General features: G+C 33.6%; 3 protein-coding genes, 2 long non-coding RNA genes and 1 pseudogene across 8 annotated transcripts in view; 5 read left to right on the forward strand and 1 right to left on the reverse strand.

Moving 5' to 3' along the window:
• Positions 1–2,765: 2,765 nt before the first annotated feature.
• On the forward strand, positions 2,766–10,821 carry LOC128041199 (uncharacterized; annotated as a pseudogene).
• A 15,712-nt stretch (positions 10,822–26,533) lies between these two features.
• Positions 26,534–27,476, reverse strand: LOC128039610 (uncharacterized). The gene is made up of 2 exons (XR_008194057.1): positions 27,205–27,476; positions 26,534–26,830 (listed from the first exon to the last, which is right to left on the reverse strand). It is a non-coding gene; the product is annotated as an uncharacterized LOC128039610 (long non-coding RNA).
• Positions 27,477–35,886: 8,410 nt separating this feature from the next.
• Positions 35,887–37,238, forward strand: LOC105784104 (uncharacterized). Its single transcript, XR_008194060.1, has 4 exons — positions 35,887–36,046; positions 36,319–36,389; positions 36,749–36,826; positions 36,916–37,238. It is a non-coding gene; the product is annotated as an uncharacterized LOC105784104 (long non-coding RNA).
• Positions 37,239–38,950: 1,712 nt separating this feature from the next.
• LOC105784088 (uncharacterized) lies at positions 38,951–41,829 on the forward strand. 3 transcript variants are annotated; one of them, XR_001130345.2, is made up of 8 exons: positions 39,129–39,405; positions 39,492–39,615; positions 39,936–40,110; positions 40,371–40,565; positions 40,702–40,738; positions 41,043–41,189; positions 41,286–41,368; positions 41,602–41,829. XR_001130345.2 is itself a non-coding variant. In XM_052632253.1 (7 exons), the coding sequence occupies exons 4-7, from the start codon at positions 40,685–40,687 to the stop codon at positions 41,732–41,734; spliced, it is 417 nt and encodes a 138-aa protein (XP_052488213.1). In that variant the 5' UTR covers positions 38,951–39,405; positions 39,492–39,615; positions 39,936–40,110; positions 40,371–40,684; the 3' UTR covers positions 41,735–41,829. The 3 variants fall into 3 exon arrangements, 2 of the variants coding, with proteins under 2 accessions (XP_052488213.1, XP_052488216.1); XM_052632253.1 differs by having other exon boundaries at positions 38,951–39,405; positions 40,371–40,738; XM_052632256.1 differs by having other exon boundaries at positions 38,951–39,405; positions 39,496–39,615; positions 40,371–40,738.
• Positions 41,830–44,808: 2,979 nt separating this feature from the next.
• Positions 44,809–47,134, forward strand: LOC105784081 (elongation factor 1-alpha). Its single transcript, XM_012609870.2, has 3 exons — positions 44,809–44,961; positions 45,497–45,967; positions 46,051–47,134. The coding sequence occupies exons 2-3, from the start codon at positions 45,506–45,508 to the stop codon at positions 46,930–46,932; spliced, it is 1,344 nt and encodes a 447-aa protein (XP_012465324.1). The 5' UTR covers positions 44,809–44,961; positions 45,497–45,505; the 3' UTR covers positions 46,933–47,134.
• A 23,363-nt stretch (positions 47,135–70,497) lies between these two features.
• Positions 70,498–72,089, forward strand: part of LOC105784110 (uncharacterized) — a 2,569-nt gene continuing 977 nt past the window's right edge. Inside the window, exons 1-7 of one of the 2 annotated variants that reach the window (XM_012609908.2) lie at positions 70,498–70,761; positions 70,849–70,971; positions 71,094–71,174; positions 71,272–71,360; positions 71,463–71,537; positions 71,827–71,888; positions 71,975–72,037. In XM_012609908.2, the coding sequence (XP_012465362.1) occupies positions 70,849–70,971; positions 71,094–71,174; positions 71,272–71,360; positions 71,463–71,537; positions 71,827–71,888; positions 71,975–72,037 (493 nt within the window). In that variant the 5' untranslated portion in view covers positions 70,498–70,761. The remainder of the gene's footprint in view (positions 70,762–70,848; positions 70,972–71,093; positions 71,175–71,271; positions 71,361–71,462; positions 71,538–71,826; positions 71,889–71,974; positions 72,038–72,089) is intronic. The other variant, XM_012609912.2, reaches the window with a different exon arrangement.

Raw genomic sequence — 72,089 nt, forward strand, 5'->3', positions numbered from 1 at the left:
GGTCACACCTTTTAAGTGGGAGAGAGAAACTACGCCTTCGTGAGGTTTTCACCTTCGCATGGGATAGTGAATCTCTTCCGGGATACATCCGTACCTATGTCTTCGTGAGATTTTCATCTCCGCATGGCCATAGGGAAATGTATTCCCCTAAACCGAACTCAGTCCGCATGAGCCTATAATGGGTGAAGATCGAGGAATCTGCTGGTTCGGGTACCTTTACTTTAGAACCAAACCACATGTAGTGAGCCATAGAAACCCACCTAAAAGGAACTACGCCAAACCTTAGTGCTTACCCAAATGGATGTTTTATTTATTGTCATTTACTCTAGATCTTGTTCTGTGTTTAATACTGATTTGTTTTATTTTTACATGGCATTTTCATTCTAAAAGAGGTGTCGATTCACGTTCAGTATCTAGATAGAAAGCTTCCCATGGAAAAGGGGTTTTTTGATAAAGTAGAAGATAATGCAGCTGTGCGAATATGGGCTGAGACGATACAAAGGGAGAAAGGCGATAGTCTTACCGAGGGGCACATGTCAGAATTGTGGGATTTCACTCGTATCAGTGTAATCCAGAATGATCTTAGAGAAATGAAAGAAATTTGGGATCAATGGGATAACGAGACCAAGCAGTTGTTCTATTGTAATTACGGTGACCTGCCTTATCTACTCAGTATTAAAGTGGACAAGCATTTATTTCGAGCCCTTGCTCAATTTTGGAATCCTGCCTACAGTTGTTTCACTTTTGGAAAAGTAGATTTGACGCCTACTGTGGAGGAGTATACGACCCTGCTTTGGTGCCAAAAATTCAAGTCGACAAAGCTTATTCTAGAGCTGCTAGTGCCCTTCCGATGTTAAAGAAATTAATGAACATCACTGGGATGAGCGAGCAGTGGGTTGCTGCCCGAATCCAGCAAAAGGGCGACAGTAAATGCGTTCCTTGGAAAAGCTTGCAAGATTTGGTGCTAGTACATCCTGATGTAAAGAAAAGGGTCGATGTCCTCGCTTTAGGTATCTACGGACTTGTGGTCTTCCCCAAAGCATTAAGATATGTAGACGAGGCCGTTTCTGATTTATTTGATCGGTTTAGTAAAGGGGTTACTCCCGTTCCGGTAATACTGGCTGAAACTTTCAGATCTCTGAACGCATGCCGGAGAGCGGGAGAGGGAAGGTTCATTGGATGTGCACAACTCTTATTAGCATTGTTTCATAGCCACTTCTGGAAAGTAGAAAAGATCTCTTATTGAGTTTTCTCTGATAGCTACTCTCCTCTAGAAGAATTGGTAGCCACACCAAGACGGGATGACGTTTCAGAGGAAAAATAGATGGCGATATTCCAGAACCTTCAAGATGATGATGTTGAATGGAGGGCCCCTTGGTTGGTTCCTGATGAGATTTTATACCGATGCGAAAATTTTGACTGGGTTCCTTTACTAGGGATATGGAGAGCTGTCGGATATGCTCCTCTACTCGTATTAAGACAATATAAATCACGACAATTCATACCAGCAACGCAGGGATTGGCTTAATGTGAATTTTCCTATAGGGAGGACAATTACAAGAAAAAATTCGAGAGATGTCTAATACATGTAACCAAACTCATCGAATGAAGATCTTAACTGTGGGTCCGGCAATGACCCCCGAGTATAGTCAATGGCGTGATCAAAGGGCCAATGATAATATCCCGACGTCAAACCCAGAAACTGCTCGATCTTTAGAGGAACATTTACAAGTATTGCCCTCTGAGATAGAAATTATCAAATTAGAATTTGAAAAGAGGAGTTTGGAGTTAGAGAAGAAAATAGAGCAACTAGAAGAAGAAAAAATGCAATTAGGACTGGATATGGACATTCAAAAATTAGAGGCTGACAAGTTGAGAAAAGGAAAGAACAAGGCAGAAGAAGATTTAGACAGCTTGAAGACAGTTTACAAGAAGTTACGTAGGTCAATGAGAACTGCCGGCTTGGGTAAAACGTCAGAACAATGGCAACAGGAGATCCAGAGAGAAATGACTAAAGTTGATCAATGGGAAAAGAAATTTCCGGATACTCAAGCTCGAGAAGCAGCTTTGAAAGAGAGTTTACTAGTTTACCAAAATGAGAAAGCGGGGTTGAAAGTCCGAGTAGCTGAGCTAGAAAAGTCGCTTCACCAGCACTGTAGTCGTAATTCTGCGATCGAGTTAAGGGCAAGTTTAGGCAAAATCGAATAATTGAAGGAACGGGTAGGAGAGCTCGAAGATGCGCTACAAAACAGTGAACTCCGAATAGAGCTTCTGGAGAGAGGTAATGAACAGTGACAAGAGCAATTCCATCGATTGCAAAACCAGATTAGAGAAAGAGATTATATTATGGGTGAGGCGGTAGCACAAGTACGCGACGTAGCCGAGCACTTACAGACCCTAGCAGTCCAAGCAGATGTGTTAAGTTTAAAGTATGAGTCAGAATCAGACAGAGGCCGAGAATTAGCTTGGCTTCTTAGGAAGGTCAAGGCTTTGAGTATAAGGGCAAAGCCGTATATGTAATCTATTTTATGTAAAGAAATTTCTTTTCTAGTAAAGTTTTTCTAATGAAATTGAATTAGAGTCAATACCTCTTTTTGCATTCATCTCATGCATTGCATCACATTATATGCATTAACAACCATTTAAGGACCCTAATTGAATAAAATTATTTCAGTTAGACTGGAAAATCGACATTGTTACGGCACCCGTGCTAAGTCAAAAATTATGGATCAAAGGTTGGAGAAACTAGAAGGGTTCAAAAGGAAATGCAAGACCAGTTGCAGGTGCAAATGAAAGAACATATGGAAAAGATCCAGAAAGACGTGGTGCAAAAGATGAAAGAGTCTCAATATGACCTAATGACTAAATTGACGCAATTAATAACCAAGGGAGCGGATAAAGAGAAAGGTCCTGTGATTTGCAATGCAGAAGAAAACAATGATGAACCACTTTTTCCTCCAGGATTCACGCCTCCGCATGCATGAAAGTTCGATGAACCACATCCACGAAGACCTTCATTTGATTAGGCCCCAAAGATCTTCAAGGTGATGCTTCAATGCCGAAGAGCCTTCAGGTCGGATCTGGTTCTAGTCCTGGCGATAATCTGGTTATTTTTGTTGTCCCGAATTTCGATGAAGTAGCTGAGAAAGCCAAGGTGAAGGAAGAGTTACCAAAACAGTTTGAGGAGAAATAGAAATGGATTGAAGAGAAGTTTAGGGCGATAGAAAGTATCGATAGCTATCGTGGAATAGATGCGAAAGATCTGAGCTTAGTTCCGGATTTGGTGCTTCCTTACAAATTTAAGATGCCGAAATTCGAGAAATATAATGGGACCAGTTGCCGAGAAGCCCATATCACTATGTTCTACAGGAGAATGACGGGGTATATTAATAATGATCAATATTTAATACACTGCTTTCAGGATAGTCTTACAGGTGCGGCGTTAAAATGGTACAATTAGCTAAGCCGAACCAAAATTGCTACTTGGAGAGATTTGGCACAGGCATTCATGAGACAATACAATCATGTTTCAGAAATGATGCCTGACAGGATAACTCTGCAGAATTTGGAGAAGAAATCGAACGAAAGCTTCAAACAGTATGCACAGAGGTGGAGAGAAGTGGCAATGCAGGTGCAACCACCTCTTTTGGAAAAAGAAATGACGACGCTTTTTATTAATACATTGAAAGCCCCATTCATCACTCACATGTTAGGAAGCGCTTCAAAGAATTTCTCGGATATAATCATGAACGGCGAAATGATCGAGCATGCTATTAAAAGTGGAAGAATAGACGGAGGGGAGAACAATAAAATGACTGTGAGTGCCTACAGTGGAGGAAAAGAGAAAATAAAGTGAATAATGTGAATGCCTACAGTAAATCAATTACTGTGAGTCAACCAAGGAAAGTGGTCATTAATCAACAGAGCTCATCGAAACAAGAGTCGGGAATGTGGCAAAATACTAAGAAGCCCCAGTTCACTCCCATTCCAATGACATATAAGGAGCTGTACCAGAATTTATTTTATGCGCATGTTTTCGCTCCTCGTTACTTGAGTCCTCTACAACCCCCATATCCAAAATGGTATGACACAAACGCTCAGTGTGACTATCATGCCAGAATTTTAGGACACTCGATAGAAAATTGTACTACTTTCAAGAAGGTAGTGGAAGGACTTATCAAATTGGGTGTTGTCAAATTTGGTGACTCACCCAACACAGAAAGTCCGTTGCCCAATCATGATGAAGGGGTGAACGCGATAATTGAGAATGGAGGAAGGAGAGTCAAAGCCAATTTAGCAGGAATAAGGACCCCCTTGAATGGGTTTGGAAACAAATGGTGAAAGGAGGTCGCATCAAGCAAGATTCAATAGAAAGGCCTGAAGGAGCAAGTAAGTTTTGTGATTTCCACGCAGAAGAAGGCCACGACATCCAAAAATGTACCGAATTCAGAACCATGGTGCAAAACTTAATGGATAACAAAGAGTTGGAGTTTTATGAAGAGATCAAGGGACTAGAAGAGGGAGAAGTTTATTGTAACACCCCTTACCCGAGACCATGGCCGGAGTCGAGCATGAGGCGTTACTTGACTTAACTTAAAAGTTCGGGGCATAAAAATTTACTTTCAAATTTAATTCCCTATACATGCCATATAAATCCAAAAAGTTGCTTAACATAAACTACCGGAGTATATCTGGGTAGTGTGATTTTTGATGTAGATCCGATCCTCCGAATGTATAAATACGTTAATCTACAAAAACAATAAACACACACATGTAAGCTTATAGAAAAGCTTAGTAAGTTCATAGGCATAAAACATAAATCTTACCAAACACTTGTACACTTATACAATATACACCATTACTAAATTTACCTGTCAACCACAATCTTTGGTGAGTTCCTTGGTATAAACTCACTACTACTTATTCTTTTACCATAATTCCTTTGGGCCCATTTGTCACTTACCATCCTTGATCAAAATTAAGGAACGGTTATGGAAATTTGAGTACTTCACTTTCACTTTGCCATATGACCTCTTATCAATTGTCCTTGATCAGATAAGTGTAGCTAGGCTACCACTTATCACTTTACCACTTGATCAGATAAGTGTAGCTGAAGCTTCCACTTATCACTTTATCACTTGATCAGATAAGTGTAGCCACTTATCACTTTGTTTCTTGATCAGATAAGTGTAACCACTTATCACTTTGTTTCTTGATCAGATAAGTGTAACCACTTATCACTTTGTTTCTTGATCAGATAAGTGTAGCTAAAACTACCACTTATCACTTTGTCACTTGATCAGAAGTACTCAAATCCGACGTTCCACTTAATTTGATCATTTATTCGATTTTCACATTTTATTTTATTCTCATTTCAACAATAAATACATTTCACCATACATTGTATAATTCATGAAATTAACATTTAATCATTAAATTTCAGCCATATGAACTTACGGATCGATTTGCGAAATTTGTAAAAGTTCGGGACTAATCATTACTTTTTCTTTTCCTCGACTTGTTTCGTGTTCTCGATCTAAAATGCAAATTTATTCATTCATCAGCATTTTAATTCAATTCTAATTCATTTCACAATTTATGCCCTTTAATTTTGAAGTTACACTTTTACCCCAAACTTTACAGCTTTTACAATTTGATCCCTACTCAATTAACCCTCAATTGATCTAATTTTCTCAATTAACACCTTTTCCAACTATTTTAGACTACTACATAGCCTTTCATACTCAAAACCGCAACACCAAACCTTAATTCCCAACTTTTTCACAATTAGGTCCCTAAAATCAATTTCTATCAAAATTACTTAATAAAATCATCATATAACAAAATTAAAGCTTCAATTTCATGTTTATTCATCATAAAAATCCAACACTAATCAATGGTAACTTTCAAAATCAGCCATGGAATCAAAAACTAATGAAATAATTAGTTGGACCTAATTGTAAAAGTATCAAAATCACAAAATTAGAAGAAATAATCAAGAATTAAACTTACATGATTCAAAAATATGAAAAACCAGCTTATTCCAGACCTCCTATGGCGTTTTTGCTGATAAATTGTGAAGAGATCTCTAGATTTTCACTTTTGTCTTTGTTTTAAATGTTTAATTTGTTAAGTTTCCAATTTTGCCCTGTTTCTCCTTACATTCTGCTGATTTTCTTACCCAACCGTCCAGCCCATATAATTTGGGCCTAATAGCCTTTAAATCCCTCCACTTTAGTCACTTAAGCTATTTAATCACAATTTAACAAATTTTACACTATTCCCAATTTAGTCCTTTTAGTTAATTAACTATCCAAGCGTTAAAATTTTCTAACGAAACTTTAATACCAACTCAATGACACTCTATAAATATTTCTAAAAATATTTATGGCTCGGTTTAAAATCTTTGAGGTCTCGATACCTCATTTTTTTATTTTAATTATTTTAATATTTATTCCTAGTACACTATTCACTATTTCAAAAATTTTCCTAACTTCACATTTAACTTATACTTACTAAATTTATAATATTTTCTACTCGTTTGTCAGATTTAGTGATCTCGAATCACCATTCCGACACCACTAAAAATTCAGGCTATTACATTTATGCTGCAGAAGAAGGATATACGGGGAAGGCCCAAAAGGCTAATCACCCAGTGGTAATTATTTCAAAACCAATGAGTAGAGAATCTGGAGTACAAATAGCGCCAAAGGTCATAATCCAAAAACCTGTATCCTTTCCTTACGAGGATAGCAAAAAGGTTCCTTGGAATTACGACTGCAATGTGACAATTCCAGGGAAAGAGAGCTTGGTAAACGCTTTAGGAGAAGATGAAGGATTCTATACACGAAGTGGAAAATGCTATGATCCGGCAAACGCAAGAGTGGAATCCGGAAAAGGAAAAGCCTTAGCAGTTGAGTTGGGAAAAGTAAAAACAGACAAAATTGAACCGCGTGTCAATCAGCCGATAACAGAAAAAGAGGCTAGAGAATTTCTAAAATTCTTGAAACATAGCGAGTACAGCGTGGTAGAACAATTACATAAACAACCGGCTCGTATTTCAGTGCTTGAATTGCTTATAAGTTCAGAGATACATCGTAATGCGTTGATTAAGGTGCTAAATGAAACTTATGTCGCTAGCGATATCTCAGTGAATAAGTTAGACCGATTGGTTAACAATATCAGCGCCGACAACTTTATTTTCTTTAATGATGATGAAATACCGTCGGGGGGAAGAGGAGCCACCAAAGCATTACATATCACTGCTCGCTGCGGGGAGTATGTGTTAGCAGGAGTGCTAATTGATAATGGATCAGCCTTAAATGTTTTACCCCTGACCACCTTAAAAAGGTTACCGGTGGATAGCTCTCATATGAAATCATGTCAGAACATAGTGAGAGCATTTGATGGTACCGAAAGGAAGGTGATGGGAAGAATAGAAATACCTCTCTTGATTGGCCCAAATACATAAGAGGTGGATTTCTTAGTGATGGATATCAAGCCTTCGTATAACTGCTTGTTGGGAAGACCCTGGATTCATTCAGCAGGAGCGGTGCCTTCATCATTACACCAGAAGTTGAAATTAGTAACAGAAGGCCGGTTAATTACGATTGACGCTGAGGAAGACATCATTGCATCGGTAACCAGTAACGCACCATATTTGGGAACAGATGATAAGGCGGTTGAATGTTCCTTTCGATCCTTAGAGTTCGTAAATGCAACTTCTGTCATTGAGGGAAAGAAGATCCCGATGCCCAGCATATCTAGAGCCACGAGGATGGGACTACAAATGACAGTTGGGAAAGGAGCTATGCTCGGAAGAGGACTGGGAAGATGCCTTCAAGGAAGGATAGAGACACCAGTGCTGAAGGACAAGCAAGACCGTTTTGGTTTAGGATTTAAACCAAATTCTAAGCAAAGAAGAAAAGAGTTGGAGAAAAGATAAGAGAGGAGGAAGGCGCGTTTGAACAGAAAAGAAGTTGATTGGGAACCGATGGCTTTCCCCCACATATCTAAGACCTTCGTATTGGGAGGAACCATGTATTCTGGACTAATGGCTCCAAGAAGGGAGATCATAGAGGAAATGCTAGGAAACTTGAACATCAATGCCATATCTGAAGAAAAATCTGAAGAAGGAAGTCCATCAGGCATCTATCCCGTTGAACCTGGGAATGTTTTAAACAATTGGACTGCAGAAGAAATGCCTAAAATTTTTAGAGCTTTTTCAAAGTAATATTCAAAACATACTAATTGTTCTAAGCCTAGAGAAAATGGAACTTTTTGTGAAATGAAAGGGGCTTATATTTGAACATTGTGATTTCAATGAAATATATTTTCGCATTTTGAGTATATATTCTTTTCATTCTTTCGCATGAATAGTCATTTTGGATGCCTTTAGTCCAGATCATTCTTTCATTCATTCATGACTATATTAAATAAGAATCCTTAAATTCATACATTCCCTGTACATTTTTCGGTACTTATAACAGGTCCCAAGATATCAATGACATGAGTGACTCTACTATGGACTTAGGAAATCCTTTTGATCGAGATGTGTGTTTAGAGGAATCTCAAGATTTTGAAGATAACATAGATTGCAACCTATCTCCGGACTTGTTGAGGATGGTAGAGCAGGAAGAGAAAAAAATCCTACCTCACAAGGAGACAGTGGAGACGGTGACCCTGGAAGAGGGAAAGGTGGTGAAGATTGGCACATGCATAGCTGATGAAGTAAAATAAGACCTCATTGAGTTGCTTCGAGAATTCAAAGATGTCTTCGCATGGTCATATCAAGATATGCTGGGGCTAAGTACTGACATTGTAGTTCACCGACTTCCTATAAAGGAAGATTGTAAACCAGTTCAGCAAAAACTCCGAAGAATGAGGCCTGATGTTGTATTAAAAATAAAAGAGGAGGTGCAAAAGCAATTCGACGCTGGATTCTTGCAAGTGGTCAAATACTCCGAGTGGGTGGCCAATATCGTTCCTGTCCCTAAGAAAGATGGGAAGGTACGAATGTGTGTAGATTATAGAGATTTAAATAAGGCTAGCCCAAAAGATAACTTTCCCTTGCCGCACATCGACATCTTGGTAGACAACACAGCGGGGCATTCACTGTTTTCTTTCATGGATGGTTTCTCTGGATATAACCAAATTAAGATGCATCCTGAGGATATGAAGAAAACTACATTCATAACCCTATGGGGAACCTTTTGCTATAAAGTGATGCCTTTTAGGTTGAAAAATGCAGGGGCAACGTATCAGAGGGCCATGGTAACACTGTTTCATGATATGATGCATAAGGAGTTAGAAGTCTATGTTGATGACATGATTGCAAAATCTAAAACGGAAAAGGAACATGTACAGGTCCTTAAGAAATTATTTATGAGGTTGAAAAAATTTCAGCTAAAGTTAAATCCAGCAAAATGCACATTTGGGGTCAGATCAGGAAAATTGCTTGGGTTCGTGGTCAGTGAGAGAGGAATCGAGATTGATCCTGACAAAGTAAGAGCAATACAAGAATTACCTCCGTCGCGTACTCAAAAAGAGGTTCGAGGTTTTCTAGAAAGACTGAACTACATCGCTCGGTTTATTTCACAATTAACCGAGAAATGTGACCCCATATTCCGTCTCCTTAAGAAACATAATCCAAGTGTATGGGATGAGAAGTGCCAAAAAACTTTTGAAAAAGTCAAAGATTACTTGTCCAACGCCCCAGTGCTGATGCCACCTTGCCCAGACAAACCGCTCATACTGTATTTGGCAGTATTTGAAAATTCTATGGGATGCGTGCTTGGTCAACATGATGAGACAAGACGAAAAGAAAGAGCAATCTACTCTCTCGGCAAGAAGTTCACCGAATGCGAAACAAGATATTCGCCAATCGAGAAGTTATGTTGTGCCCTGATCTGGACAACTCGGAGACTGAGACAGTACATGTTGTACCATACAACATGGTTAATTTCTAAATTGGACCCTCTGAAATACTTGATGGAATCAACCGCTTTGAATGGAAGAATGGCCCGATGGCAAATTCTCCTATCTGAATTTGACATAGTCTATGTGAACCAGAAGGCTGTAAAAGGGAGTGTAATAGCGGACTTCTTGGCAAGTAGAGCGTTGGAGGATTATGAACCCTTGAACTTTGATTTCCCAAATGAAGATTTGATGTATGTTGCAACTATAAAAAAAGATTTCCAAGAAGGTGGTCCTTGGAAGCTAAATTTTGATGGAGCTTCAAATGTTATAGGCAACGGAATCGGGGCAGTACTCGTGTCCCCTAGCGGAGATCATTACCCTTTCACTAGCAAATTGGATTTTGATTGTACAAATAACATGGCTGAGTATGAAGCTTGTATTATGGGCATCCGAGCAGCCATAGAGCGGAAAATTAAGGTGCTAGAGATATACGGGGACTCTGCATTAGTAATTTACCAGCTCAAAGGTGAATGGGAAACAAGAGACCCCAAGTTAGTCCGCTATCGAAAATTGGTTATGGAATTGCTTGAGGAATTTGATAGTGTCACCTTTAGTTATCTCCCACGAGATGAGAACCATATGGCAGATGCTTTGGCTACCCTAGCTTCTATGTCCAAAGTGAACAGGCTAGAAGATATGAAGCCTATCCAGATTAGCATTTATGAGGCTTCAGCCCATTGTTGCAACATTTACAATGAAGGAGCAAAGGATGATCACCCCTGGTACCATGACATATTGCGATATGTGAAGAGTCGTGAGTACCCTGACCATGCGACGGAAAATGATAAGAAGACATTGAGGAGATTAGCCATTGAATGTCCTGGATGGGGATATCTTGTATAAAAGAGGAAAAGATCAAGTATTGTTGAGATGTGTGGACGCTGTCGAAGCTAAGGAAATTTAGGAAGAAGTGCATGAAGGTATCTGTGGAACGCATGCCAATGGCTTCACGATGGCCAGACAAATTATGAGATTTGGGAACTATTGGTCCACCATGAAAGGGGATTGCATTAATTATGCCAAAAAGTGCCATAAATGTCAAATTTATGGTAACAAAATGCACGCACCACCGTTACCTCTTCAGTTATGGTTTCTCCATGGCCTTTCTCCATGTGGGGAATGGATGTTATCGGGCCAATATCTCCGAAGGCTTCTAATGGGCATCGTTTTATCTTTGTGGTTATTGATTACTTCACTAAATGGGTAGAGGCGCTTGTATGCAAATGTCACGAAGTCGTGATTAGCAAGTTTCGAAAAAGAGATCATATGTCGATCTGGGATGCCCGAAAGTATCATATCGATAATGCATGAACTTGAATAACAACTCAATAGCGGAAGTTTGTAGTCGGTTCAAGATCGACACCGCATTGTCACCGCATGGTCCAAAAATGAATGGTGCCGTGGAAGCGCCTAATGAAATATCAAGAAAATTGTAGGAAAATGATGAAACCTACAAAGACCGGCACGAGAAACTACATTTTGCCCTTCCGCATATCGTACCTCTGTTAGGACCTCTACGGGCAACGCCGCTTTTCTTTAGTCTATAGGATGGAGGCGGTTTACCCATAGAAGTTGAAATCCTTCTCTCCAGTATTAGCTAAACTAAAGTTGGATGAGGCTGAATGGATTCAATCTCGATATGACCAGCTAAACTTGGTAGAAGAAAAGAGGTTAAAAGCTATTCGTCATGGTCAGATGTATCAGAAACGAATGATGGGAGCCTATAACAAAAAAGTTCGTCCCAGAGAATTTTACGAGGGGGACTTGGTGTTGAAAAAGATTCTTCCTCTACAAAAAGATTTTGGAGGAAAATGGATGCCAAATTGGGAAGGTCCATATGTGGTAAAAAAGACTTTTCAGGAGGAGCTTTAATCTTAAGCGAAATGGATGGTAAAAGCCTGCCAAATCCTGTGAACTCAGACTTAGTTAAGAAATATTTCACTTGAAAAAAGGGGTCTAAAAAAAAAGAGAAAAAGGAGAGGCCAAGGTGAAAACCCGTAAAAGGCGCCTTGAGACCAAAGGGGATTTGAGTTGAAAACCTGAAAAAGGCGGCTCAAATTTTGATGAGGCATGAAGTGAACGGAACAACTCAAATTTTGATCAAAAAACTGGGGCATGTGGTGGTCTCGCTATACTTGAATCACAAGAAAGGGTAGGCGACATCTTGGGGTATCGACAAAATACTGTAGATTCCATAAACACATATTAAATGGTTTTTTTTTTAAAAAATTATGCAGGGAAGCTCGTGCTGCGATACCTGGGGCACCTGTTATTATCTTATATTTTGAATCTTGGCAAAATTTGTTGTCTTGATTGATGTATTCATTTCAAGCTTTGTTCCCCAATAAAATTTCATTTTGTTTATTTTTCATCTTATCTTAGGAAAATTTGTTAACTCATTCATTTCGAGATTTGTTCTCAATAGCATTTTGTTTGTCCATTGTGGTAATCTTCTTTCAAAAACATTTGGAATAACGATTAATGGACTGAATGTTCAAGCAAAATGAGCTTTGCATATTACTCTAGAAATTTCTAAATAATGAAGGAACCTGAAACAGGACCGTTGTTTAGAACACACCAAATTTGAAGTGTCTAAAAGGAAAAAGTCTAAATCAGGACTATCATTTTAAACTTTGTTGTCCAAACGTGGATAAAACAAAATGACAAATGTCGTGTTAGGTGACAAGGCTTCAATGAACAAGCAAGTAATAATCACCAAGTGATAAGGAAGAGGTTACCTCAGAGAAGAGAGCCTTCATTTGCGCATAAGTCTTTGGTATGACACCCTGAGAATGGTGTAGGAAACCAGAACGGTTCAGATCCTATATCCCCGAATTATGATAAAAGAGGACGGAGGAAAAGCCATATCTTTCTACCCTTGGGTTACAGTGGGAGTTTGATGGTACAAATTTCATGTCCCAGTGGATTGAACTTTGACGTTCACAGTGGGGGACAACTTGGCTAAGTGTTCCTTTAGAAAAGTTAGTCAAGCAAGAATGTGCTGTAACACATCAGTCACAAAACCTTGATAAACTTTAAGTAATGATAACTTAAGCGAGATCATTCACTAAAAATAAAATTCTGTATTCATGCAAACACCATTCACACATGTCTAGATAAGAGCATTTGTTTCATATTGATAATGTCATCCTAATCATTAGGCATAATTAGGTTCATTATACAGGTCTTATCTCCCTGAGATTACAGTGGAGTAGACCGAAGAATATCAGATCTTATCTCCCTGAGGTTACAGTGGAGCAGATTGAAGCCAGAGATCTTATCTCCCTGAGATTACAGTGGAGCAGATCGAAGACACTATCCTATCTCTCTGAGATTACAGTGGAGCGGATTAAAGGATCTTATATCTCTGAAGTTACAGTAGAGTGGATCGTATTAGGTCTTATCTCCCTGAGATTACAAATGGAGCGAGAATCAAGAATTGCGATCTTATCTCCACGAGATTACAATGAGCGATCAAAGATAGTAATCCTATCTCCTTGAGATTACAGTGGAGCACATTAAAGGATTTTATCTCTCTGAAGTTACAGTAGAGTGGATCGTATCAGGTCTTTTCTCCCTGAGATTACAGATGGAGCGCATCAAGAATTACGATCTTATCTCCACGAGATTATCATGAGCGAATCAAAGATAGTAATCCTATCTCCTTGAGATTACAAAGTGGAGCGGATTAAAGGATCTTATCTCTCGAAGTTACAGAGAGTGGATCGTATCGGTCTTATCTCCCGAGATTACAGAGAGAGCGCATCAAGAATTACAGATCTTATCTCCCTGAGATTACAGCGGAGCAGATCAAAGATAGTAATCCTATCTCCTTGAGATTACAGTGGAGCTGATTAAAGGATCTTATCTCTCTGAAGTTACAGTAGAGTGGATCGTATCAGGTCTTATCTCCCTGAGATTACAGTGGAGTAGACCGAAGAATTGCAGATCTTATCTCCCTGAGATTACAACGGAGCAGATCAAAGATAGTAATCTTATCTCCCTGAGATTATAGCAGAACAGATTGAAGATAGTAATCTTATCTCCCTGAGATTACAGTGGAATAGATTGAAGCTAGTAATCCTATCTCCTTGAAGTTGCAGCGGAGCAGATTAAAACCACAGATCTTATCTCTCTGAAGTTACAGTAGAGTGGATCGTATCAGGCCTTATATCCCTAATGTTGCAGTGAAATAGACTGAAAACGTAAATTTCGTTCCCCTGAAGTTGCTGTGAAGAATATTAAAGCTACAAATAAGATCTTCCTGAAGTGCAGTAGAGTGGATCGAAGCAACACGACCCAGTGGACTGAGTGAAGCTACTTAAAGAGAAGCGTAAAGAGAAGTCAAGAATCACCTAGACCGGGCAAAATTAGTCTTTTTTAGTCTTTGCTCTGTTTTCGTTACACGACAACGAGCAAAGAGGGGCAGCTGTGAGACCCAATTTTTACCCGCCCATTAACAAATAACCCAATTACAAATAAAATAAAATACCCCTGCCCAATTACTAAATCAACCCAAACCTAGACCCAAAATCTAAACCCATTAAAACTAAACCCTAATGGCCCAAATGGCCCAAAGTACAAATCAAAAAGTAAACCCTAGCCTCATCGCTTTCTTGACCGCACCACCGCCTTTTTGACTTTCACGCCGTTGTATTCATTTCCTCTCTCTGCAAGGTCGCCTCTAGCAACCACCAACTCTGCCACCTAATCCATCAGCATCAAATCACTCTGCAAACAAGGGGAAAACACGCAAAGTAGCAAAATAATAGAGAAAATAGAAATGGATCGGCTATAAAAAGCCAAACACCATGTCTGTATTTTTTTTTACAATGGATGAACAACACCAGTGAATAATAAATAGATAAAAACAAAAGAAAAAGGTTGATTTCAATTTATTTTCTTCTCTGTTCTTGCGTTTTTATTTACTTTCTTCTATTTTATTTATTTTATTTTATTTTTTGTTTATTTTCTACAACTCTTTTAACGAAACAAAAATAAGAAAAGGGAATTACCTGTGCCGCGCCGGAAAGGAGAAGACGAGCGGTTTCCCCTCGTTCTTCAGGCTTCAAATTTTTTCTTTTAGGTTTGGCCCTAGATTTGTGCCTAAGACACGCTTGGCTTCGAAAAGAGGATCAAAAGATCTGATTTTGGAGTCGCCGTCCACAGCATGCAGCGGTGCTAGGGCGGAGGCATGCCGGAGGCCTAGATCGACCGATGATCAGCGGCAGGGCCTCAGCGAATACAAGAGAGAGAGTTCTCTCTCAATTTTTTTTTTTTAAAAATGATGAATCTGATTTTTTTGTTTTTTTTTTTAGTTTTTTCTAATATTTATACTAAAAGTAAAACGACACCGTTTTGAGATCCCTTGACCCGCGCAGCGACCCGGCCCAAGGGGAAGGATCTGCGCGTTCTGCCTTAGGGGGATATTTGCGCCATAGGTCCTCCCTCCTTTGTGGCGTATTTAATACAGTTTTTTTTATTTTTGCAATTTTGGTATCGAATTTTATTTCTGTTTCAGTTTGGTCCCTAGACCATGCGCTTTGACTTCGTTGGAACGGCGTCGTTTAATCGACAGGGGTTATTTCCCTATTCGGTCCTCCTCTTTCGGTAGCGTCACAATTTAATCCTTTTTCGTTTTTATTTCGATTTCACCCAATACTTTCGTTTATTTTGATTTAGTCTATATTTTAGCAACTTTATTATTATTATTATTATTATTATTATTATTATTATTATTATCATTACTACTACTATATAATTGCTTTATTATATATACCCTTATGTATATATTTAATATTTACGTGCACATATACTTTTTTATTATATATTTTATAAAAGATATACATGTATGTATTTACATTTGCATTTTAAACTTTTATACATACGTATTTACATATATCCTCATTTATTTATGTAAATATATATTTATATATCCTTTATACTACTAAAATATATATTTTGTATATATATTCTTTATATTTTATGATTCCTATGTACCTATATATATATATATACTTTTATATTTTATGATAGTTATATACGTATATATGTATATGCTTACTTATATATATTATATGATAATTTTAAAATACGTACATACATACATTTTTCATATTTCCATAATTTTATGTATATACACACATGTATATCTTTTATATTTTATAGTTTTATATATTTTCTTTGTTTGTTTTCATTATTTATTTATTTCATTTCCATTATTATTTTGAATGAATGTTTAACTTTATTCGTTTATATACTTGGTTATTTTAGTATGTTATAGATTTGACTTTTTATTTATTTTATATTGTTGCTATTGCTCGTATCATTTTGGTATTTATCATAGTTTTGCCATGCATAACAACGTAATTTGCTTTCACATTTTACTACGACTTCGTGTTTTTATTTCACTCGATATAACTAAATTTGTTTTAAAAAATGGCACTTCGTGTTTAGATTCGAGAAGATCGTACCCTAACTCACTAGGTTTTGATTTTCACAATAAATCTAAATACACGAATCTTTTCAAACTTAAGTTTTTAAATGATCTCGGGAATTAAGAAAAGATTGTGTCTTAACTTACTGGGCATGATCCATTTCCTAAACCCGAGATAATAAAATATCTTTTAAATAAATAAATTTTGGCATTCATTCGCGTATCCGAAATTCGAGGCATTGTGTCCTAACTTACTGGATATGATTCTCTTTCTCGAATAACGTGAAACATGCCCATTTTCCTGAAAATTTCTAACGCTTTAATACAAGGATCGTATTTTTAAATTTCTTTCAAGTTTTTAGTTTTTCGACACTAAGACCTTAAGTAATCAACTAGGTACCAATTTTGGGCGTATCGAGGGTGCTAATCCTTCCACGTGCGTAACCGACTCCCGAACCCGTTTTTTTCTGAATTTCGTGGACCAAACTTGTTGTTTTAATAAAATCAAGCCGTTTATTAAAAACAACCACTTTTTGATGTGATCCAATCACACCTCATAAAAAAGGATTGGTGGCGACTCCTGTTTCATTTTTCAAAACCCAAGTCGACCCCATTTTTTCATCAAAAAAATGGTGTCAACAATCCCAACAGTGGGGGATACAAAAATATGTTGGGCCTCATACATGCACTTTTGCTTGTTTGACGTAGGACCAACACAACATTGATTCAAAAATCATATATAACTGCTTATTGACAATGGTTAAAGATGAACCAACCATTGTTGTATCGGTGCTGATTGCCAAAATACAAGAATGATTATAGTACCGAGTTTTATATCGGAATGCATTGTTGGCTAAACAGATGGCCATGGATAAGTTTTACGAAAATTGGGATGCGTCGTACAAAGAATTCCAATGGTGGACTGCCGCAATGCAAGAGCACGTCCTAAGGACTGTAGTTGAGTTGCAGACGTTGCTTTATCACGACCAGAGCAACCAATTACATTTGGGGAAAAGAACTTTTCGCCATATTTTTTAGACATTCGGGTCTTTCTCCACTGTAAGTCATTTGTGCAAGTAGATGGGACCTGGCTATACGGGAAATATACGCAGATCCTCTTCATTGCAATTACAGAAGATGAGAACCAGAACATTCTATCGATAGCCTTTATCATTGTCAAATAAGAGAACTCGGAGTCGTGGGATTTTTTCATGTAGAGCTTGATGAGAAATGTTGTCACTCATGACAACGTTTGCATCATTTCCAATAGATCAAAGGGGATAGTTGCCGCAATTGGGCATTTAGGTGTTCTGTGGAGCTTCATGTACTGCATCAGGCACATTACGGTGTACTTCCACAAGGAATTCAAAAATGAAAATTGGTGAAGACAAGTTGTGAAGATGGGTAATTATTTGTCTTACTTTTTTTTCCATATGTTTAGAATTTTCCAAACGACACTATCATGTTGTAACGATTCAAGGTATGAGCTGGAGCCACATCAGTTCAGATAGTGACTGACTAACCTCGAAATTGATATGCAAAGTGTCGACTCAGACTGGGGCCAACCCCCATCTCCGGGTGATAGGAACTGTCGGTCTAGTGTGTTTATGACAACGAAAATGACGGATCAAACTAGGGCTGGGGCTTAGGCTCAGGTGGTTGAGGAGATCGCTTACGAGGACGACTTTGTAGGGGACTTTGCCGTTCCATCTGTGAAGGGACTAACATCAATCGATAACCATATAAGTAGGGTAACTCATTTGCATGTACCACTATTGATAGTCCCTCGAGGGAGTGAAATCAGGAAAACATGATTCCAAATAAGGCATTATCTCCAACTAGGCGTTCCAGAACACAATATATGGTTGGTGCTCTAATGCCCAATTCTTTACATGTTTCCCCTTCTTGTCAATTCCGTAAATATATTTTCCCAAATGTATAGGAATGTTTGAAATATGTTGACAACACCCGATCCCAGGCATACCACTCCACCATTTGAAAATTGATAATAAGTGCGTTAACACACCATACGGTTACATATGCTCTAGCTAGCGGAGGAATGACGTAAGTAACATCTGACGCGATATACGACATCCACACGAACTGCACAAGTAAACACATGATTAAAATAATAATTACAATGTAATTTAATAAATAAACTAATTACATAACATTAATATAATTTAATGATTTGAAATTAAATTACCTCATCCCCGGCGTATGCCTCGATCATCTGCCGGTATACAATGAATGTTTCTGACTTCCCAATGTTTGGACAAGTATACCATCTAAAAATATAAACCAAACTCGTTAAAAAATATTTTCATGAAAAAAATCTTAATCCAAATTTAAATTTTTTTTACCTATTCATAAATGGGAACCAATGCGCTTGGTGACCCATTGATGTCAGAAATGACATCCTGTATAGCGTCTAAGATTATAGCAGTATCAAGCAACCACCTATATTGACAATTTTTTGCTTTATCGCTCGACAAAGCTCACGATATAGCGTAGGTAATACTGTCGAACTCCAACTGTATGAACAGGCACATTGCAAATTATTAAGTAAGGGCGGGTACATTAAGTGGACTATATTATTATTGGAATCCAGCATAAGTACCCCATACAAGTTGTAGTATATAGGCCCGAACAACCTGTATCTTCTCTATCTTGGTCGTATAATCTAATAATGTTTCAAATTTTACCTTTAGCCACGAAAATTTTAAACCCGTAAATTTATCGGTACCATCACCGAGAGACTGTTCGAACAAGTCATAGCAGAGAGCCGCGTGATCTACTATGACGCTTGAACTGGTAATCGCATCACTGTCCACGGAGAGCCCTAATTGTATTGCGACATCCTCAAATGTGATAGTGTAACAACCCGATTTTCAGTTGTGACAGAACAGTGGTTTTGGGACCACAAATTTTTATCGTGTCGACTCGTAATTATTATTTTTAGAATATTTATAGAGTTATTAGATCTGTATTAAAATTTGGTTTAGAAATATTAACGTTTAGATAGTTAATTAAAGAAAAAGGACTAAATTGAAAAAGGTGCAAAAGTTAATAATTAGTTCAATTAAATGATTAAATAGCTTAGTAATTACATGAGGAGGGACCAATATAATAATTAGTCCCTAATGGATAGTGTTGGGCGGCAAGAGAAATTAAAATGATAGATTAATGAGATTTTAATGGCATAATTATAAATTAATAGAAATTCAATAAAACAAATTAGAAGAAATAAGTTTTTCTTCTTCATTTCTTCTTATGCCATTGCCAAAACACCATAGAACTAGCTTGGAGAATAGGTTCAGCATAGAAGCTTGCATGTGAGTTCAATTCTTACCCGTTTCTTGTAATTTTTATATTTTTGAGATCGTTGCAACTAGGTCTAGCTAGCCCGTACCTTCATTTCTGATCCTGTAAAAAATTTTGAAAGTTTCCATTGTTGAATACTGGATTTTTATGATGAATATCATGTATTTGGAGCTTTGATTGTGTTGTGTGATGATTTGGTAAAGTGATTTTTGTTAAATTTTGATTTTTAGGATTAAATTGTGAAAATATCAAAATGTTAGGGTTGGATAGTGAATTTGATGTTTATTAGGGCTGTTTGAGGGCATAGAATTTTGGATAAATTATTGATTTGAGAAAATTAGTTAATTTGATGAATTAACTAATTAAGGGATTAAATTGCAAAATTACAAAAATTGTAAAAGTTTGGGGTAATTATGTAAATTAAAAAATAAAAGGGTATTAATTGTAAAATGGATTGGAAATGAAATATATGCTAATAAATGAAGAATTTTACATTTTAGATCAAAATCCCGTAGATACTCGTGAAAAAAGAAAAATAGCATAATAGTCTCTAAACCTTTACAACAACTACAATTCAGTCCAAGTAAGTTTGTACGGTTAAAATTTAACATTTGTAATAATTGGTAATTGGTATTATGTATATATATTCTATTGATGGAAATGAATTATTATTTGATTTCTAATATTGAACTGGATATTCGGTTTGAATTGAACGCGAAATTTGAGTACATTCGTGATTTGGTGTATGACGGGGTTTGGAGTGGAAATGGTATTGGAGGGAGATATCGGTATTTTATCCAAGTAAACCGGGGTTTAACATTTGTTGCGAACTCTTGCGTTTTACTTTCTGTTTGGCGTGATTGGGTGGATTAGCTCTCTCGAGCTTCTATTCAGCTCTTATAAGCTTCTGTTGGTGTATTCGGAAGGACCAGCTCTTATGAGCTTTTGTTGACAGTGTACTCTAACCCGTAAATCGCTCTTCGAATAGAAAATCTAGGTAAGGTGATTTATTTAACGAATTTGAAAGACATGTTATTTATTTTTGTATTGATTTGAATACAAATGTATTTATCGATTGAAGTTGTGAATGACAGGGAGTTCTCTTGGATGATTTTTATTGTTTGATTTATTATAGTTAGTTTGGTAAGATTTTCGTTTAACTCGTCGAACTTACTAAGCTTCATTAAGCTTACTTGAGTTGTTTAATGTCATTGTAGATTTTTGAAAGGTTGGACGATCGGATCGGCACTCAAGTCACACTATCCAGTTTATCACGGTAGTTTGTGAAATGTTTAATTCGTATTATATGACATGTATAAGCTTTTGTGCGGTTTTGGCCAAAGTTTGGCTTATGTAAATATTATGAATGGTATTTTGTTTATATAACCAACTTGCATATTGGTATGAGAATGAGGTATAATTATGATGCTAGTATGTGTGATATAACTTTGTTAGGTATATTGATTAGGTATTGTTTGAAAGAGTTGATGACTTGAATTGATGTTTATTTTGTTTTTAAAATGTTATATACTAGTGGTACCATTGAGGGTACATTGGTTAGACACTATTTAGGTTGGTTTGATGTGTTTGTGGCTCGATTATTGTCGTTTTGGATTGGCATTTTGATTAGTATTTGATTTTCTTAAGGTTGAAGCAATTATGAAATGGTAAACTTGTGTTTTAAGGTTCATTTTGGGGCCACACGGCCTGAGACACAGGCGTGTGTCTCAGCCGTATGTGATACACAACCATATGTCCCCTGTAGGTTTAATGCATACAAGTCAAGCTGTTACACGGCCTAGCACACAGCCTGGCACATTGGCGTGTGAGATTATTTCGAAAGGTAAACGACCTGACACATGGGTGTGTGGCTTGGCTGTGTGGCCCGTGTGTCAGGCCGTGTGACCCAAGTCAGTGAATTACATAGGTACAGACACGGGCTGGGACACGACCATGTGTCCATATTTCGAATGTCCACACGGCCTGAGACACGGGTGTGTGTCTCAGTTGTGTGAGTCACACGGCCGTGTGACCCTTGCAATCTAAAATTTTCAACTTTTTCCTAAAATTTCCAAATGTTTTCGATTTAGTCCCGGGTTGTTTCTATAGTATTTTTAGGGCCTCGAGGGCTCGATTAAAGGACATTATGGAAGTATTTGAATGAAATTTGATTATGGTTATATTAATGTATGATTTGAATGGTTTAATATTTTGTTTGTCCGGTAATGCTCCGTAACCCTGTTCCGGCAATGGATACGAGTTAGGGTTGTTATAGATGGTGCATTCCTCACACAGTAAATGAAAGGTGTGCACCTCTAGGGACCACCACTCAACTAGTGCCAATATTAAGTCGACCTTCAGCTCAAACACACGGATTAATGCCGATGATCCAAATCCTGCAGCATTTAAGTAGGGCATAATTTGTGCCTCTGGCCGGTAGCTCGGACCATGGCCACGCGGTACGAACCCTAATCATATTACAGAATTGGTTAAGATCTCACAATTAAATAAAAATTACGTGCAACTATGCCAAAAAATACGTACAACATTAGAATATTCTCTTACGGGAAAATGGACCATCCTAATTGTGTGATCTTCTGCAGTAATTAAAGAACCCATATCTATATATGCAAAAACAATTAATATTTTAATATTCGACTTAACAAAAAATAATTTAAAAAGCACGCATAGTATTAATACTTAAACTATTAATTTTATCTCAATTTACCTTAAAAATAATGTCAACCAATAAAAATGTGAAATATAGTCCAAATGTTAGTATGCTAATAAAGCTGAAAACAAAGCCTTGAATACCTGAAAAAATTAATCTTTAACATAATTCTAATCTATTAATAATAATTACAATAATAGCAAAAAATAATTACCTGATTTTTTTGAAAGATCTTCGACTGTGGAGAGGAAGGAAAACCATCCAAATGTTTATAATATAAAAAAATCAAAATACAAATTAATTAGTGCAAACATTTACTAACATAACTAATTATACTAAAAAATTTAAAACTTATTTTTGTTTTGATTTTTGGGTATAATAAGTACTAACTTTTTAATAAAAAGAACATAATTTAAACATATTAAATTACTATTAAAATAATTAATTACACTAATAAAAAAAAGGGAAAACCTTAAATTTACCTACAACAGTGGAGGGAGGGGGACCTTCAATAGCTGAAAAATTTTGGTGCGGGGGTTGGACCAAACCAACCCCTTTTATAATAATAATAAATAATAATAACATAACAAAATATTTTTTAATCTAAAAAGAAAAAAATTTGTTATGATAATTTTTGGGTATTGAATTTTGGACATGTGATCGACGGGTCACATCTGCGGTAGATTTTCAGGCTGGCACTAATAAAAAAGTAATTTTATTAAAAATAATTGGATATTGTCTGATATATTAATGACACTAATAAAAAGATATTTTTTTATTTTTATGCATATATTGTTAAAAACACATATTTTGGGTCTTAAATATAAGTGCCCCGATTGATTAGACTATGCCAAAAAAACAATTTTTTTTAAAGAGAAAAATGATATCACCAATTAATTAGGCGGCACGAAGTATTTACTGTAATCTTTGTCTAATTTTATTAATATTAATCACTTTATCCTATTTTGATATTTATTTATATTATATTATTATATAAAAAAACCCTATTTCAGAACGGGTACGGAATGGATGGTGATGTGAGTGATATCAATTATTAAAATCTCAAGTAAGGGTCCCACGGAAAAGAGTCTTAAAACATGGGAATATACAAGCACAAAAGCGTTTGGAAATGTGTAAAAGCAAAAAGCCAGCGCCATGGTGCTGAGTTGTTTATGGATCACATCACATGGCTCTTTGTACTCAAAGTCAATATTTTGACTTTTAACGATGTGCATCATTTTATTTTTTATTGATAAAAAATTTCATTTTTTCAATAAATATTGATATTTTTTATTTTTTAATTGATTGAATTGCTTGAGAGGACAATGGCAAATCAGATATGTGTTTAGAGAACACAACATCATCACGGACTGGCTAGTTAAACTTAGTCCAAAATAGAAGTCGAGCTTACAAATTTTTAATGTGACTCCAAATGAGATCCTTGAGATCTTACAACAGGATAAACTGAGTGGTGTTTTTAAGTATTTGAATTAATGTAATTTATTTTTTATTTTCACAAAAAAGAAAAAGAGAAAGAGTGTGTGAGAGAGTGTGACCAGTCTTGGAACCACCAGTGGTGGAATCGATAATCAAATCAGCAGAGTCAGCCTGTGAGGTACCAGTAATCATGTTCTTCATAAAGTCACAGTGCAGTAGTATTTGATGGTTTAATTTTTCCGCAAGTCAATGTCAATAGTGATGAAGGAAGGAAGGAATTCTAACCTTTTAGAAGAAGAGTCGCCTTAGAGTGGATTGAAAGAGAGAAATACAAATGGGAGGTTATGGGAGATCTGGACTTTTATCGATTCAAGGCTCCCTTTCGAGTTTAGGCCTTCTCTTCTAGCCGTTGGATTTTAGTGTTCTTTAAGCCAACGATTTTGGATTAACTTTGCCACATTGGATGTTCTCATGTTCACATAATGTTGTTGGCATACCACCATTTCATTTCTTAAGTTTATTTTCGTATTATTTTCACAAACAAATTTTTTTTTTATCTTTTAAATCTTATTATATGTAAATTATCCATTTTTAAAAATTTTGTTCTAGTTTAAGTTTTACAACGGTAAAGATATTGAGCATGTTTCCCATCTCTTCTCGAGAGGCAAGTGGGCTATTGCAAAATTGTACTCAATTCATATGTGACAATTCCATCAAGATCTCTTCGTTAGTTGAGAAAAGAATCCACATGAATCAGATTTTTTGAGGAACATATCGAGAGAGAATTGGATTTGGTTAGACAATATATGGTTAATAAACAAGGGTCAATTTTTTAGCAAGGTACGGAATGTATCGTCAAATATTCAACATGATTCCACAAGATTTAGTTTCGTTCAATGAACAAATTGAAAGGATCTTTTGATTAATCTAGAGATCAGTTTGATTCCATTAGTAATGAGGATTCAAAATATCACACATTGATCAATCAAAGTGAACTTCAACAACAACATAGTATTGCTCAAATTTTATTTAAATTTAAATATATTTTGATTTTTAGTTTATTTGTTCATTGTAATATTCAATTCCAATTATACTTATTTAGATTCAATTTGTAATTATTCTTATAACATCTTCAAAATAATAATTTTATATATTATCTTTTGTATATAAGTAAAGTTTATATAAAGTTTTGAATAGACAAAAATACCTATTGTTATTCATTATATTATTTATTTGATATTAGAACAATATTTTATTTTTATTTTTAAATTTTAAATTTTAAATATTAGAAATATATTTATTAAAACTATAATTTGTATTCATGTTAAATTACACATTCATTATGATTTAAATTATCAATTTTGAGTTACGCATTTACTAATACTAGTTTTCGATATCACATGTCTTTCATGTGAATATACACATTATATTTTTATTATTTAATAAAATAATTTTTATATAATTAATATAAGTCATCGATATTTGAAATTATTAAAACTATAATATTTGAACAAAATATTTTCAAATCATAATATTAGTAATTGAGATTAGAGTTTGATTTAATTTGTATGTGTAGACTAATAATAGAAAAAAATTGTGATTTTAATGTATTAAAATGTTTGAATTAATTAATAATTTTAAGTTTAATGTTAAAACATTAATTTCAAAAAAAGTTTAATATTAATATCTTTTCCTATAACAATGTTATTAATTAAAAAAATATATTCAATTTGTATCAAATATAATCAAATTAAAATTTGGGTAAACTATACTTAAGGTAACTAAATTATTAGTAAGTTTATGTTTTAGTTACACAACTTCAAAAGGCTACAAAATGGTCACAGAACTATTCGAAGGTTTTTATTTAAGTTATTGAACTAATCGAAAGTTTTTATTTAAGTCGTTAGGTTGTTAAAGTTTTTTTTTTAAAGTTTGGCTAGCGAGCTCCAAGCAATTAATCGAGAATCGGTAAGGTGGATCAGTACTCATTAATGGATAAAAGAACATACCTTAGATCCAAGTCTACCTGATGATCGATGTGGAGATAAGAGAAGAAAGTTGTTTAGATTTTGGTTCGCAAATTCATGACATTCAAAGTTGTTTCATGAAAAAGACTTAAATGTAGAAGAGAAGGGGAATGTGAGCTTTCGATTGATGCAAGTAGTGCAAACAAAGAATGCCATAAGTAAACTATTTTAACAGCCTAATGACTTAAATGAAAACTTTGGAATAGTTTAGTGACCGTTTTGTAACCTTTTGAAATTGAGTGACTAAAATATAAGGTTACTAATAGTTTAGTGACTTTAATGTAGTTTACCCTTAAACTTTATAAATCATCTTCAAAACCAACTTATCTTGAGATGAGTTATTATAATATATTTTCCATTTTATAATAGTTTATTTTTCAAAATGAAACAACTAAGATTGAATCTATTACAAATAATAATATGAAATAAATTGAAGACTTCAACTACCTATAAATAATTCAAATAAAATTATATTTAGAAAATTAAAATAATCTAACTTCGTAAAAGATTAAAATAAAATCTAATTTAAAATAAATATTAATAATATTACAAATATATTTAAGGGTAAACTACATTACGGGTTACTCTAAAACTGCATCGTTTTATTTTAATCATTCTAATTTTTTGTTAATTTAGTCACTCTAATTAAGATAATTGTTCAATTGATCACTCCATTAAAAGTTTTATTAATTCACTAACGAATTGATGACGTGGCACATTTAACTCATTAAGTGATTGATAAATTTTTTTTTTAACTTTTGGCTAAAGCTAAAATTTTTCTATAATTAGTTAAAAATACTTTTTTTTTTATTTGCAATATAAAAACCACCCATCATCACGATGATCGTCGTCCTTAAAGTAGAAGCTCTTGTTCCGGGGAGAAACCGTTTTCGCCATCAGAAAGTGTGAACATGCGTAGCAAACTGAGAGTCGGTCGAATTTTAAACTAACTTCCGACTTCACAGAAAAAAAAGGGATGAGTCATTTTCTAGTGTTTTTTTCAATAATAATAAAAAGGCTAAAACTTATTATTTTCAGCTACAATTCCATTGAAATTCAACTAATTAAACACCAAATTACTCAATTTAAAAAAAAAAAAAAAAGAGCTCTCCTATAAGAAAAGAAAAACTACAGTGAATGTTTATCTCATCACTAAACAAAAATGTGCAAAAAAACAAAGCAACTAAATTGCAATAAATTTGGGTCAGTTTCAACGTTCATCAATGTCATCCAAAACAAATAATTGAACCCAAAAAAAAAAAAAAAGTAAGAAAGGACTCAACAAGCAAAAATTAAACAAAAGGATCTTAAATTGGGTAAATGAAAATTACCAAAATAGAAGAACCCAGAAACAGTTGTCAAAGAAATAATCTGGATCGAAGGAGAAACGAGTTCCCAATTGGCCAAAAAATGGACTTAGGAACATCGTCGTCGTTGACGGACGAAGATGGGGAGATGAGCTGAATCGTTGAACAAGGATTGAAGGTAGCCAGACGGGGGCAGCAACCAGTTCCGGCAACGGTTTCTCCCCGAAGCAAGAGCTGCTGCTTTCGAGGACCGAAACCAGACTGGATATCCAGAATTGATGATTATCATGAGGATTGGTGATTAGTTGCAATTAAACAAATATATATATATATATATATATATATATATTGGGTCAAATTATAAAATGGCAAGTGTCAAATAGTCAATAGATTAATGTGCCACATCAGCAATATATAGGTGAATCAGCAGAATTTTTAAACGTAGATGACCGATTTGAATAACTTCTTAATTAAAATGATCAAAATAGGAATAAGAGCTTGGTATAGTTTAGATGATCTTGGATCCTGATATTCCTCTTCAATTTATCATCATTGTTATCTTCGAGCAATTAATTACTTTAAAGTTAAAATTAATCAAATAAATCTAAAATTTTAAAATAAATAATAAAAATGTATAAAATTATAAAATATGTTATAATTCAAACTTGAGAGGCAGTGAGGAAGTATTACAAGCAGTTTTTAAGAAACAAATCGTACAGACTTATGGGGTATGGAAATGAGTAATAAAAATGGAATTTCACCAAACCGCAAATTTATGGTGCAAATCATTATCATTATAATCTGATATTGTGTATAGATATAAAAACAAAACCTATCATCCACTTTTACCCTTTAACCCTTGCTTCATTTTTGTGGAGTTGAATTAGGCATAAATCTTAATTTTAATGGATATATAATTGTATATCCAATTGTGTAGTTCAAATAAAAATATTATTGATATCATTTTATTAATTATTAATAATTACTAATATAAATGGTATTCTTGCTTCAAACTTGTGTTTTATATATATTATCAATTATAGGAATAGAAGAAAATATCATTTATTGTACATTACATTACTAAATTGACTTTTAGATAATATTTTTATTTTTTAAATTTACAAACTTAAAAATATGTTTTTATTAAAGTTGGTTATATCCTTATATTTAGCTAGGATAAGGTATGAAAGACCCACTAATATAAAGCCCAATCCGACGAGGCCTACTTCAAACAACCTAGCTTGGATCACAAAGATGCAACCCTACATCACTCACCCTTACAAACTTTATAACCTTGCCTAAATATCATCTTCTTGGGACTCACACAACCCAAAGAAGATATATTAGGAAGACCCCTTGCTTGCTAGCACTCACCATTCTACCACAACGGTTAGACTTAGGGATAAAGGCTCATCTTTCCCTTATAAATACCCCCTAGGCGAATGGTAAAGATAGGTCGAAATACTTGGTTTTATTCTACCTAATCTCTACTAGATAACCCACTATTTCTTTGTAAATAACAACTTTCTCGATGTGAATCGCCTTCATAATAGCATGGAGGAGGTTGCCTTTTTCCTTTCAATTATGCAATGTTACTCAGATGAACGCCGTAGTATCTTTAAAGTTTTGGTTTCACCCAATAAGTATTTTTGAAAGTCTGGTTTCAACCAAGTTCATTTTCACCTAATAAGTCTTTTTGAAAACTCATCTTCAAAAGTTCTGGTTCCACCTAGTAAGTATTTATGCAACTTTGGTTTTATCCTGTTTCATTTTCAAAAGTTTTGGTTCTATCCAGTAAGTATTTTTGAAAGTTTGGTTCCGCAAGTTTATTTTCAAAAGTTCTAGTTCCACCTAGTAGGTATTTTTGAAAGACTGGTTCCGTCTAGGTTTGCTTTCAAAAGTTCTGGTTCTGCTTAGTACGTATTTATGAAACTTTGGTTTCACCTAGGTTCGTTTCAAAAATCCTAGTTTTGCCTAATAACATTTTTGAAAATTTGGTTCCACCCGGCTCATTTTCAAAAGTTCTGCAAGTTCATTTTTACACTTCAGGTTTCACCCAAGTTTAAGAGGTACTGTCATGTTTTCGTTGAGACCTTTAATAATTTTTCACCGTAATCGAATATCCTTTCTATGAATGAGATAAATTTTTATTTCATAATTGGAGAATTATTGTCAGGTTTGCGTTGGAATTCTCATTTCGTAAACAAATTCATTTTATTCAAAATAAATGATTATGCAAGTTTTTTTTTTAAATTCATTAAATCAAGTTAAAGATATCATATGATTAAATAGTGTTGTTTTTATTAATAGATGTCTTAAGGGTACCAACACTTTCCTCACGCATAATCGAACTCCCAAATTTGAATATTGATTTTGTAGACCAAAAATTTATTTTAATAATTTTTACTTTTTAAAGGTTTTATTAAAATGATAAATATTCTTGAGGCGGCCAATCAAACCTAAATTAAATTATTGGTGGCAACTCTCATTGTAGTTTTCAAAATTTTGACAAGCTATTTTATTAATTCTAAAATGGGACAAACAATAAATAGTATTCTCATCAAGACTAGGTTTATCTAGACTCGTTATTTTATATATACTAATTTTGTTATCACGTATAATTAGTTTTTATTATTTAATAAAATATATGTATTTTAGATAATTAATGTAGTAATATAATGAAAGACAATTGAAATATATATATACAAGAAATTCAAATTGTAAATGTACAATATTAAAATAAATTTTTATTTGTATGATGTTTAAAATATGTAAATGTTATAGATCCATGCTTTTTATTCTTCAATTTTCATTGTTTCGATCTCTAAAATATCAATGTAAATAACAAACACCTAGTCTAGTGCAAAACTCCATTTCAAAACACTATTCATATTCGTAAAGGACCCTAAACCTATTCATGCATGTAGTCAACAGCTAATAAGACGGGTAGATCAAGCGACTATCCTCCATTTCTGTGGCTTCAATTTGCGTTGGAGCCTCTTCAGTCCAACATGTAAATGCAAGCCTTCCTTAGCCATTAGGTGCACTGCTTGATCGCCTTCTTTCCGAATGTATTGAACTCGAAGCTTTATAAACATTGTTAGTAGTTGTCTAGAATCCCATATGTAAGTGTTGGAAGCATAATGGATAATTAATACCTCAAATACTAATTTTATTACACAAATAACACACAATACAAATATCTTCTGTTCTTTTTTCTATACTAGTTGCTGCTACCTTACAACTCCCACTCTTTCTTTCTTTCTTTTTCTCTCTTCTCTTCTCAACACTCGCTCTTTGGTTTTTTTTTTTCACTTTCAGCGCACACACACACTAATGCTTTTCATAACACTTTCTTATATATTTATAAACTTATTTAAACCGACTTAACCTATTTAATTTGCTGTCAATCTTATCCATTAATTCCAGATAATACTTAAGTTAATCCCACGTTCATGCTTAGTCAATCTTGAAACAAATATCAAGTTGCCACATTGCTTGTTTTATCAAGTTGAAAAACAATTTCTTGACAGCTTGGTATCCACCTTGCAAGCTAATTTCTTTGTCGCCTCACCTATATCTTAGTACTTACGTATTCATTAGTAAGCTACCACGTTTCTAAGTTAAATTGTAGAGCCACCTTATCTGCATGCTTTAGCCGACTTTAAAATCGGTTTGGCTTCTGAGACTCCCCCTCAAACCGAGCTTTTCATTCCAAGCTTGTCTTTGAGTTTGTGGAATACGTTTGTTTTTAATGGCTTCGTGAAAACGTCTGCAAATTGATCTTTTGTTCTGTAGTAAGCTAATTCTACATTTTTATTCTTCACTTGCTCTCGAATAAAATGATACTTTGTATCGATATGCTTACTTCGACTATGAGACACCAGATTCTTTGCAAGAGATATTGTGGACTTGTTGTCAACATAATTTGTAATTGGACCTTCTTGTATAATAGATAATTCACCCAAAATATTCTTCAACCAAATCGCTTGACACATGCATGTTGCAACAGCCATGTATTTTGCTTCACATGTTGAGAGGGCTACTGTTTGTTGCTTTTTCGATACCATGAAAATGCCGCAGAGCCAATATGGAATAAATATCCAGATTTGCTTTTGCAATCATCCAAGTCACCACCATAATCACTATCTGAATAACCAATCAATTTTGAACTTTATGAGTATGTATAAAATAAATCATAATCCATCATACCTTTGATCTATCTCGAAATTCTCTTTGTTGCAGTCAGGTGATCTTGTTTTGATTTCTCCATGTATCTGCTAACTATTCCCACTGCGTACATGATATTTGGTCGCGTGATAGTCAAGTACCTTAAACTTCCAACGATACTTTTAAATAACGTTGGATTTATTGGCTCTCTAAATAAATCAACACTTAATTTCATGCCTGGTTCAACTAGCGTCACTACTGACTTGCAATTTTTCATTCTGAATTTTCTTAAAATTTGTTCTGCATACTTCTTTTGAGTCATAAATATTCCATCTTTCATTTGTTTCACTTCGACTCTAAGAAAGTATGACATTTAACCAATATATGTCATTTCAAATTCTTTGGTCATAGCTTTCTTAAAGTCATTGAACATACTTGGATTATTTCCCGCGAAAATCATATCATCCACGTATAAGTACATGATCATGATGCCACCAGCTCTATTTTTCTTCGTATATAGGGCATGTTCATATGGGCTTTTTATGATCTCATTCTTTTGAAAGTATTCATCTATTCTTGTGTTTCATGCTCTAAGGGCTTGCTTCAATCTATATAAAGCTTTCTTCAAGTGATAAACATTGTGTTCTTGTCCTTGTTTGCTATATCCAGGTGGTTGTCCGATGTAGACTTCTTTCTCTAGGTAGCCATTAAGGAATGCTGACTTCACGTCCATCTGATAAATCTTCCATTTATTTTGTGCTGCAATTGTCGTGAGAAGCTTTATAGTATCAATTCTGGCAACCAGAGCAAATACTTCATCATAGTCTACTCCATGTCTTTACTTGTAGCCTTTTGCAACTAGTCTTGGTTTGTATTTCTCTATTTTTCGTTCTTTGTTGGTCTTCATCTTGTACACCCATTTGACTCCAATTAGACTATGTCTTTCTGGTAGACTTGTTAACTCCCACGTGTCATTTCTTCTTTTATTGCTGCAATTTCTTTATCCATTGTCTTCCTCCATTTGACATCTTCATATGTTATTGGATCACATGCTGTCATTAAATAGAATAATGAATAATCGAGTGTTGTTTGTATGAGTTATGTGACCTTATAAATATCGCGTAAACTACGTATTCTTGCAGGTGCTTCTTCTGAGTTGCTGGTATTGCTGCTGATTGGTGATGATGATGTTGTAGGAGTTGTTGCAATAGGACTTGGTGGAGGGATTTAATCATTTCCTTGTTCTTGATTGATGAAATCATCGTCTTTGTTATCATTAAAAGTTAATCCATCAATTTTCTTTTCTTTTTCACTCCATCTCCAGTAATCAGCTTCATCAAATTCAACATCTCTTGAAATAATAACTTTCTTGGTGAGAAAGTTGTATAGCCCATATGTCTTACTTCTTTTTTCATAACCAATGAAAATACATTTTACTCCTTTATCGTCGAGCTTCTTTTTTGTTTGGTGAGGAACATGAGCATATGCAATACGTCCAAAAATCTTGAAACGTCTAACTCTTGGCTTTTAATTGCTCCAAGCTTCATTTAGCGTCTTGTATTTCACACTTTTTGTTGGACACTGGTTCAACAAATAAATAAAACATTAAACAGCTTTAGCCCGAAAAGTTCTTGGTAAATGCTTACCTTTAACCATGCTTCTTGCATATCAAGAATAGTTTGGTTATTTCTGTCAGCGACTCCATTTTGTTGTAGCGTGTACACAGTTGTTAACTAGTGAATAATGCCCTGCTCTTTGTAGAAGCTTTCAAATAGCTTTGAAGTATACTCATCACCTCTATCAATTCTGAGTATCTTAATATAATGTCAATTTTGTTTTTCTACCATGGCTTTGAACTCAATAAACTTGTCAAGTGCTTCTGATTTTGTTTTAAGAAGATATATCCAACTTTTTCTACTAAAATCATCAATAAAAGTAAGATAGTGCATGTTTCCACCAAGTGATGGTATATCAAAAGGACCTGCTAGGTCGGAGTGCACAATCTCCAATGGTCTCCTGGCTCATCGAGTTTTTCCAACTTCAAAACTTTGTCTGTGTTGTTTTCCTTTAATGCAAGTTTCACACAATTGATCAGAATCCATTCACAATATTTTCTTTTGATAATAGCTTCAGACTAGAAAATCTAATATGCCCAAACCTTAAATGCTACAACCATGAATCATCTTTGATTGTGTTTTTCATACACTTCGCCTCTCCAAATTCAATGTCAATAGTGAACAGACGATTACTCGTCATATCAACTTGGGCAATTAATTCACCACTCTTATTTTTTAGAGTGAGCGTGCAATCTTTCATATGTACTTCATATCCTTTTTCTAGAAGCCACCCAAGACTGATGATGTTGCTTTTCAAAGCTGGTACATAATAAACATCTGATATGATTTTTTTTCTTTATTCTTTTGTGTAATAGTAACTTTGCCTTTTCCTTTGACCATGGTGTGCGATTCATCTCTAAACGTTACTTGTTCGTGAATATTCTCGTCCAACTCTGGATATAAGTCTTTTTGACCACACATGATTACTGGCACAATTATCAAGATACCAAATATTTTTACTTGATTTTTCACTTTCTTTATAAGCAAGGAATACACTAGATTCCATGTTTTCTTCTTCTTTAGTTGTTGTTACATGATTTCTCTCCTCCACCTTAGGAGTTGTTCTACACTCATAACTAAAATGGCCATATTTGTTACAGTTATAACATTGTATTTGAGATTTATTTCCTTGTTGACATCTACCTCTTCCTCGACCTCGGCCTTTGGCCTCGAATTCCTTGTCCACGACTTGATGTCTAATATTCTTCACTTGTTTGGCCTCTAACATATAATTGATTACCTCATCCACGTGTTCCTCATCCACCTCTATTTCTATCTCTATATCCTCTACGATTGCTTGTACCTTGTCCAAAATTATTGCTAGCTCTAATTTCATTGCATGACAGCTTGCTTTGCAAGACTTCCTCCAAATTTTTAGTATAATCATTTTGCTTCATTTTATGCTCATGGGCTTGGAGAGAACCCACAAGTTCGTCAATTGATATTTGTGATAGATATTTTGATTATTCGATGGCAACAACCACATAATCAAATTTGCGTGTCAATGATCGCAAATTTTTTCCCATTACTCTGATATCATCAAGTGTTTCTCCATTCCTTTTCATTTCATTTACCACTGCTTTAACTTGGGTGACATAATCATCAACACTTTCTGAAGGTTTCATTTTCAACAACTCAAATTCAGCTCTAAGGGTTTGTAAACGTACCTTTTTGGCCTTTTTTGCTCATTGAATAGATTTTTGCAAAATTCCTCATGCTTCCTTTGATGTCTTCGCATTTGAAAATTTTTCAAAGGCTGATTCATAACACCTTGAAAAATATTTTTTAATATTTTTTTACAAGCTTCTTTTAATATTTTTTTCTTCGTTTGTCAAAACTGCTTCAACAGTTGCATTTTCGAGCTTGACATATCCTTCTTCGACAACATCCCAACAATCTTGAAAGCTGATCAAAGCCTTCATCTGAATACTCCAATTGCCATAATTTGTCTTTGTTAATTTCGGGATCTGTAGTTAAATCATGTTTACCATTGTGACACCGACACGAACCTAGCTTGGATACCAATTGTTAGAAGTGTAATGGATAATTAATAGCTCAAATAGTAATTTTATTACACAAATAACACACACTAAAAGTATCTTCTTTTCTTTTTTCTATACTAGTTACTGCTAGTTTACAACTCTTACTCTTTCTTTCTTTCTTTTTTCTTTCTTTTCTTCTCAACACTCACTCTTTGTTTTTTTTTTCACTTTCAGCACACACACTAATGTTTTTCATAACACTTTCTTATATATTTATAAACTTATTTAAACCGACTGAACTTGTTTAATTTGTTGTCAATATTATCCATTAATTCCAGATAATGCTTAAGTTAATCCCACTCCCACGCTTAGTCAATCTTGAAACAAATATCAAGTTACCACTTTGCTTGTTTTATCAAGTTGCAGAACAACTTCTGAACAGCTTGCTATCCACCTTGCAAGCTATTTTCTTTGTCACCTCATCTATATACTTAGTACTTATATATTCATTAGTAAGTTTCCACGTTTCTAAGTGAATTTGTAGAGCCACCTTATTTGCATGCTTTAGCCGACTTTAAAATCAGTTTAACTTCTGACATAACTGACGATCTATCTATTTGTTTAGCAATGAGTTTGTTGAAGAAAAATAATGAGTCCCCTTCCAAAATTATCAAGTTGAAAGCCAACTCCTTCACAAATTTGAATGCCTGATACTTTACAAGAGCTTCCACCACGAACGCGTCAAGTACGTGACTATTCCACTCACAACAAAGCTCTCATGATAATCCCCTCACTATTTCTTATTATAATCTTTGAACCCTGACTATGTTTGGTTCAATGTAATGGCATAGCTATTACAACCCTATTCCGTGGGCTCACTCTAAACACCTATTTGGTTCAATGGAATGCCCTATTACGGGCTTATTCTATTACGGGCCTATGCAATAAAATTGTCTGATTTCTATCCTATTTCTTCACTACCAATTACTGATTCGGTGTTTAAAGAGACCATCACCACAAAAACACTCCCCACTTTGCCCTCTCCCACTTTCTCACCTGAAAAAAGTGAACGGGCAATCACCTTCATCACAACGTCAGGTAAAACATTTTCTCCCTTTGTTCCTTCCATATTTCTCTCTTCCAATTTTTTTGCCCTCTTTTTGTGCTTTCGTTTTCTTTCTTTCAATAGAGTTTTTCTTTTCCTCTCTTCTATTTCTTTTTCTTGATCTATAAAATTCCATCGATTGTTGGAAAGAGCAAAAGAGGAAAATTAAATTAAAAGTTCTAATTCTTAATTTTATTTGAAAAATTATTTAAATCTCGATTTCATTTTCTTTTCTACTAATTGTTTTGATTTATTTTTGTTTTAGATAAAACGGTTATTAGCAATAAAGGACGACAATGAAGAACTGTGAAAGACTCGCCAATTTAGCTTTAGCAGGTTTACTTTTCTTTTTCTTTTTGATTGATTATTGGTTCATTTTAGTTTATTATTTAAATTTGTTTTGTTTTGAACATTTTTTGGATAATTTATGTTCAATTTCGTTATTCAATTGTTGAATTTAGTTAAATAGGAGAATAGAGGACTTGGTTAGCTACTTAGCTATAGTGTCTTGGTGTTATTTGCAAAGAAAAGAAGTGAACTGAAGAGATAGAAGTGATTTAGGTTGAAAATTGATTTTCTTTTAACCATAGTATCTGGAATGTGTAATTTTTGGTAGAAATGAGATAGCTTTGTTGTTTGATGGTATGAATGATCAATGCTTTCTTTATGAAATAATGGATTTTTGTAAAATTTAGAGCAATTACATAAAGATAATAAAGCTGTGGCACCAGAAGTGGCAACCTCATCCGCAATTACATCTTCATTGGATTCAAGTGGGATATTATACTTGGCATCACTTATTACAAAGACCTCTGTCTTGCCCAAATGGTTATCTTATAATAACTGTAACTTCTAAATGCAGAAACAGGGAACTCTGACAGTTTGCAAGATGAGACTTTTGAGAGTTTTGCATTTGCTTTAATTAATGGTGCACTCTGAGTCTTTGAGGTACATGGTCGGAGGATCTGAGACTTCAGTTATAATTTGTCGTAAATGTTTAATATAATGTTATAGAATCAGGTTGAACCTACATGCTACTAGAAAATGTGTAATCTTCTTTATTTTGGTTTATATGTGAGCCATTTGTTATGTGTTTGCCTTTACATCTGTACTTCATGAATTTGAGTCCCTATAGTAGTCTTGAACATATAGAATTTACTTTTAATGTGTTATTTATTGTGGACATTGACTTTTCTTTGAGCCACAACTTTCTTGAGCTGTGAAGCCATAATATTTTGGTGATGGGACCTCGAATCAACAATAGTTTTAGAGCTTGACAAATTTGTATGTGGCTGTAGATTTAACACTATTAATATGCACCTAACACATGCATCCTGTTGCCATTGTTGCAATGCCAAATCAGGTTCTTAAAGATGTTATCTTGGAACCTAAACATGTTGACAAACAATTTTGTAACTTGTTATGTGTTATATTTTTGGTAATGTCCATAACATGGGAGCAGAGATCCAATATCGTGTTGAATGAAAAATGATTACCTCCTTATCAAGTTTGTCATGAAGTACTTATGGACAAAAAAGGGAGAGGGAACTTCCATTTTCTGCATATTTTTGTAAGTTTTCCTTATATTCTGTACAGAAAAATCTAATTTTTAGTCCATAGGCATTTTGGTTTATTTCTGATCACATATTACTTGTATTCTCTTTCTATATTCTACATTTTTCATAACATATAATCATATTTCCTTTCCCTTTTTGCTTGTCTTCTAGACCAAAATGGCATTCTTATTCATTTGTTTCATCTGATGGATTGATTACAGCCATGGCCTACTACTTGCCTCATGTTGTATGTATCATATATAAATTATTGCATCCAGTTGGTATTTATCTTGTTCCCTTGAAGATTGTTGTCTTTTGTGTGTGTGTGTGTGTTCTAATGAGCAATTATTCTTTTTTTGTTCGTTAACAGTTTTCACAGTGGCATATGTGCATTAGAGTGTTTAAGGTTGGAGTAATGAATGGATTGGAGTAACATAGATAAATATGGGGTTTGATCTTCAGGAAGTGAGAGCCATGAGATTGAGAATAGGGTTTTTATGTTCTAATGGACCTTTTGTTTATTTGTTTGTGCTCTATTATTTTGGGAAATTTTTCATTTATTAGAAGAAATGAAGAGAAGTCAAATCTTGTGCCTTTTGGGGTTATATCATTTGGTATAATTTGTTTAATCATTTCCTTTAAAGCAATCATTAATGCAAAACTTTCTCATTAACATCACCTTTTCCAATTTTATAATGTAGATAAACAAACATTTTTGTTTCTTTTAGTTGAAAAAGAAAAATAAAAGATGCTCTTTTTCTTTTAGATGCTTTGTGACTTTTCCTTTTTTCTTTGTAATAAAATTTTGTGTTTAATACAATTAATTAATTTTAGATTATAACACAGGTAAAAAGTTTTATGTAAAAATTATGTAAATAACAAATGAAACTTTAGTTGAAATCATAAAATTGAGATAACTCGAGAAGCAATGCATTCAAATAATAGTGTACTATTTTAAAATACACTAAATAAATTTTTAAATATTTTAATATAATTAAATATAAAATAAAAATATTTTAATATAATTAAATATAAAAATAATTATATTAAGAATGTTATTAAATTATATTTAATAATAATTATATTAAAATATGATTAAATTATTTATTTTTATTTTATTAAATTATATTTAATAATAATCTTATTAAAATTTAATAACCATATCTGAAAAAATTATGGTAAGGGTATTATGGTCGTTTTAGTTCTTTTTCTTTATGCTATTACATATCTATTCCATTCAACCAAACACAATAATACTATTATAGTTCTATTCCGTTACATTCAACCAAACAATTGAATTACTGATTATAGCTCTATTCCATTACAGCTTTATTACATTACAACTCTATTCCATTACAGCCCTATTCCATTCTAGTGAACCAAAAGTGCCCTCAATGTTTTTTATTCTGCATGGAGTCCAGTGACGAAATTGACTTTGACCAACATTGGGGAGAGGGGAGAAGACCACCTGAGCTTTGGTCATTATGGAGATCCAATATCTCTTTCCAATAACCCAAAATGAAGCCTTATTTAATTCACATGAATGGCTTAACTATTCCTCCCTTATTCAACACAGTAAAACTATTCAAGGGTTTGGTTGGCTGTAAAACCTATTCCATTGAATAGCCATTACAGCCTGATTCCTCAAAACCATTGAATAGTAATTCAATGCCATCTCTAATGAATGGCTATTCAACGCTTCCAGTAATATACAAAATTATTTTTCTTTCCTTTTCTACCCATCTTACATCCTCTTCAAACTCCCAACTCCCATGAAAAATCTCAAAGATTATCGTGTGAGTATGAAATTTTTTTGTTTTATTTAAACTTTCTCTTCTTACTTTCTCTTTACCCTCACCATTTTCCCAATATACCTGTGTAGATAGTTTGGAGTGAGCAAGAAGAGGGGTTTGAAAGAACAACAGCAGCAGCCATGGCGAAGGAGATCAACGTAACAAAGAAAGCCTTGATTACAGGTTTAATCAAACCCTCAAGAATGTCTAAGGGTACCTCTTTCTAATCCTTCCAATTTTCCATTACTTTTCTTCCTCCATTTTTTTTCAAGTTTCTAAATGTTGATTTTGGATTATTATTTTTCATTAGATTTATAGAAATACCTTCTGATCTTTCGAATTTCAGTTTTGATTCTGAATTCCCGTGGAAGAAATTTTCCTCTTTAGGGGGAATCATAGGCATCACAGGAGTTGTGTTTTATGTAGCCTTTCTACAATGTTTTGCTGGCACTGAAGTTCAACAGTTGATACTCATTTCTTCTTTTTTTTCGTAATTTAATCTTAATATGTATTTTTTCTGATTTCCCTTGTAGAGCATTCACTGTATCAGGAAAGCTGAAGCCGGAAGATGCTATTCAGGCTACGCTTTCTTCTTTACCTAATGAAGTTGTGGATACTGTTGGTGTTATAGCTTTACCATATGAAGATTCTGTTTCGGAAAGGAGAAGGAAGCTGGAGTACCTTGAGATGCAGGAAGAACTGATCAAGGTTGAAAAAGGAATATGTTTTATATTATTTTTCATATGAATAGTCTACTCTATTATAAGTTGTTTATTATTTTTTGCCTCTTATGGGGCTCAGCTGACCCTGTTTGCTATGAAGGAGTTCAATATAATCTTAGCTTAAAATAGAGGCATTTAGTCTTGAAGTTTTCTGCTTAGCTTTAAAAAAAAAGCCCAAAAGCAATATTCCTAGTTTTATGCAATTCTTTGAATTTCATTAGTTGTTTTAAATTGGTACCTTTGTAGGAGGAGGAAGAGAAAGAAGAAGAAGAACTGGCAAGGATGAAGGAATCTAAGGCTAGAAAAGAGGATGTGGCATTGAAAGAGATGAATGTCCCAACAGCTAGAGAAGCACAAGAACATGCTATAGTAAGAGCGTTAGAAAAAAGAGATCAGCTCTGTCAAATCAGTTGCGTATTGGCTGTTTTAGCTTTAGCATCTGTAAGGACTCTATTTGAATATTTTTGTCTGTGACCGTTATCTGTTGATTCTGTTCTTCTATTGTTATCTTCCTAGCATTGCCACTTGCAATGTGGATTTGACTTCAGTTTGTTCTTAATATGCATTCTGTGAGCAGAGAGCGAGAAGAGTTCCTTGGTCTTGTAAATAAGGAGGTATGTTATTAACTTTGATATTTTTTTATTTGGTTATTGTAAAGAACTGCAAGGGAATGAGGTCAAATTGAACTAGTGTAATAGATAAAACATAGTATTTGTGCAATGTCATTCTTTCATTCTTTTGGACTAGATGTTTTAAGCATTGACTTTTCAGTTGTGACTTTGCTAGGTTAGTAGAAAATTTATTTAGTCTTTATTTGGAACTTTTAACTTGGAAAAATCATTAAAGAAATGGTAAATTTTCTTTTTCAGTTTGTATCCCTTTATTTTTTGTTGATGTTGGATTTTGCCAATTTTGCAGATAGAACTTTATAATAGCATGGTAGACAAAAAGGGTACAGATGGTGAAAAAGATGCCATTAAGGCATATAGAGTTGCAAGAGAGGAAACTGACCATTCTGGTGAAGTGTCTGATAGTGATGAGGTTTCTTCAGTGCTTATTGAAAAAGTATGACTTATTTGAACGAAGTCTTTTCTGACAGTTTATCTTTTCTTATCAGATGTAATTCAAAGAAAAGTATTTACCATTGTTGTCACTCCTTAGGTTGATGTTATGCTCCAAAATCTTGAGAAGGAAATAGATGACGTAGATGCCAAAATTGGTGATCGTTGGCGAGTACCGGACAGGTGAAACTTTGTTTTTGGATTGTTTCCTTTTCTCGTGTCTTGGTTATGTCCTTTGCTGTTGTGCTAACAGTGTAATGTATTGTTATTATGATGTTATGTTCTGTTATCAAATGGGATTAATGGAATTTTGGTATTGTTATTCACATCAATCATCACAAGAGCACAGTTACTGGCATATTAATTACTACAAGAGCTATGTAGTCAGATTTATAAAAAATGCTCTATGCCTGCAGGGATCACGACGGGAAAGTCACTCCTGAGGAGGTGGCTACTACTGCTCAATACTTAAAGGATACACTAGGAAAGGAGGGTGTGCAAGATGGTAATCTGTTGATAAGGAACAAGTGTTTTAATTTAACTATATAAAAATATAAATGATATGTTTATAAAGATGATAATTTGTTGATTCAGCCATGGTTGTAGATGGATCTTCCAATTAACTCAATTGAAGATTATATAAACTTGATTTTTATTATATAAAAGATAAAAGAAATTTATTAAAGGAAGAAAAAGAGTGCAAGGAAAAACAAATGGATAATGGAACATTTAGCACATTAAATATGTGTTTAAAATAATAAAGTAGTTCTATATTATTTTTATAATATTATATATTATGATTTTATTAATTCATATTTTAATAATAATATTAAGAATGTTATCAAATTATATATTATTTTATTAAATTGTATTTAATAATAATTATATTAAAATATGATTACATTGTTTTTATTTTTATTAAATTATATTTAATAATAATCTTATTAAAATTTAAAACAATAATCATCTATTTAAAAAATTCTACTAAGGATATTTTGGTCATTTAAGTCTTTTTTCTTATGCTATTACAACATCTATTCCATTCAACTAAACACAAGAATACTATTACAACTCTATTCTATTCCATTCAACCAAACAACTGAATTGCTAATTACAATTCTATTCTATTACAACTCTATTCCATTACAGCTCTATTCTATTCTCCCCAACCAAACGTGCCCTGAAGGTAAACACTTTATGAGTAGATGTAATTTCACCTTCATGAATACAAATGTTTCCAGAGTACCATAAGACCCAAATGGCTACTAAAATTTGTAGTTTGTGATCACGCTTATATTTCCCAAATAGGTTAAAAATCCAGTAAATGACAATGTCTTCTTATTATTAATAAACCACATGATGCCAACCTAAACCAGACCTCTTTACCAAAATGGTAGTCATGTGGTAGGGATGAGAGAGGAGCAAGATCGTAAGTTTATCCAATTTGTGAATTTAATTTAGGGCTATAGATAATTGGAAAGAAATTTAGATTTTGATACAACCTAAAATGTAAACAAATATAAGTTGGATCTAGAAAAAATTAAATAGAATCAATTAAAATAAATAATTAAAATAGGAAATAAATAAATAAATCAAAGATTTGAATAATTAAACAAGAACAAAATAGAATAAAAAAGAAAAAAGAAGATTGACGAAAAATGGCGTATAAAAGTTTTAAAGGAACCTTGGAAGCAAGATGAACTACAACCCCTTTAAACAACTTTAATTTTTCCCCTAAGAAAGAAAACTTGGTAAGAAAATACTTAAAATGATCCCCACAATCTGAAAAGATTACTAACTCACTTCTAAAAGAAAACTCAAAAGAAATTTTTAAATAGAAAACTTAAAGTGAATTACAAATTAATTACTTGATTATGTACAATGAAGAGACCTTTATATAGGCTAGCTAAATACATCTAAATAAAACTCTGAAATATATTGAAACTCTAGTTAATCTAAACAACAAATAGTTTTAAGCTAAACCTTCTTGTTGATATAAAACTCGTAAGTAACTTAAAATACTTAAAAATTATCCAAAATTCGGAATAAAGAAATAATAAAATAATAAAACTTAATAAATACAATATTAGGCTCATGTATAATAAAAATTAAGTCTGAAACTCAAACCCAATATGATATAAACTTGAATAAAAAGCTCGAAACTCGTAATCTCCATAATATCCCCGTCCAGAAATTCTGCTCGCGCAATTTTCACTGAAACAGTCATAACTTAAGCTCCGAACTCAAAATCGAGTGATTCAAAGTGAATTTTCGAAGATAAGAGATAGTTCTTCAATCACTATTCAGACATCTAAGCCCATAAATGCCTGAATCCCATCCAAAAATTTGTCGCAAGTTGACTAATATTTTCAGCTTGAAAATTGACAGTTTAGTTGAATTGACTTTAATAAATTTCAGTCATTCCATGCATGTATTTTCCTTTTCCTCGAAAAGATTCATCCTCAGATATTATCTTTAATCGAATTTTGGTTTGATTTGCTTGACCTTTGATTATGTTATTGAACTTTGAGGTAGTATAAGTCCATCACATTCATGAGCTTGAAATTGAGTATTGAGACTTGCATTATTATGACTTACATGTAGTTATCACAATGCGAGCATCTCGCATTAGAGTATATCATTTTGTAACTTAAATTAGCTCTAGTAAGAATGAAGTTTCGTAGAAATTTTGATTTTAACACAATAAAAATGATTGTAGTTATTTTATATATTGTTATACAAAACATTACATAAATACAAAAATTTATTTTATTTCTTCTCCATTTTATTTTCCTCTTTTTCTCTTTCATTTTCGATAAATAAAAAAGTTAATTTTAACCAAATTAAAAGATTTGTACATGGCAATAAATTTTTTCTAATAAAGATATAGTTGTGTATATGATGCCTTTTAAAAATAAATGTGAAATTTATTATTTTTAATTTATGTAATTATACTAAATGATTTTAAAATTAAAATTTTATTAATCAATTATATATTTGATTATTATTATTATTTTGATAAAACTTCTAAAAGTTATATCTAAGTTAAGTAATATGATGCTATCATGTTAACTAATAGTTAATTACTATTACTTTTTATATTATCACATAATAATAGTAATATACTAATAAATTATATCAAAACGTCGGATTTTATAATTTAATAAACAAATGATATTTTTACAATTTCTCAAAATTATTCAAACTCATTAAATCTTAAAAAATAAAGTTCAATAAATATTAACTAAGATTTTATATTCATATTGAATTGCACTTATATTATTTAAACTATTAAAATTTATAGACGAATAATATCTTATTATAAAATATTTTAATTATTTTATTTTACGTGAAATAAATAAATAAAATTAATTGTATAATCCTTTTCAAAAAAACTAATTGTATATTTTTAAATAATAATTACTTTATTTAATTAAAATGAAATAATTAAATGTGTCATTGGTGACAAAAAAGGTTTGTTAATAAATAAGTGGAATGCAAAATGACGACGTTTGGCCAGTAGTTTGGATGCGCTTAGTATCCACGGAATTCCCAGAGAACCCCCGGCTTTGACTGCAGTCAATGAAACGAAATGCAAGGCCAATTTCGTAAAACTGCCCTAATTGAATCTCCTTGTGTAACCCTAACCCTAGCTCTTGTTGCTTTTGCTCAATATATATAGCAGGCAGAGCCCTTAGCTCTTAACCCAGTTCTTCATTTTCATTTTCTTGTTCCTTCCTTCGCCGTCTATTGCTTTTTGTTACCTCGATTTCAAGGTTAGTAGTCTCTCTCATCCCATTTTCCCTTCTGTTTTTCTATTATTTTATCGAATATAATGATATGAGGCTTTGTTTGTATGTGTAGATGGATTCCTTTTGTGTTGAAATTTGTGATTTGTTTGTTGATTTCAATCTTTATTTGAGATTCGATTTTTGTTTTCTCTTTCAATGTTGATTTCGGGACAGATCTTGTTTTTATTGGATTGAATCTAAGATAATAAGGTGATCTGAAATTATTTTGCTGTATATTTTGTTTACTTATTTTTCGGGATGATACTGTTTGCCTTGGTTACGATATTGTCTTCTCATCGGCTTTTTTATTATTATTCAGCATAACCTTAGTTGAGACCATGTCTTTCTTCGTCTCTGACTTATTAATTTGAATCAGCGTAGCTCTGACTTTAGAGATCTCCTTTCTAGCAGTTTTTAAAATATTTACATTTATGATCCATGTGAAATTTCAAATGTACGTTTTTTTGAAAATATTTTGATTTAACTGTTCCCCTCATTTTGTTTTCGTGGTTCTGTACAGTGAATCAGGATGGGTAAGGAAAAGACTCACATTAACATTGTGGTCATCGGCCACGTCGATTCTGGGAAATCAACCACCACTGGCCACCTGATTTACAAGCTTGGTGGTATTGACAAGCGTGTGATTGAAAGGTTCGAGAAAGAAGCTGCTGAGATGAACAAGAGGTCATTCAAGTATGCTTGGGTGCTTGACAAGCTCAAGGCTGAGCGTGAGCGTGGTATCACCATTGATATTGCCTTGTGGAAATTTGAGACCACCAAATACTACTGCACTGTGATTGATGCACCTGGACACCGTGACTTTATCAAGAATATGATTACTGGTACGTCACAGGCTGACTGTGCTGTTTTGATTATTGATTCCACCACTGGTGGTTTTGAGGCTGGTATCTCCAAGGATGGTCAGACTCGTGAGCACGCATTGCTTGCTTTTACCCTTGGTGTCAAGCAAATGATTTGCTGTTGCAACAAGGTAAAAATCATTATCTGTTTTCATTTCGTGTTATTGGATTACTTAAATGCTAATTTTTGTTGTGCTAATTTTTTTCTTTATAGATGGATGCCACTACCCCTAAATACTCGAAGGCTAGGTATGATGAAATTGTGAAGGAAGTCTCTTCCTACTTGAAGAAGGTGGGATACAACCCTGACAAGATTCCATTTGTTCCCATTTCTGGTTTTGAGGGTGACAACATGATTGAGAGGTCTACCAACTTGGACTGGTACAAGGGCCCTACTCTTCTTGAGGCTCTTGACCAGATCAATGAGCCCAAGAGGCCTTCAGACAAGCCTCTCCGTCTCCCACTTCAGGATGTGTACAAGATTGGTGGTATTGGAACTGTTCCAGTTGGTCGTGTTGAAACCGGTGTCTTGAAGCCTGGTATGGTTGTGACATTTGGCCCTTCTGGTCTGACAACTGAAGTTAAGTCAGTTGAGATGCACCATGAAGCTCTTACAGAGGCACTTCCTGGTGATAATGTTGGGTTCAATGTTAAAAACGTTGCTGTTAAGGATCTCAAGCGTGGTTTTGTTGCATCCAACTCCAAGGATGACCCTGCTAAGGAGGCTGCCAACTTCACTTCTCAGGTCATCATTATGAACCACCCTGGACAAATTGGAAATGGATATGCTCCAGTCCTTGACTGCCACACGTCACACATTGCTGTTAAGTTTGCTGAGCTTTTGACCAAGATTGACAGGCGATCTGGTAAGGAGCTTGAGAAGGAACCCAAGTTCTTGAAGAACGGTGATGCTGGTATGATTAAGATGATTCCTACCAAGCCCATGGTTGTGGAGACCTTCTCTGAGTACCCACCCCTGGGTCGTTTTGCTGTGAGGGACATGCGTCAGACCGTGGCTGTTGGTGTTATCAAGAGTGTCGAGAAGAAGGACCCAACCGGTGCCAAGGTCACCAAGTCTGCTGCTAAGAAGAAGTGAAGAGGCCAAAAGGTTTTAGCCGTGAAGCAGATTGAGTGTTTTATCTTTGGTTATATGTGGTTTGAAGTTTTTGCCTGTTTTATGTAGGATTTTTAAAGTTTGAGATGCTTTGGTTTGCCAAGGCGTCTTAGTCAAGTTTTGTGTCTAATCTTGCGGAACTATACTTTGTTTTTTCTATATATTTGTCTGTTTCATTTTTCTATTTTACTAGTTGCATTTAGACCTACAATTTTGCGATAAATGCTGAAAAATTTATTGAACATCACTAAAATGGGCAATTTATAAAAAAAAAAGTCGTTTTTTTTCAAAATTTATCGAAATGGGTTGATTTTTTGATTATTTATCGGAATGGGCTATTTTTCGGGAAATTGCGTTTACGTCAGCACGATGTCAGGGTATGTGTCAGGACATTGTGTCCACATCAGCGCAACCTGCTGACGTGGAAGGAAATCGCTCCCTCAAGGACGTGATTTCCTTCCACGTTAGCAGGTCGCGCTGATGTGGACGCGATGTCCTGCCATGTGGCGCGTTCTTGGGGATGCGATTTTGACGCATTTTTTACGTTTGTTTTTTTTTTGGCTTTAGGGTTTAGGGTTTAAGGTTTTTAGGGTTTTTAGGTCCCGAAATAAATTATTTTGAGTTGACGTTTCTGGTCAAATAGTATAAAATCGCCTCTACCAGGATGCTATTTGAGAAGAAATTGTGAAATTGCGCCCTCGTGGACGCGATTTTGCTACAGTAGGTCATGTAAGAAATAATTTTTTTGACGTTTTTGAGAGAATAGTATAAAATCGCCTCTACCAGGATTATATTTGAGAAGAAATTGTGAAATCGTGCCCTAGTGGACGCGATTTTGCTACAGTAGGTTATGTAAGAAATATATATATTTTTTAAGTTTCTGAGCAAATAGTATAAAATCGCCTCTACCAGGATGCTATTTGGGAAGAATTGAAATCGCTACTGTGGACGCGATTTTACTCAAGAGTAAGTTTAATGAGGCTATAAATTAGGCAAAAAATGTTTTTAGAATAAGTAATAGCAGAAACAATTTAAAGAGGCTAAGAAAGTTAGAGTTTCAAAATGAGTGAACGTATTAGTGCTGTTATTTACTACGATGGTAAGGTTTGCCACACCGAGAATGGTGTTTTTTTTGTCGGAGAATACGGTGCGACTGTCATTTAACCAGAATATAGATTTGACAGAACTTCGTAAAAGAATTAGGCGTAAAATCTTCGGAACGACGCCAATGAAAGTTTTGTCAATCACGTATCGATTTTGTTCTTTTGTTGATCCGGTAACATATGACTCGTTCGACATAAAATGTGCTCGTAGCTTGGAGGCAATGGTGCAAACTCATCTTGCTAGTGGAGTAACTTATATTGAGTTATATGTACAATTTACGTCGCCAACTTATGTACTTCCGTCCAGTGTTCGAGATGTATACACGACCCTTGGCCGACACTCTGTTAGCGGGTTACAAAATACGGAACAGCCCATGTTCGGTAGCGGTGTCGAATGCACATCCTCTGCAAGACACTCTGTCGGTGGATGGGACATGTACGTCGGTGGCTCGACGTTTGATGCTGGAAATACGTACTGGGGAACTGCATCAAGTTCTAGTGGATGGCAATCTACATTCAATTGGGGACGTTATCAAATGCCCAGAAGAAGGGATGACGTACTACCTACGACGTCAACCGGTGAGGGGACGTCGTACGCTGCAGATGATTGTGGGTTAGAAGATAACTCCGATGTGGATCCACCTCGAGAGCCTAGGCCGGATGGTGCAGAAGTGGGATTATTTTCTGAACCGGAGCCGATTCCAACAGAGGGTGAAGATGCTGAAAGGAGTTCAGATGAAGAAGAAAATCTACGATTCAGAGCATACTCATCTCCAGCCCACATGCATAATGTCGATCTGTCAACGGATGATGCGTTAGAGTTTCCAGATCTACCACACCGGTTGCGCGATCGTATTAGTTCGGGGGTAGATTTCGGTGAACTTAAAGTTGGTAATCAGTTTACCAACAAGGATAGTTTTATTGGTGCTTTGAAACAGCATAGCATCAAAAACGGCGTTAATTACCACGTTGTTAAATCAAAATTTGATAAGTTTGAGGCGAAATGTGCGGTGCAAGACGGCACATGTTCATGGAAAATCGTCGCCTCGTTAAGGAAAATGGCAGGGTTGTGGGAGATAAAAAAAGTACAAAGGTCCACATACATGTGCTGCAGGTACAGGATTGAATGTATCTGAATAATAATTTTATTTTGCAATGTTGCATTATTTAATGTACTCCCTCTGTAGGTGTTTCATAAGATCATCCTAAAATGGATTCAGCTATGTTAGCTAGCTTGATACTGCCCACGATAAAAGTAGATCCTAGGACTTCAGTGCCAGTGATAATTGTCAATATCCGTAGCCAAATGGGGTACACGCCCTCTTACCCCAATGCTTGGATAGCTAAGCAGAAGGCGTTGGAGAAGATGCATAGTGGGTGGGACGCCTCATATAATGAAATATGACAGTGGTGTTAGGTGCTAGAGAGATACGTCCCAGGTGCCATCACAGACCTTGAAATGGAACATGCGTACTATAACGGCCGATTGCTACGTGGATACCAAGTGTTCAAACGCCTATTTTGGACCTTTAAGCAATGTCGAGACGCATTTCCATATTGCAAGCCGTTGGTACAAATTGACGGTACCTTCATGTTCGGTAGGTATACTCATCGGCTATTGGTTGCAGTGGCACAGGACGACGGTGGGAGAATTCTTTTAATTGCATTTGCAATAACACCGGGGGAGTCGTCTGATGACTGAGATTTCTTTCTCTCGAGGTTAAGGAGACATGTGTGCCTCCAACCTGATATCTGTGTTATTTTAGATCGGGGCGCCGGTAGACTAGCCGCATTTGATTGAGAGGGAAGCTTGTGGCAGCGCACTCACCATAGATATTGCCTAAGACACGTTGCTTCGAACTACTACAGGCAATATCCATCTAAGAGCGAACGACGACAAGCGACCAACATGAGTATTTAGTTTATAACTGTATTATTTCGTTTGTCAATTTGAATTAGTTTTATTGGTAGAAGTGGTATAAAATATTCGCTATGATTTTATATTGGCAGGGTATGAAATAAATAAAGATCGTTTTGCCGAGATGTTGGCAATTTTACGATCCCAAAACGGAGAAGGGGCGGACTACCTTTGTAACATACATTTCGAACATTGGGCACAAGCATACGACGGAGGCCTACGATATGGCCATATGACGTCGAACCTGGCAGAATACATAAATTCTGTTCTTAAAGGAACGCGCCATCTACCGATAACATCGGTTGTGCGAGAGACATATTTCCGTTTGACGGTGCTATTTCCAAAGCGAGCAGCAACTTATGCAGGCCAGATGCAGGGTGGCCATGTATGGTGCAGTAAGGTAGTTCAAGAAATTAACAAGGCGAAGGCGAGGGCAAACATCATGCACACAGTGTGTCACGATCGAGACAATTTATGGTTTCGCGTGACGGAGTTTGACAGACCGCACCAAGGTGTTGTTGGCGGGCAATATCGTGTACACTTGCAAAACAGGACTTGTGACTGTGGGAAGTTTGATGCACTTCGTTATCCATGCGCTCATGTTATTGTAGCTTGTCAAAAGCTCCGTCTGGATCCGATGAGTTATGTGGACGAAGTGTACAAATTAGAAAACATGTACAACGTATGGAGACACGTTTTCCCACCGGTCCCAGATGAATGTAAGTGACCGCCCGTATCTCTTGCTCCTTTTAAGCTGTTACCGGATAGAGAATTGCGTCGCAAACCAAAGGGTCGACCTTGCTCCACTAGAATACGGAACAATATGGATATCCGAGAAACAACTAGTCAACAGAAGTTGTGTGGATGGTGTAGGAACCCAGGCCATACAAGTCGATCATACCCTAATCGCAATAGTTGAATGTAATTTTAGAAAAAAATTATTTTATTCAATTATTAATTGATAATTGTATTAATTGTTAGTAAAATTATCAAATTAGTTTAATTTCTTAATTGTTAGTACCAGTCAAAACATTTTATCAAATCTAACATTATGTAAAATTATGTAAAATTATTAAGTCCAAAAATTGTGTTAATGGTTAGGGTTTTTTTTATCAAATTATGTAAAATTATGTAAAATTATTAAGCCAAAAAATTTTAATTAAATTAGGTAAAATTATTAAGTCCAAAAATTGTGTTAATGGTTAGTAAAATTATCAAATTATGTAAAATTATTAAGTCCAACAATTGTGTTAATGGTTAGTAAAATTATCAAATTATGTAAAATTAGGTTAGGGTTAGGGTTTTTAATTAAGTTAGGGTTTTAATTAAATTAGGTTAGGGTTAGGGTTTTAATTAATTTATGTTAGGTTAGGGTTTTAATTAAGTTAAGGTTAGGGTAAGGGTTTTAATTAAGTTAAGGTTTTAATTAGGTTAGGTTAGGGTTAGGGTTTTAATTAAATTAGGTTAGGGTTAGGGTTTTAATTAAATTAGGTTAGGTAAGGGTTTTAATTAAGTTAGGGTTTTTAATTAAGTTAGGTTAGGTTAGGTTTTTAATTAAGTTAGGTTTTTAATTAAGTTAGGTTAGGGTTAGGGTTTTTAATTAAGTTAGGGTTTTAAATAAATTAGGGTTTTTATTACATCAAATTGAACTTCTATTTTATTATATTAAATAAACTTCTATTTTATTACATCAGATAATAAATTTAAATACGACAATCAATGTCTATGCCCGGGGGATTCGGTTCCACATGGCGGCCATCGACTGATTCTGCTACCGGATTCCTCCTTCCTCTAGCTTCCTGGCGCTTGTTCTTCCTCCGGTGGTGATTGTGGTTCTTCCGGTTCGACATCTGGTTGTCGGACTTGGGACGACGATCCACCTTCAAAGAATAGTGTATGTGGAGGTGTTTGCATCATGAACGGCGACGGTGTTTGAAAGCCATACGTTGGTGGCGAGTGGTAAAAAAGAGAGCTCCCCGACGGCCCCCCTTGCGATCCCTCCTGCGCCATTGCCTAGATATCGGCAATCGCCGACATAACAGAAATGGAGTGAACCGGGCATTTGGCTCTAACCTGCCATAGGATTCGAAAAGGATACATGTAAGGGTTATGGTACATATAAGGGCTAGAAACACACCGCATCATAGGGAAAGGCGGTTGCGTGGGTATCATCTGTTGAATTGTGCGTCGGTGATGCGCGGTGCTCTCGTTGGGGACGGTGATTGCATGGCCGCTGATGATGAGCCGGGTGACTGTCTGGGCCTCGTTGAGGAGCTGCCTTCGTAGTCTTCTCGTCTTGGATTTAGAGGCCCGCGCCTTTCCCTTCCGATACGTATTACCGTTGCCTCTCCTCTGGCGTAAGTAAATACGGCTTGTCATGGATCCTAAACCATGACATGTATTCTGGAACGCACGCTAACTTCGGAACGATGATTTGTTCCCGAGTAGGTAGATATTCATGCCGATTTTCCCATATTTCCGTGTACTCGGACCAGTATCTAGGCCAATCCGTACCTAATAGCCGAAGGTCAATTTTGTGGTGATCGTCAAACACCTCAGGGTTAGCAGGAATCAGTTGTCTACATCCAAACTGTCTAGCACTCTGTCTGTCTGGTGGGGCTTCACGGTTGCATAGTTGATCAATACCACTTTCGCGTGCCAATCGTTCAGATTTTGTAAAAACTCTTCCGGGATTACTGCCCGAATTGCCGGATCCTCGTATGGTGTCCATTGAAACTATATGAACATGATAGAAATATTAGTTATATACATAATACATAATACTAAATACTAAATACTAAATATCAATCGACTAGCGAATGTATGAAAATATCTATTTGCAATAATACTTACTTCTGCTTCCGACCGTTGCTCCAATAGAAGCCGTATATCTTCAAGTTCAGACGGTAATCCACGATAACTTGCCGGATGGTTCCACCTAATTAAATAAATTTTTAGCATACTTTTATTCTTACAAAATCTACATAATAATTCCAAAATGTAATATAAAATTTACCTCGTTACGAGTGGGAATGTATATGGGTGGTTCACTCGAGGACGTAGAAATGGAAAGCGAAACCGTGCCCATGATTGCAGTAGTGACAGACAACCTCCGATGTTTGCTCTCCTCGGTCGTGTCGCCCCGCACATCTCCCGATATTATATTGCCAAGACGGCAGACCCCCAACTAAATTCACCGGCTCCTCTAAAATCAACGAGTTTTAGCAGCCATCTTAGATGTACACGGCTCCGTGACGTGTCGGGAATTAGATAACCTCCAATTATTTGAAGAATGTATGATCGAGCATATCAGATTCTTTCAATTTAGGTTGAATTTGCATTCGGATCGGGGAATGTGGCACGTAACCAGCCCATCTCGACCTTACCTCCATCCATTTTATCCGGAATAGCGCCCAAAAGTTCGTAGCACACCGCCTCCTAATTGCTAGATTGGGCAGACCCGGTGACTGGGTGCCCGTCCACCGGCAATCCCAATTGCAGATGGACATCTTCTAGAGTGATAGTGCACTCTCCACATGGAAGATGGAATGTGTGCGTCTCGGGTCTCCACCTCTCAATCAACGCACTAATCAGTTTCGGGTCCAACTTGCATCCTCGGCCTACCGTCCCCACGTGCCAGAAACCCGCTTCCCGCAGGTAGTTCTCTACTAGCGGTGATGGAGGAGCATGCATATTCCGGATATTGCATTCCAATACCCAATCTTCAGACTTTTATAACAAATAATAAATTAATAATTATCTAAAAATACATAAATAAAAAAATCTTAAATAATATTTAAAAATTAAATTTAATACTTACCATTTTCATTTGCTCCACCGATATGTGATTCTTATCAAGACGAATTAATGATCCGGCCATTGATGAAAATATAAAAAATTTAAAATTATTTTTAAAAATATAAAAAAATTAAAATTATTTACAAAAATGAAATTGAGGGAAATTGAAATTAAATATGGATTTGAGAGAATTTTGGAAGGAAATTGAGAGGAAATTGAAATTAAATATGGGTTTGAGAGAATTTTGGAAGGAAATTGAAAGAATTTTGGAAGGAAATTGAGAGAATTTTGGAAGGAAATTAAGAGGATTAGAGAGGAAAAATTAGATAGGATTTCTTTGTGAAAAAAAATAAAAGGGTGGGGGTATTTATAGTTTTTTTTTTTACCGTTGGGTTATCGTGTTCACGCTTGTGCCCTACATCGCGTCCCACGCCAACAGTCGCGACCGACGTGGGCGCAATGTTCGACATCGCACTCGACATCGCTACCGACGTGAACGAGATTTCCCGGAAAATGGCCAATTCCGATAAATAGTCAAAAAATTGGCCCATTTCGGTAAATTTTGAAAAAAAAACGGGCTTTTTTTGATAATTTGCCCCACTAAAATCACCCTATGATAACAAGTAGTGGAATGTACAAATTTATATAAACTCAAGATTTTATTGTCCTAAGATTTATGCCATATATAAAATTATTATTAAATAAGCCAATTTTAGAAGCTTTTGATAAAAATAATAATAGGAATTATTAAAGGCTTTTTATGTTATTAAATTTGAATATAATTTTAAATTTGAAATACAATTATCCTTTTGAATGTGTTACATACTTAACAAATATTAAATAAATAATTTTTAAATATAAAATGTTGATTAATAAAAATCCAATTCAGAAACAACAATAAGAAGTTCCATATAAACATTAACATGGAATGTAATTTTTAAAAATTTTGCCTTTTCCTCCATCAAATTTTTTTATATAAATTCTTATGTTATTATTTATCTTTTTAGTAATATTCTTACTCGTTTCTTCTTTTTCAGGTATAACTGGTTGATATATTTATTTTTAAACTCGATCTAGAAAAATCTCAATTCACCCGGTCTCTCGGAGTTACAGGGATCAGAATTACCCACCACTGATAGGCTCCTCTTTCATCAAAGATACCGCACATCTCAAATAATCTTTCGGAGCACACATTAATTCATCAAAAACCCTCAAAGTATTTTCTAGCTAATACTCAATTGTCACGGGATCGTCACATTTCTTGCCTTTAAATTCTTCCACTCTGTATTTACAGAGTTTATCAATTGGAGGAAGGTTAACGGATACCATGTAAGGACCTTGAAGACGAGAGGGTATCACAGGAGGCACAATCGAGGGAGGAGGCTGGAGGTTGTGGAGCTGAAGGGGTAGTTCTCATAAATTGGGTGAATCACTAGTTCATCATTTGGAAGAAGGCATCTCTTGCCTCCCTCCCTAGCCCTTGCAGAACGAGAAAACTTTGGGCGGCTCCCTGATCAAAAGTAGGAATATTACTTTCTAATTCATTAGATACGACTCGATTGGATTTGGCCAACATGGTTTATCTAGATAAGAAAATAGTGTCAATTCGGTCAGAAGGATCACACTATCATAAGTTATTGTGGCCTGTATTTCTAAACTCAACACCCATCACGTGTCAATCCTAGAATTGACTAAATTGCAACTCTAATACCATTAAATGTAACACCCATCGTTTGACCTGATCACCAGATCTGAGCTACGGAATGCTACATTCATCGCTGAAGCAACAACATTCAAAATTACAGTAATTAGCCTTTCACACATGAAATCTAATGTCAAATACATTCAATTCATGATAAACAGCTAGATCTAAGTTTAATTGAGCTTACCAATGCTCTTATATTAACCCGAGCACGAAATATAACCAAATTGTAAAGTTTTACAAATGTATGGTTTGACGTCATGACTTCATCTAGTGTTTGTCACGACATGGCAATTACAGTATGTCACGTTGCAACGACACGACAAGTCTTAGCTCGATTCATGATAAACAATCAATCTAAGTCTTAATTGAGCTTACCAATGCTTTTATATTAACCCGAGCACGAAATAGGATCAAATTGTAAAGTTTTGCAAATGTATGGTTTGACGTTGTGACTTCATCTAGTGCTTGTCACGACATGGCAATTACATTATGTCACGTCGCAACGAGACGACAAGTCTTAGCTCGTCACGACGTCACTTACTATAATGGTAACGTTGCAACATCCAAAATTCATGCTTGCGATGTGTCCCTTGTTTTTGGTAAAAATAAACCATTTGATACCTATTTTAATAATTCCAAACAAAACCTACAACATTTGCACCAAATACCAAATTCAATTGGTCCAAAACATACCTAAAACCATACCTATCAAGTTTAAACACTCAATTCAATGTCTTAATAAGATATTCAATACACTTTCACCAATTAAACTTAAGCTTTTCAATACCATTAGAGCATACCAACCAAATTCATTCAAATGCTTAACCTAACCTTTGCCAAATCTTTCTAAACATACCATTTCACTTTTAATACACACAAAATTCATTCATCAACACTTTTGTGACATCAACCATGAACTGAAATAATCATTTATCAACATATACCTTTAGTAAAATCATTATACATACCACACCAATACATACATATGTTGGATTTGGTGCTGAGTGTAGTATATTCGTTTGTAAATTTGAAATTTTTTTTGAATATATTGATTAATAAAATAAATGAATGTATTACATTAATATACTTTGTATGATTGTTCTCATATGGTTTTTGCACACAAAGCAAAATGGAAGCAAATATTAGCTCATTGGTTCTCTACTGTTTAACTTATACTAAGTGGTATTACATGGTCAGATTGTAATACGAAAAGATAACTTATATTAGTAAACGAACCTAAACATGTCCTTAGTCTAATTAGAAATGAGCAAACCGATTGAAAAACTAATGTCATCTATCAAGTCGAATTGAGGAGATGCTTTGTCTTGAGCATCGGAGCTGATAACTCCCAGAAAATAGAGACATAGATGTGACTGACTAGATTGATAGTACATCGAACTTGACCCAAGAAGAATAAGTCCTGAATCCGCTTATGGATTTATTCACTTGTAATGTTCATAGTGTGACATACCTAAATCCTGAGTGGATGACGAATTATGTATGTGTGACTCCTACACTTTGGTGTAAGTAAGAGCCCGAGTTCGAATAGATAAGGAATCGAAAGCTAGTGCGTTAGGTTTACAACTTCTGTAGTATGTAGCGTTATTCATAGTAGTGGAATTCATAGCCCGAGACATGGGTAAATGATATCTTCTCATTGGCATTACATGGTTGATGAAAGGTAAACGTAGTCACGCGTCGTTCGTCTTTGTGATGGATGACTTGATCACTATTTGATAGTGATTGAATTTTCATGAAGGAAGATGTAATGGTTACAATAAAATAAAATATGATCATATAGGGAGAATGAATATTATCCCAAAGAGACTAAGCATACCCTATGAGAGTAACTCATTTATAACAAGGTCATTGGACGAATGAATATTATCCTAAAGAGATTAAGCATATCCTATGAGAGTCACTCATTTATAACAAGGTCATTGGACTAGCACTAGTTGAGTTACTTTCATAATGGTATGTCATTGGGGAGAGCTCAGTCACGATACTATAATAGAATGACTTCATGACTAAATTAGTTTATAATTAATAAGCGAAAAGTTGAAATTTAATTATAAATCATTTGAGCCTCAATTGCATATGTCCAATCGGTCCCTTCCGCTAGTTTGTTGAAACCAGAAATGAATTGCATGTTTGATCAAATGAGCATAAATGAATAGTTGGTGAAATGGAGAAATAGGAAACATTTGAAAATGGTTAAGGTTTTCTCCAAAATGAAAATGAGAATGGAGAAATGAAATCATTTGCAAATGAATGTAGTTTTCTCCAAAATAAAAATAAAAATAAAAATGAAAATGAAAATATCTTGAAAAATGAATTTATGTTTTTGAATTAAATGAAGTTAAAAATGGAAATAAATCATTTGGTCATATTGAACCATTGAATGCGAAAATATTAGATATATTTTCTCATAAATTCTTTTAAGATAAAGTCGTCATGATTTTAACGAAATTATAATTGGGTTAAGAAAATTATTTAATTTCAAATATATTGAAGATTATTTTTTTGAGAAATAGAAAAATGAATATTGGGTTGGATAAAGTTATAAAGTATTGGGTTAAAAGTTCGAGTAGTACTTGTAATTGGACCCGATATGGAAGAGGCCCAAAAGCCCTTTATGTAATAAAGGGGGACGAAAAACCTTAGTATGATTAACTATGGTTGTCCCCCCTACATCCTAGTTGAACTAGGATTTCATTTTTCTAATTGAAATAAACTTCTATAATTCAATAAGGATTCTACCTTCTGTCCTTATGAATAGTGACACTAATAGGGCTATTTACAAAACTTTTAGATATCGTTGTTTTGCCCAAAAATAGAGAAACTTTTATTATCTAAGAACGAAATATATTTTTTGGAATAATGGTTTTTTCTGTTTCTATTTTGAAGAGAGAATTTCTGTTTTCACCCCAAAAGAAAAAAAATTATTTCTAATTTTTGTGTTTGTTTCGTTTTGTTTGAGCTCACACTCGAAGCAATTCGTGGTACAAAAATAACAAAGAAGATCGTTTGGTTGCAAGCCGAGAATGACAAGGATCCATATATAAAAAAACATATGTGCGATTTCTTTTTAAGGTTTATTATTATAAATATCATAAATTGGGCTGATTTTCGAAATTATTATTTTCCGTTGTGTAAGAAAACCGTTTTCAAACTGGATTTTTTTTCAACAATTGATATCAGAGCTACAGTTGTGCTATGTTTATAGTGTAAAATGAGATTGAATTTTTCTTTGTTCTTCATGTACGATTATATTTAATAATTTCATTTTTAGATGCCCTTCAAGTTTTACATTTTATTCAATTTAGTCTTTGAAACCAAAATAACAATATCTTTCAATTTTGAGCTTTGATTTAAAAACTGACTTGATTACATCCCTTAGGGACCTTCTAATTTCTATTTATACTAAAATTTCACATCAATTTCACAATTTATACACTTTAGTCCTTATGAACAAAATTAACAAATAAACATTACAATTTAATCCTTTTCATAATCTAAACTTAAAATCTATCAATTTAATATCAATTTCTTCATGAAATCAATAATGGAAACTTTCAAAACTTTAACAATTTTACAAATTGGTGCATAGTCTAGCTAAGCTCCCATGACCTTAAAAATATAAAATTACAATAAAATGACTTAAAATTACCTTAAAATTGAGGACCAAAAGTTGTAAGCTTCCAAAAGGGTTTTCCTTCTTTGTTTTATGGAAAGAAGAAGAATGGAGAAAGATGACAACTTTACTTAATTTTTGGCTTTTATACTTAGATTAGAACTTCATTAATTACTTAATTAACTTAATTAACTAAACTCAACCGTTATTAATTAAAATAAGTGGATTCCTCCATCATAAAACACTAACTCATATTTCAAATTGGTTTAATTTCCATTTTAGACCTTAGGTTAATTGCAACCTAAGTCCCTTAATCTTTGGCCAATTAAAAACTTATAGCGATAAGACTTTTACAATTTAGTCCTTTTACTTTAATTAAACAATTAATAGAAAAAAATTGAAATACCAAACTTTAATAAAATTTTATACCAACTCCGTAAATATTAAAATATTATGGACTTGGCATACGAAAATGGGGTTTCAAAACTGCCTTTTTCGGCACTATTGAAAGTTAGACTGTTACACTCCCCAATGGCATACTATTATGAAAGCAACTTGATAAATACTCGTCCAATTACCTTGTCATAAGTTTGTTACCCTCATAGAGCATCCTTAATCTTTTTGAGATAATATTCGTTCTTCCAATATGATTCTATTTTATCTCATGGTAACCATTACATCTTCCTTCATGAAAAGTCAATTACTATCAAATAGTAATCAAGTCATTCATCACAAAGATTAACGACCTGTGACCACGTTTACTTTTCATCAACCATGTAATGCCAAATGAGAGGATATCATTTACCCATGTCTCAGGTTATGAATTCCACTGCTGTGAATGACGCTACATACTACAAAAGTCGTATACCCAACACATCAGCGTTCAATTTCTTATTTATTTGAACTCAGGCTTTTACTTACATTAAAGTATATGAGTCATGCATACATAGTCCGTCATCCACCCAGGATTCAGTTATGCCACACTATGAACGTCACAAGTGAATAAATCCATAAAAAAGATTCAGGATCTATTTTTCTTAGGTCTTGTTCGATGTACTGTTAGTCTAGCCAGTCACATATATTTCTCTATCTTCTGGGAGTCATCTACTCTAATGCCCAATGCATCTCCCCAATTGGACTTGATAGACGACATATTAGTCTTTCAACCAATTTACTCATTTTCGATTAGACTAAGGACATGTTTAGGTTCGTTTACTAATATAAGCTGTCTTTCCGTATTACGATCTGACTACGTAATACAGCTTATTATAAGTTAAACATTAGACAACCATTAAGCTAATATATGCTTCTATTTTCCCTTATATGTAAAAACCATGTGAGGACAATATACAAATGGTATTAATGTAATTAATGAATAATTTTATTAACCAAACTATTTGAAAAATTACAAGTGTATATAGACGAAAATATTACACTTAGGGCACCAAATCCAACAATTTTTCGATAATTTTTAAACATATTTAAATTTATTATTAATTATTGTATTTAATTTTATTAATAAATTTATTATTAATTAAAATGTTCAATTTTAGAAAATATATTTATTAATATTCATATGTTATTTATTAGTTTGTGTAATCTTTAATTAAAGTTGAATATTAGTATTGATGGTTAAAACATTGTTTTAATTGTCGAAATTATGTGTTTGAACTTGTTGGAAGCGAAATTTTAAATATTTTGTAACTAGCTATGCAGAGTCAGATATTTGTGGATATCCGAATTTGTTATCTGAATAATGAATGTGAATTCAAATAATGGATATTTGAGGGAGTCTATTTGCAATGGATAATAATGTTAATATTCAAATCCACAAATTTTAGATTAGATAATTCTGTAAAATCCATTCAAAGAGCTGACAAGTCCCTTACCTCTTTCGAACTCTCTATATTTTTAATAGGGTTAAATCACTTTTTGCGACCTGAACTTGGTAATTTTTCCTATATTAGGGTCTGATTTTTTTTTATCCAAGTTACACCTTGAAATTGAAAATTGTTATCACATTGGAGCCTAAACTTTTTTTTTTGTCTAAGTTAGGCTTTGAACTTTGTCGAAACCATTTTTTTTGCAATTTGAAAAAATGGGTATCGATTTTGAAAATGGGAGTCGCCACCGATCTTTTATTAAGGTGTGATTGATTCACCCTTAAAATGATTTTTGGACTGCGAATTTGAAAAAAATAGGTTCGGGAGTCGGTTACGCACGAGGAAGGGTTGTACCCTCGTAACGCCCAAAATTGGTACTGAATCGATTGTTTAATGTCTTAATGTTGAAATTTTGAAAAGATTTTAAAATACGATCCTTTGAAAAGAAAACTTGAGTAAAATGAATTGGACGATGAGATTCACTTATTTCAAAGAAATAAATCGTCACACTCAGTAAGTTAGAGTGCGACATTTTAAATCCTCAAAATTAAATTTATATCTTGACTTTTAAAACCTATGCGTTTTGAGAAGGATATCCGATTATTTGGATTAAATGAGAAAATCAAGACCCAGTAAGTTAGAGTTCGATTTCACAAAATTCCTAAATATCGAACATTGCCTTTATTTTTAAAATCCTCGTTTCGAGAAAATAACATGTCATATCCAATGCGTTAGGATACAACGTGTCGAATTCCCGAGAATGGGTTTTTTTATTTGAAATTTTTATATTTAAAAAATATTCGATTATTTAGATTCGACGAGAAAAATTGGAACCCAATACGTTAGGGCTCAATTCTTTCGAGGATTCCAAACTTCGAGTATTTTTGAAAGTTTTTGAATGAAATAACTTTGACACTTGTAATCTTTTGAATGAATAACGAAATAACATTGTGATACGAGCCAAGGAGGTGACACTCAAAGGGTTGTCTTTCCTAGTGGTCCAATCACTCGAAGCAAGGCACGACAATTAAAATCAAAGATGAATGCTTTTGTCCAAGACTTTGTTGTGACAAATTTAATTCATCATGTTCATGACATTGATAAATACGGGAATGCAATTCACTGGACCAATCTTGGAATAGTAAAAGCCCATGAATTGGTGGATTAATTTTTTATGTATCTTATTATTATTATTATTATTATTTACTTAATTCTCATTGGTTGGGACACATCATTTATGAGTTAAGTAATTTTATTGGTTAGGTTATTATTTATTTATTTTCTTAGATAATTTTAAAGAGTTTTATTAGGATTCAATTACTCTTTAAAGAGTTTTTATTAGGATTCAATTACTCTTGAAAGAGTTTTATTAGGATTCAATTACTTTTGTAATTTGCCTATAAATAGGCTTGTTTTCTACACATTGAGGGAGGAATAAAAGAAGAGTATTTGTTTTCTTTCAAATTTGTGTGAGGCAAATTTTTTTAGAGTAGAGTGATTCTTCTCTTGCTATTTAGTTTGGAGTTTGTTACTTTTCGAGGGTATTTGAGTTGCAAATATTCAAATTTCTTTCCGCTCATCGGTGTTTCTAGAGGTTCTTCTTCTAGGGGTTTCGTAGGGAGCCGCTCAATCATTGGCGTTTTTGGTTACAAGTTAACCAAGGGTTCCATAGGGCAAATCTATCCTTTTTATTTATTTATTTATTTATTTATTATTTAACTAATTTTATTTATTCTCGTTTTATTTCTAATTTGTGTTTCTCTTGTGTCTAGATCCGGATTTCCGCATCACATTGTGCATTGGGAAAAGCTAATTTACAAACTAAAATCAATACTAATGAGTTACAAAGAATCAATTCATGCGAATAGGTTATACAAGAAGCATAAAAGCAATCATACCACACATTAAACCAATATTAATATTCATGTTAGAAAGGTAAATGAATTAAAAGGTAATTAGGGAATCATCTAACAAAACAAAAACGATGAGAAAAAATAAAATATTTGAAATCGTCAATAATAGGTTATACGTATATGAATAAAGAATTAAAATGAATAATATATTTGCAAACTTGAAACATTCAAAATAGAAAAGAATGATATACACATTTTAAAATAAGTAATAGATGGAGTGGAAAACTTAATATAAATAAATTACATATAATAATATATAAAAGAGTGGAAATAAATAAAACACATAATAAAATTGGGTTTGAAAGAAATAAGTTATTTATACATAAAAATATATGAAAGAATATATAATAACATTAAATCGATAATATATAGAAATAATTTAACACAAATTATATATACAAGTATAGAAAAATATTAAGTAAAAATATTATTATAAATATTAAAGCAAAGAACTATATGAGTGTAGTTAAAATGTATTATAAAATAAAGATGTAAAATATGTATAAATTATATTGAAATTGCAACAAAAATGCATAAGATTGTACATGATAAATTTAAAATAATCTTAATGATATGTTTAGAACAATAATATGTTATAATATTAAAATAGTATTATAATAAATTTAAAATATACTAAATTTAAACATAAAATAATGCTAGATGTTAAGTTAAAAATATTTAAAAATGATGAATATTAAAATAAAATAAAATTTGAATACATTTAAATTAAACAAAAAAAAGCTAAATTGCGTTTAATTACCAAAATTAAAAGAGAAAATAAAAATAAAATAATATTAAGGGCCACAAAGGAACTCGTGGATAACTTGGGGACTAAAAGGGTAAATACCCCTTCCCTCAAAACGCAGCGTTGCAACAGGACCAGATTAAAAAGCGAATAAAATCTAAGGTGTTAATCAAATAAAATAAAAAAATAAATTAAAATAATTAAAAGAGTAGAGGGTCCAAATGCGCAAATAAACCATTGAGATGAAAGGCGCGGATCCTCTCCCCAGAATCGGGTCGGATCATTGGATCCCACTTCTTAAACGGCGCTGTTTCTCATCTCATAAGGGCCAAAAATAAAACCCTAATCAGAGCCTCCATTTCATTTTTCCAAAATGAAAAGAAAAAAAAATTTAAAAATAAAAAGAATGTTCTCCTCCCTGCGCCGTTCCATCAACAGGCCGCTCAAGAGCCCCCTCGCCTTCGCCCGTTCAACTCCAATTAGCCCGGAGGAGAAGAAGGCTTCATCGGCGCTGTTAACAGGTAATTTCCAACCCCTTTTTTAGATCTATCCTTATATGTATAGCTGATGAAAAAAAAGGAAAAAAAATGAATCGGAAAAGAACAGAATGAAAAAGAGGAGGAGAAAATAAACCTTCTTTTCAATTTTTTGTATTGATTTCCTCTTTTTTTTTTGTTATACAATATGCGTCCCCGTTTTCAAAAAGTTCCCCTCTTTTCTTATACGAAATAAAATCCCTCCAAATCCTTTTTTATTTAACATTTTTCTTTTTTCTATTTTCTGATTCGCTGGCAATTTCTGTTCTCTCTTTTTTTTGTCTGTTTTCTCTGCTTTTCGTTTGTTTGTCCTTCTTGCAGGTATGTGGAGGCCTAGAGGTGCTCATGGGTTGGGCCGGGCGCTGGGCCCATAAAAAAATTTCGGCTCGGGTCCTAGGCCCGGGCTCGGCCCGAAATATGGGCCTAAGATTTTGCCAGTGCCCGCCCGAAAAATCATAAGCCCGGCCCGCCCATTTTATTTTAAAATTTTAAAAATTAAAAAGGATTTTAAAATTTTTTAAAATATTTTAAAATTAAAAAAGTATTTTAAAAATATTTTAAAATTAAAAAATTAAAAAGTATTTTAAAATTTAAAAAATTAAAAAGTATGTAAAAATATTTTAAAATTAAAAAATAAATATATTTATTATATCGGGCAAATGCCAGCCCGAAAAAAAAGTGGTGCCGAGGTCTGCCCGCTTTCTAAATGGGCCTCATTTTTTGCCCAAGCCCATATTTCGGCCTATATTTTTACCCAAACCTCCCATATTTCAAGGTGGTCGTCGGTCCGCCTACCATGAGCACCTCTATGGAGGCCGTACGATGACGTGGAGGTGGCGTACGTGCGGTGGTGCGCGTGGAAGGTTGCGGCTGCGGCGCTCTGAACACCTAGGGTTTCTGATGTTTCAATTCTGGGCTAGGGGTATCAGGCCACTGTAATTGGGCCGCTTGGGTTTAGGCTAGTTGGGCTATCAGGCGTTTAGACTAGGATTTGGGCTTGTACTGGGCTATATATTTTTGGTAAACTGATCTGGGCCAATTGTAAATGGACTTTTTGGACTGGATTTTATTTATTATTTTCTTTGTTTTTGATTTGATTTCCTTTTTTCTTTTTTATTCTGAATGGGCCCCAGGCAAATTGGGCCTATTACAAACTTGACAATTGTTCCCACATTGGAGCTTAAACTTTTTTCATGTCCAAGTTAGTCCTTAAAAACCCTAAAGCTCAAGCCTCAATCTGGGAACAATTATTAAGTTCTGGGGCTAATTTGGGCAAAAAAAATTCAAACCCCAATGTGGTAATAATTTCCTAGTCTAGGCTAGAGGTGTGCATGGGCCGGGCTGGGTTCAGGTCAGGCTCAACTAAAAATTTAGGCTCTTTTGCTAGGCCTAGGCCTGGCTCGGCCCGAAAATTGGGCCTAAAATTTTGCCCAAGCCCTACCCGGATAAAAATGTTAAAACCCAGACCTGACCCGGCCCACCCAGATTAATTTTTATATGTTATTTTAATATATATAATACATCAAAAATACTAAAAGCATCAAAATAAATATTTCCCAAAAAATTAAAAATAAATTTTAAAAAATATGTATAATTAAATAACACTAAGATAGATGTAATTTAACAAGAAAATGCCTCTAAAATAATAATAAAATTAACAAATGTCTTTAAAATAATAATAAAATTAACAATAAAATAAGTTTTATACAATATCCAAACAATAACAACAAAATAGTAGCAACATAATAGTAAAATGGTAGCAAAATAGGGAGAAAACAATAACAAAATAATATTAAAAAACAAAAAAAAAATTTGTCCTTTAGTGAATTCGGCCCGGGCCCGGGCCAAAAATGTCTTACTCGAGGCTCAGCTCATTTTTTAAACGGACCTTATTTTTTGTCCAAGCCTATTTTTTGGGCCTATATTTTTTCCCAAACCCTTCCACATTTCGAGAGGGCTTTCGGTCTGGGTCGGGTGGCCCAACTCATGAACAGGTCTAGTCCAAGCAAATATGAGAACAATTGTCAAGTCTAGGACTTAACTCAGACACAAAAAAAAGTTCAGGCTCTAATGTGAGAAAAGTTATGAAGTTTAGGCCCTAAATAGTGATATAACTTTTATAAAATTTTCTTACTGTAAAATATTTATTAGTCCTTGTACTTTACAAAAGTTGTGAATTTAGCCCATATATTTTAATTTTATCATTTTAGTCATTGTATTTTTCAAATTTTAAAATTTAGTCATCACCAAAAATAACTATTAAATTCATTCACTAAGATATGCTAATTCTAAAAGTTGATGTGGCAAATATATTATCATATATGTAATGTCAAGTCAACTTGTTATTTCCATATATTACTCACTAAAAATTAGTTAATGAATTAACAACTGTCACTAAAAATTATTATTTATTTATGACAAATATATGTTATAAAAATGTTTTAGTGAGAGGAAAGTTAATTTTGTAAAGGAAAAAAGGTTTTCTTAACTAATCATAATAATTTAAAATAAATTTAGCTTCACTCGTGTCAATAACTCAAGTCGTTCACGTGTCAATAGAATAAGTTGTCTATGTCAACTTTGAGACTTAGACCTTATATAAATGCAGGGCGAAGCCAGATTTTTTTTTAGGGGGCCAAAATTAAATTGTAATTTTTACGATAGTAAAAATACAATTTCACCATTCTAATAGCCTATATCTTTATAATTTTTAAAGGATTAAATCAGAATTTTATCATTTTTAGGGGGCCAAAGTGTAATTTTACCTTTATTAATTTAAAATTTTAAAAATTTAAAGGGTCTAAATGGAAACTTTTCCATTTTAAGGGGGCCTTCCAACCCCCTGTCTACGCCCCTATATAAATTTGACTTTTATTTTTATTCTTAGGAATTTAGCTTTTTATTGTTGGATTTAAAAATACAAATTTAATTGTTAAAACCATTAAAATTCTTTTGTTAAATTGAGATATATTACTGTCTCAACTTTTTTATTATGTAGTTACTAATTGAGTAATTTTTAATTTCAAAATGTCTCACTAGTAAATTTAATAGAAAAATATTAATGTGCTAACAATTAGACCTGAATTTTAAATCCAAAAATAGATTGACTAATTTCTTGAAAATAAAAGTAGGGACTAAATTTTTAATATATGAAGAGTATGGGGACTTGCAGTATATTTTACCCATATGAAAATTTGTATTTTTATATAGGATCAAATTACATTCTCAATCCTTATATTTTCTGTATATCTATTTTTTAAAATTTAATATATCTATTTTTATCTAATAATTACAATCCAATTGATAAGACCGTGAAAAGACTTCCATTGAATTGAATTATGTGATACTTTTAAAATAAAGGTAAACTATACAAATGCTTACCAAACTTTCATAAATTTTCATTTTAGGAAGAAAAAAAAAGAAAGACAAATTGGCCATTACCTTTAACATCTGCTTTCATTTTAGTTACCTAACTTTAAAAGTTATTACTTTGGTCACTCTTTGTTAATTCAATGTTATTGTACACTCATTTTAGTCACCCAACTTTAATAAATTTTTATTTTGCTTACTCTTTTCATCTTTCTAAAATTAATTTTATTTTTTCCTTTTAGAATTATTTTAGTTTTTCAGTAAAAGAAAAAAAATATAGGATTTTATAGAGAATTACATGAGTTTTTGATAGGAATTTTTCCTTTTAAAATTAATTTTAGTTTTTTTTCAATAAAAGAAAAACATGTAATTTTACAGGAATTATTGAGGGTTATAGGAAAACCAATTTATCTTTTTAATTTCCTTTTTTTCCTTTTGTAGGATTAATTTTAGTTTTTCCTATAAAAGGGAAAAATATGAGGTTTTATAGAAAAATACTTTGGTTTTATAGGAAAAACTATTTCATCTCTTTATTTTCTTTTATTTTTTTCCTTTTAGAATTAATTTTAGCTTTTTTAGTAAAAGGAAATTTTTGTTTCTTCAAGGAAAAATTGGGTTTTACAAAGATTTGAGTTACAAGGAAAAATTGGGTTTCATCTCCTTAGCTGAATAACTTAATTTTCTATATAAATTCAGGTTTTTTGGAAAAAATATAATTAATTTTAAAAAGTAGATGAGTGACCAAAATGGAAACTTATTAAAGTTGGGTGACTAAAATGAGTATACAATAACATTAAATTAACAGGTGATCGAATGAAAATTTATTAGAGTTGAGCGAATAAAATGAAACTGGTTGTTGACATCATTGCCTAATTTGTAATTTTTTATTTTTAGTGTCTAAAATAAAATTTATAAAAATCATGACTAATTTTGTAGTTTATCTTTTAAAAAAATACTCACGTAATTTTTACATGGAAGCCATGTAAGAAAAACAAAAAAAAAACTCAATTTTCACTCAACTTTTCCTAAAATAATGATTAGCAACCTTGCATAATGAAATCAAGAATAAAAACCTTATAATTGCATATTGCTAAATTACATGTAATATTTGCCATGTGAATAAAGAAAATATTTAGAAAATGTTATATAATCTGTTTTTATTATATTAGAAAATTTATCACACGCATATATGTGTGGAAAAACATATCTAGAACATAAAAATGTATTTAAAATAACATACAACAAATAATAAAATGTATAGTTTGAAATTAATTAATAATAACACATGGTACGATATTAAAATTAGAAAAATAGATTAAATTGTGAGTAAAAGAAATTTAAATTAAAAATATATCATATTAAGAATACTAAATGAATACAATTTTTATCATGGTATTGTCATCAATGTTGAGTTGGTGTTGAGTTAATTTGTGACACATCAATCAACAACATTATTAATACTAGAAATCTTATTACACGCAGTATGTGTGTGGAAATAATGTATTTAAAACATAGAGTGGCATTTAAAAGTAACATACAATAAATAATAAAAAAGTATGGTTTTGAACTAATTAATAGAATCACATGAAAATGTATGATATTAAATTGAAAATATTAGATTAAATTGTAGTAAAACTAAATTTAATCATAAAAATACATCGATTAAGAATACTAAATAATTACAATTGCTTATTATTGTTTTGTCATTAATCCCGAGTTGGTGTCTTGTTAATTTGTAACACTAACTCAATCAACATTATTAATATAGAAATTCCATTACACGTGTATAAGTGTAGAAACCATAAATTTAGTATACAAATGTGTGTTTATAAATAATATACAATAAATAATGAAACTAATGGTCTGAAACTTGTTAACAATAACACATGAAATATGCACATTGTATATTCAAAAATTGATTAAATTATTTATCATTTTGTTGTGATCAATCTTGAGTCGTTGTCGAGTTAACTTGTAACACCAACTCAATCAAATACATTATTAATATATACAATCGATGGAGGTAATAAAGAATGTATAATAAAATTAAAATGTACAAAAATATCAAGATGAAGCTTTAGTTGAGTGGTAATTAAAAATTTTACTAATGCAATTGATGTGGGTTTAAATCCCACTATTTGTATATTTTATTGGTTTTTGTTAAAATGAAAGATTAAAATACCCTCAAATAATATGATTTATTTTACATATGTGATGATATTTTTGTAATTTACGTAATCGAGTCAGTGAACGATTGACTCGTGACACCAACTCAATAAGGGATTTGATTAATAGCATATATGTACATACAATTGATGGAGGCAATAAAACGTGCATAATAAAATTAAAATGTATAAATCGTTAAAATAAAATTTTGGTTAAGTGATAAATTTGAGGTTTTACTAACCTAATTGGCATGGCTTCAAATCTCATTTTATTAAATTTTAAATAAAAAATAAAATACCCTCAAATAATATAATTTAGGACATCAAATTAATTTTACTTACTTATCTAGAACGTGATTGATTGACCTTATAAATAGTATAGATATACAAATATATAACAAACATGTTTATTAAAGTCAAAAACACCTACTTAATCATATAATTTACGTTGCAAATAAAATGATTTTTTATTTTATAATTCCTGGGCACCTACTTAGTATAGGGTTTTATAAATAAAATAATATACTCAAATGATAAAAGAAAGAATTTTATTAGCATGGTCCAAATCTTATTAGAGGCAAATTTGTATTGATTTATAAAGATATAAAAAGTCAAAAATACCCACAGAGTGTGTGTTCGGTTAGTAAATGAACAGCATGAATAAAACTTTGATTGAATGAAGATTTATATAGATGATATACGCTCAAAGTCTCATCGCATTCAAATCTTCTATGAGTAATATCGTGATGCTGGATTGACAGTTAAAAATTTAAGATGAGAAGTAGTGTTCCTTCTTAAACAACGGCATGGCACTTGATAAAAAAGTCACGGTTTAATTTAAGGGAAGCAGAGAATCGGGCGAACCGGGTAAAGGAGTCGGTTAGGGCAGTTTTAGAAGATATAAAAGTAAGAAGAAACATCTGGAGAGAGCGGCTTTAGGGCGTAAAAGAAAAGAAATATAAGCCGTAGAAGAGGGCTCTCTCTTGGTTGAGCTTATTCCCCCCATTATTTCCTTTACTACTCCTTTTCCAAATCTTTTCAGGTTGTATTTTTCAGATCTAATCCTATTTTCCCCTCGCTTTTGCTTCTCTTTCATCTTTTCTAATTTTTTTTTTTGGGCGGTGGATAGATGGATCGTTACCAGAGGGTGGAGAAGCCGAAAGCAGAGACACCCATTGACGAGAATGAGATTCGGATTACCAGTCAAGGAAGGATGCGTAGTTATATCACTTATGCCATGACTCTGCTCCAGGTTTTCTTTTTTCTTTTTGGTTTAATTTCTGGGTATTTAGACCTTTATTTCATTTGGGTGTTCGATGCTTTTGAGAAAAAGTCTAATATCTCAAGTGTTTGTAAAACGATTTTGTTTTATAGGAGAAGGGATCGACTCAAGTAGTTTTTAAGGCAATGGGAAGGGCCATTAACAAGACTGTGACCATTGTGGAGTTAATTAAGGTAAATTAAGTTACCTTTTTAATCTATGTGAAGGGTTTTATTCTTTTGATTCTTGTTTAAGGAGGCTGACAATGACTTCTATGTACTCCTAATGCAGAGAAGAATCGTTGGTTTACATCAGATTACATCAATTGGATCCATGGATATAACAGATATGTGGGAGCCGCTGGAGGAAGGACTTCTTCCGTAAGAGCTATATTTAAAACCTTTTTGCAATAAAGATTTAGGGTATTCTATGCACTTAATCTGTTTCTTTAGGGAATTTAGTAATTTGTTTAATTATCACAGATTGGAGACCACCAGGCATGTGTCAATGATCACTATAACCCTTTCGAAAATAGAATTGAATACGTCCTCTGTTGGGTAACTTCCTGCACTTGTTTCCCTTTACTGATACAAGTACATTGTTCCTCATTATACTTGTTTAACTTTAATTTTTAAGTGAAGTTCAAATGGGTTCTTTTTGTTAATATGAAGCAAGTTGGACTTGGGTTTTTTACAACCGTGCTAGTTTAATTACATTTTTATGAATGTTGGAAACTGGATAATTTTAGCAAATGGAAGGTTTAATGCTCTCATGATGGTGGCTTGATGGTTTAGTTGACTTTGAATTCTCAAAGTTGGTCAGTGACTCATGAATCACTTCATCCAGGTACCAGCCCCCATTACCAGCTGATCAGGTGAAAGCATCCACAGAAGTCGATCATGAAGGAGGTACTGGACACATTTCGTTACCTGCACTATTTTTTTGGGTTATTCTGAATGCCCATATTTCCTTTTATAGATTTCTTTTTGTTTAGCAGAGGGCTCACCTAATGACCGAGGTAGGGGTCGTGGTGGTAGAGGAAGGCCGAGGAGTAGAGGTATGCTGGTTTTGAGTGTTTGATATGCACCTGTTTGGTTCAAGACTTACCA

This window comes from Gossypium raimondii, chromosome 1, assembly GCF_025698545.1.
Source record: "Gossypium raimondii isolate GPD5lz chromosome 1, ASM2569854v1, whole genome shotgun sequence".
Lineage (NCBI taxonomy): Eukaryota > Viridiplantae > Streptophyta > Magnoliopsida > Malvales > Malvaceae > Gossypium > Gossypium raimondii.

Excerpts from the sequence above, each read along its gene's own strand:
- LOC105784088 (XM_052632253.1), top strand. The coding sequence starts at position 40,685 with ATGCATTCTGTGAGCAGAGAGCGAGAAGAGTTCCTTGGTCTTGTAAAT. Across the intron at positions 40,739-41,042 it reads TTGGTCTTGTAAATAAGGAG|ATAGAACTTTATAATAGCAT; the intron begins GTATGTTATTAA and ends CCAATTTTGCAG. Across the intron at positions 41,190-41,285 it reads CTTCAGTGCTTATTGAAAAA|GTTGATGTTATGCTCCAAAA; the intron begins GTATGACTTATT and ends GTCACTCCTTAG.
- LOC105784081 (XM_012609870.2), top strand. The coding sequence starts at position 45,506 with ATGGGTAAGGAAAAGACTCACATTAACATTGTGGTCATCGGCCACGTC. Across the intron at positions 45,968-46,050 it reads TGATTTGCTGTTGCAACAAG|ATGGATGCCACTACCCCTAA; the intron begins GTAAAAATCATT and ends TTTTCTTTATAG.